The sequence below is a fragment of the Rattus rattus genome, chromosome 13 (genome assembly GCF_011064425.1).
Source record: "Rattus rattus isolate New Zealand chromosome 13, Rrattus_CSIRO_v1, whole genome shotgun sequence".
Classification (NCBI taxonomy): domain Eukaryota; kingdom Metazoa; phylum Chordata; class Mammalia; order Rodentia; family Muridae; genus Rattus; species Rattus rattus.
In genome coordinates, this window is record NC_046166.1 from 50808386 (window position 1) to 50880474 (window position 72089).

The 72089-nt window shown below is 44.8% G+C and overlaps 1 protein-coding gene across 2 annotated transcripts; it reads left to right on the forward strand.

Annotated features, from left to right (window-relative positions):
- Positions 1-20156: 20156 nt before the first annotated feature.
- On the forward strand, positions 20157-48820 carry Lonrf1 (LON peptidase N-terminal domain and ring finger 1). Of its 2 annotated transcripts, none has more exons than XM_032919041.1 (12): positions 20157-20920; positions 30187-30305; positions 32271-32393; positions 35240-35389; positions 35880-36120; positions 36222-36318; positions 37531-37645; positions 41094-41215; positions 43529-43687; positions 43789-43951; positions 46812-46964; positions 48275-48820. In XM_032919041.1, exons 1-12 carry the CDS (start codon positions 20236-20238, stop codon positions 48431-48433), a joined length of 2286 nt encoding a protein of 761 aa, XP_032774932.1. In that variant the 5' UTR covers positions 20157-20235; the 3' UTR covers positions 48434-48820. The 2 variants fall into 2 exon arrangements, with proteins under 2 accessions (XP_032774932.1, XP_032774933.1); XM_032919042.1 differs by having other exon boundaries at positions 35880-36117.
- Positions 48821-72089: the final 23269 nt, after the last annotated feature.

Here is a 72089-nt window from a genome sequence, read left to right on the forward strand (position 1 = left end):
GTGTGTGTGTGTGTATGTGTGTGTGTGTGTTTGTGTGTGTGTGTGTGTGTGTTTGTGTGTGTTTGTGTGTGTGTGTGTTTGTGTGTGTGTGTGTGTGTGTGTGTGTGTGTGTGTATGTGTGTGTGTGGTGGTGGTGGTAGTGGTTGGGGGAATGGGGGAGCGGATCTGCTTTGAGCCTAAGGGGAGGAATTTACAGCACTTCAAGATCTAACCAAGTAAAGCTCCCACGTGTGCTATTCCTTTCCTACATTTGATCACTGGATGCTGATGCATAAGACAACGGGAGACCACCTATTCAAAATGGCACCGGGATCCCATGCGACAGTTACAAGTCATTCTCCTAACGTATTTTTGATGTACATTAGGTCTTTGCTTCTCCAAATGGAACTGGAGACTGGAGACTGGAATAAAGCCAATAAATAAATAAATAAATAAATAAAACCTGAATGGCTCAAAAAAAATGGAAGAAAATATATTATCAACGTTTGATGTCAAGACAACAATAATTTAGGATCATCTGTTCAGCCAACGAGACATTATTCAGAATTTATATATATATAGTTTTAATTTCACTTTAAGTGGGTACCTTAAAATAGTCTGATGTGTTTTGAAGTCAAGCCAAATGGTTACAGGAAAGGGAAGGGCTCAAGCACTTTTAAATTTATTCTTCCTGTTTCTACTAATTGCCATCCGTTCAGTATAGTGAAGTCACATGGACCTTTGAAAGTAAATGCTGACATAGTTATATCCCATATAAAAATTCAAAGTGGCTTGCATCTTACTGGGAGTAAGATTTGGTTACCTGAGGAGCTGGAGAGATGGCTTGCTGGTTAAGAGCACTGGTTGCTCTTCCACTGGACCCTAGTTCGACTTGCAGCACCTACATGGCAGCTCGCAACTGTCTGTGACTCTAGTTCTAGGGGATCTGATGCCTTCTTCTGCATTCTGCAGTCACTTAATGCACATGCAGCACAGACATACATGCAGGCAAAACACCCATATATAAAAGCAATATAATACAACACAGTACAATACAATACAGTGCAGTACAATACAATACAATACAATACAGTACAGTATAGTATAGTACAGAATAGTGCAGTACAATATAATACAATACATTACAATACAATAGATTTGTTTTTCTGAGTGATCACATCCTGATCCTCTCCAGATCCTTTTCACTCTATTTCAGTTTATCTCCTCCTCCCCTTCTTCCTCTCTCTCTCCCTCCTCCTCCTTCCCCTTCCCCCTCCCCATCTTTCTTTTCCTCCCCCAGTCCTCATCTTCTTCATCTTCTTCAATTTCTTCCAGTTCTTTTTCACAATAATAGATCTCTTAGTTAAGGTTTTACTGCTGTGAACAGACACCATGACTTAGGCAACTTTTATAAGGACAACGTTTAATTGAGGCTGGCTTACAGGTTCGGAGGTTCATTCCATCATCATCAAAGCAGGAACATGGCAGCATCCAGGCAGGCATGGTGCAGGAGGAGCTGAGAGTTCTACATCTTCATCTGAAGGCTGCTAGCAGAATACTGGCTTCCAGGCAGCTAAGATGAGGGTCTTAAAACCCACACCCACAGTGACACACCTACTCCAACAAGATCACACCTCCAAATAGTGCTACTCCCGGGGCCAAGCGTATTCAAACCATGACAATAGACATTGCTTAATTGTGGTACAATGCACATAACATCAACCACCATTACCACCGAGAGCAGTTGAGTGAGCACATCAGGAGAATCAAGGGTATGCACACTGTGAACATTAGTTACTTGTCTAGTCACTGTGACAAAGTACCTTTCAGAAGCAACTTAGTAGAAGAAGGCTCTTTGGCAGAGTTTCAACATCATTTTTAGACTTTCATGGCTAGGAGGGCACCATTGCAAGGACAACTCGGGCTGTGGTCTCGGAAGCTTCCTGCAGCTTGTCCCTGAACAAGAACAGTAGCACACAGGAAGCAGAGCACTTCAGTCAGAACTGTGTGGGGGTACAATTTTCAAAGCCTCACCTTCCAAAGCGGTGGTTTTCAACACGTGAGTTGTGACCTCCCACAGGGGTCCCATGTCGGACAGCCTGCGTATCAGATATTTACAGTTTGATTGCTAACAATAGCAAAATTACAGCGATGAAGCACCAAGAAAATAACTTTATGGCTGGGTGTCACCACAACATGAGGAACTTTATTAAAGGATTGCAGCATTGGGAAGGTTGAGAAACACTGTCCTAAAGCAACTACGACTTTCACAATAGTGTCACAAAGAAGAGAACAAGCATTCAAATATTAGTCTGTGAGGGACATTTTGGATTGAAAGTACAGTGACAACCATCATTGCTATATATCCTGAGAACTCTCCTCACCACTGAGTGACTCAGAGCTCTGCAACCATAAGGAACCGAGCTCAAATCCCCAGCACCCAAGTAGAAAGCCAGGCCGGCTGTACATGCCCATAACCTGAGCATTTGGGGACAAGAACAAATGGATCTCTGATAGTTTGTTAGTCATCCATCCTGGGTCAGACAGCATCAAGTTCAGAGAGAGATCTGTCTCTAGGTGATGAGGTGTTGGAGGGGAGGGGCAGCAGAGGAAGAAACTCTTCATACCATGTGCTTGTACACACCCTCATGCTCACGTGCATGTGCCAAGCACACATACACCATAACACATCATACCACACACATGTGCTGAACTTCTTCCAATGTGCTCTCTATATAATATTTATGGAAAGACAATAGAAGTGGTTGCATGAAAACGTGTCTGTAATGTAGAATAATGTGTTTCCCAACATAACCCCCCAGGGAAGTATAGACTTCCTTAACTCTGGTTTTCCTAAATAAGAATCGCCTGTCTATGGGCAGTCGACACCACGGATAGATTGGCCTAACCTAAAAACAAAACGCATATTTAAACTCCTTCTAGCCTTTGAACGCAGTAGGATTTTCTTTCCTTTCTTTGTGAGATCTTTACAAATGGATACTTCGCTTAGATGTTGCTTCATTTTCAGGTGCCCCCCCCCAGAAAGCCTGGCCACTGGATTATTACACACGGCCCTTGGAAATTCTTTACTGAAGCCTTACCTGTTACTCAAGAAATGCTCTGTGCTGGGGAACAGCACACCGCTCGGTTCTTACGAGAGAGAGCTGTGCAGAACCACACACTGTGCTGTCGATGGACTTGAAATGCATGACCAGACAAGATCCTGTAGCCTGTACATATGCTCAGAATGTACTGAGTGTTCGGTAGGAAGTTCTGAGGCCTGAGGCCGCAAATATAATTATATGACTGCTTTTTATTACATTGAAGTTTGAGGTGAGGGATGGAATACATATATGTATATATATGTATATATATGTATATATATATAGTATGTGTGTATAAGAGCACACATACACATATAAGAATATAAAAATAAACATACATACAATATATTAATATGTTATATACTATTATATATCGATATATCATATATGTTTATATATAATATATTGATATATTATATGTGTGTATAATATATTTATTTATATATGATATATGTGTATCCATGACACACACACATACACACACACACACACCATCCCTCACCTAAAAGTTTCAATGTAATAAAAAAGATTCCAGGTAAATTAGAGGCTATGTAGCAGGTGTGTACACATGATTATATACCTAGATAGTGTATTAAATACTAGTTACAACAAGTCCTTCCATGGTGAGAAAGACTAACAATATCTGGTTTTGTAAGGGAGGACTTCTTGAAGGCACTGTGATGTTACGATACTGTAAATGTTTGCTCTGAAATGACACATGAGCTCCATGTAACTCAAATCTACATGACACACAAACGACTTTCAGACCTCAGCCATTACAAATCACTGTGTCTAGATACCTCCAAACAGAGACCCCCTTCAAGAAAACTTAATGAAGGTCAGCAAGTCCTTGGCAGGAGGGTTTTTGTTGGTGTTGTTGTTTTGATTTTAACTATGAAGGATTTGGAAATATAATTCCTCAGAACAATCCATATATGCAGTCAATGGGACTTAAGGTCAGTCTCTGGTCAAGAAGTGCAGGAGGAGCGAAGAACCTATTACAGACGTGTAGGAGGTCCATTCCCAAGGTGAGTCCTTTCTTGTTACCAGATACCATCAGAAGAGAGCTGTTGGGAAGTGCTGAGGTCTGCAGTCCTTCCCTGTTCCCGTCAGTTAGCATAACATCATTTGGCTGGTGCTCTGGGTATTGACGTTATGTAATATAAACACACTTATGTAAGGAGAACGGAGACGGGTACTGATCAATGCCTTCAGAGCATGCATGTTTGCGACTGTGCTTTCTCCAGAGAGTGCTGCGTAGAATTGCGAGGTATCTAGAAAGTGACATCCCACCATGGCATGAATATCTATGTATTTCATATCCTTCCCTGGCAACCGTCATTTCTTACTTCATGGGTCTATCTCTATTACAACTAGTCCCCAGCTGTGTGTACCTATGGGACAAACAGTTGGCTTTTTTCCTCTGTCCAAAACACAAATGTCTCAGGCTTGTATTGCAGGTATAACCTGCTCTCTAAGTAGCCTGGTACTTAGGGCGGATGGTTCCAGGTAGCCCAACTCCTTTTTCACTCCCTAGTGTTTTCTCTCAAAAAAATACCCAGATGCATGCAGTTGCTGTTAGGAGTCTCACTCTGATGTGAATCCAGGTTTCCCTTATTAGTTTTGCATACGTTAGTTAAAGTGATTTCCTCATTTGTAAATGTGGATGCAGGTGCCTGTCACCGAAGCCTGAATGCATAAATAATTCACTGCAAGTGGCTGATGATAACAGACTACCATTTATATTTTTATTGCTGGTCTATTACACGGACAAGCTATGAAGATAGCTGAATGAATTGCTTCAATATCTCGATACTTAGAGCTTCTAAATTTCCAATTTGTTGAATGTTTGTTTCAGTAAAGCTCTTACTTCTCTGGGGAAAGCTGTTATTTTTCCACCTCCTCTCATTGCATTGGTCAAGGTGGGATGCCAGCCCTGGGGTCAACAGGGGTGGCCAATGGTTTCACAGCTAACTTTAGATAGCATAGACTCGCAGACTGGCTTATTTGTGGTATATTCCCCGTGTGACAGTAGCACAGCAGGCTGCACACAGGAACACAGGGAACAACCGTGGTCTGTGGGAGGCACAAGTTAGAGTACCCTGGATAAAGTGTCTGCTGGTTTTACATAAGATATGACTGGCTTGCTTGAATGACTCAAGTTGGCAGAATGACAACTGTCTCTGGTGCCCTTGATAACAAACATTGTTCATGTAGGCGACCTTATTCATGGGAGCAGAGCTGGGCTCAGAAATTCCAATTAGAATATCCACCTTTCTGATTTCACCAAGTCAAGGCAGCATATGACCCTAACCCTTAATTTCAATATGTATATCAGCATGAGAGACTTTGGTCTCTTGATATGCAAACGAATACGTATGACTATCCCCCCCAAATAACCATAATTTGCTAAGAGGGTCTCTTTTAAAATAAATTCTTTGCGCTACTTGTAATGGTTAGTTTTGATCTTCAAGTTGACAAAATGTAGAATCATGCTGGAGACTAATCTCTAGCTATGTCTGTGATGGTATTTCCAGACAGACCCACCCTCAACATGGGTGGTACCATCCTGTAGGCTGGGTCCCCAGAATGAGTAAGATAGAGAAAGTGAACTTTGAATCCTAATTCCTCTCACTGCTTCTAGACCCCAATGGCAATGTGACCATCTGCCTTATACTCCTATAGTCATAATAGATTATATCCACAAATTTTGAGGCAAAATAAATCTCATGTTCCTTATTTACTTTTGTAACATATTTCGTCACAGCATGGTAACTAAAATATTATGCTAGGCTGAGACTAGACACAATTGAGAAAGAAGCTATTATTTGGCACTGTGGGGTAACACAAAATTTTCTTTACCTGAAATATGTGTCCATCTGATTCCTACAGCCTAGTTTCCAGTATATCACTGGGGATACAGTCACCAATTAAGTAGAGAAGAAGGTTCATCTGTGGCCTCGATGTAGATTCTCTGTCAAAATAACCAAGGTTTATAATTTTACTATGTGCTATCTACTCCTTCACAGCTCTACCTGTCCACATTGTTGAAAATCAACTTTCTTTTCTTACCTATTTCATGACATCTTTGTCTGTGTGGCCATCCAGTAAGGATTTGGAAAGTCAGAAGACTTGCTAAACTTTGCAAAATTTATCAGGACAAGAGTAAAGAAAGTGGGGCTGCGGAAGTAGCCTAGTTGGTAGAGTTTTGCCTGGCATTCCGGAAACCTTGGGTTTGGCCTCCAGTCCTACATGAACCAGGTGTGATGACTCATTCATGCAATCCCAACATTCTAGAGTTCTGGATAGAAGAGGAGCCAAAGTTCGAGGTCAACCTCAGCTATTACAACTTTCAGTCTAGCCCTGGCCTACATGAAACCCTAAACTAAAAACTGAAAAGGGCCTTATCCCACTTCTGCATCCCTTAAGGAGAATGACCCTGTGGTGCTCAAACACACAATGATGCACCATATACAGTGAAAGGGAATGAGGCAAGTCTATATGCGGCCTTACACAAATGACCATCACAAGACAGGTTTGGCTAGTACAGCACCCAGAACTGCCCAGCACTTGGTAGACCCGTACTCTGGCATTTGTTAATGAATATTTATACAGCCACGAGTAAAACTAACCAGCTCACAGTCCAAAGAGATGTGCACATTTACAGCAAACCCCACAGGGCCAACTTGTCTACTTTCAACCATTTTCCAATTAAATCATGTGCCAGTGTTTGCCTTGAGCCCAGGTCTTGGATCATCTCCATCAGAGCACCTGCTACGGTTCCACATCTGGTTCATTTTACCCAGGCCTACTAATACTTCAGAAAAAAAGTACCCAAGATGGTTCAGATTATTACAGCTTGTGGATCCTGGTGTTAAATGATACCGTGTGTGCATCAGACACAAACAGAAGGCTAGATGCTCTTCTGCTCTTCAACAAAGGCTATTGCATCACCTGTCCCCTCAAAGTGTGGATGCGGGGTGTGCATGGTTCTTCCTTCACCAACCTGAGATAACTCCCTCTCTCTCTCTCTCTCTCTCTCTCTCTCTCTCTCTCACACACACACACACACACACACACACACACACACACACACACACACACACACACAGACTTTCCTGAGGAGGGGCTTGTACCCTTAGACAACTCTTCGGTGTAAGTTTGTTGGTTGTGTGGGGTTTTTGTTGTTGTTGTTGTTTTGTTTGGTTATCTTTATACTATTTTGTTTTCATTTATCTCTTTACTTAAATCCAAGGCAGGCCAGAATCAAGGTGCCTTGGCCTCTACCCTCTGGCTGTATTTTTGATAGACTTCAGAGATACTGTCCCTTTGGTTTCGGTTATGATACCAGTGATCCCCTTGTATATGCTTCTCACTGCACAGTGGCCCTCTGGAGAAAAACCAGAGGCACATCCTGTTTTGATGGATATGCCTTCCTAGAACAGGAAGTGCTGGAAAACACCTATTCCAAGTGTCTAAAGACTCTCAGGAGACATGTTGGATGGACAAGTTAGTTCCACTTCTTCCTAAAGTCACCATGTCTTTCCCTGTCGGTGCTACGGGTCCTGGGTATGACAGCTCCCACACTGCCTGCAGGGTTGCCAGATGTTTGTACTGCAACTTTCATCCCCATTGCCACTCTTCTGTTGGGCACTGCAGGTGCTGTAATTAGAAGACGATGCACTTCCAAGAACATATATGTGCAGGGGGCATGTTAAACCAACACACATGGTATGAAGTGTGAAGGGTTGTTTTCCTTCAGAATATAATTAGAAGAGGTAGCCACACATCAAGAATCCTGAATGGGTCCCCTTCATGGAGCTCCATGGCCTGTGGTCAATGGGCTCTGAGTCAAACAATGACCATGGTGTCCTCGGCTGTGATGGCCCAGCATAGATATAGCCTGCTCCCAACAATGAACATTAGAGTTTCCCACTGATGTCATAGACCTTAAGCATCTGGAAAGGACACGGTTAAAAATGAAAGGCAGGCAAGATTAGAACCATTGTACTAATTTCTATGGATGGATGGCCTTATGGGTATTCAGAGAATTTAGGGAGACTGGTCTTTGTAGACCTATGGCCTCTTTAGAATGTGTCAACACCACTTCTGGTACAGTGAAGAGCAGGACATCAGGTGTTGGAAGGTTGCGGTTGGGTGTGGGGCTGGTAGATATGAGACCCACAGTGACTAATCCCAGGGTATATACATGGATCAGATGGTACCACCTTTTTTGCTGGTATAAAAGCTGGGAGAGATCACTGTGTTCTCAAGTATGGTATCCTAGCCTTTGCTGGATGCTCACTGCAGTTTTCCCATAAAGTCATTTATTAACCATGCTCTTTGCATAATTTTACCTACTGTGGAATATGGTAAAAGACTCACTACTTGTGGCTTTTATCCATAGTCCCTTTCTAGGGGAATTTTAATCCAGAAACATGGTTTCTGTGGCTAGAATCCAAACATGCCCTCAAAACACACCTTTAATCACAAACAATAAAGGTAAAGCTAGTTTTTGGAGAGAAGCAGCCATGTTTGAAAGTGACATCTAATTGAGAGGCAGACCAAGTGATGATTCAGAGAAAGATTTGAAAGAACGAGTCAGAGATAGGATATGTTCAACTCTCACAAGAATAGAAAGAGTTAGTTTGAGGCCAAGCAGAACAATTCAGTGAGGAGCTAAGAGAAGCCAGATTGAATCAGTCAGCTTGGAGAGGCATTTGAGGCAGAATAGCTAAGTTGATCCAGTCAACCAGAGTTCAGAAAGAACTTGGAAAGGGTGAGCTTACTCAACAGTAATCTTCAGAGATAACAATCATATCAGGTGAATAAGTTACTTTAACATCCAGTGCCTAATATGGGGGAAAAGTTACAATTACACTTATCTGCTGGTCCCTGTTCACACCTCACAGGCTAACCACGGTTGGACTTACAAAGAATCACCAAGCATCCTTTTAAGCAGGTTGTTCAGGTATACAGACACTGGAGGGGGATTAGTAAACTCATCTCTGCCTGCTTTTATTTGAGCTATCTAGCTATATTTGGATCCAGATAACTTGGCAAGGTCAAATCTGGGGGAGTCAAATGTGCAGCTGTTTGGTTACTTCCAATGTACCAAGCTGCCCTGTCTAAATCTGTTTTCTATGGGAGATGCTTGTGTTGATGTGATAGTGAACAATGACTGATACAGGGACATGTTGGGTAGATGAGTCGCTAAAAGCCAAAGGCACTTGAGTCAAAGTTAGCCTGGGAATGACTCTGCTCACAGAATACTCTCCTTCCCCACTACTGGAAAAGAAACAAAGATCTGGCTTACAGGCCTGGAATTTCCACAAATACTATTGCCAGAATAAAAGAATATTGGTGACCAAAAGTCTAGGAGCTAACATGAACTAGTTACATAAGAGGGGGAAGGGTCTTTATAAACTGGCACATTGGCTGCTGGGATGTGTCCCCTGCCTTTCATATTGCAATTAGATTTCTCTCATCAAAGTGATTCTCATTGTAAGTCATCTGTTCATTTCCTGTGTGCTCTGTATGGTTTCATAGGAACCACATACTATATGTTCTTGGACCATCTGAGCTGGGTGTTCTCCTTGACAGAAATGTGGAAGGGTGTGTAGCAGAAATGCATCACTGCCTTTCTCATCTCCCCTTGACTTCATTGGAGACCTGTTTCTCTTTGCAGTGTTTTACTGTATTCATCATCCTTAAACGGGTTCAAAACCATACACTTGTTTTTGTAATAAATAATTGCTATGTTTTATGTACTCTACTTAAGCTTTGGCTGTCAGCTTGGCACAGTCTAGAGTCGGCTGGGAAGGAAAAACCATACCTGAGGAATCGCGTAGATCAGATGAGTCTGTGGGCTTCTCTGTCATCTTGGATGATTGAATGGGAGTGTCCAGCCCACAGTGACCAGCACCATCCCTAGGTGGGTGGGTCGGAGCTGTGTAAGAAAGACAACCTGAGTATAGGCCATGGAACCCAGCAGTGAGTAGCTTCATAGTCTCTGCTTCAGTTCCTGCCTTCTGAACCTGTCTTGAGATTCCTGTCCTGACTTCCTTTCAGAGGCCCTCTCTTAGCAACCTATGTCTAGTAGCCAGGCCTTGCTTCACAAAGGCTCCACTGAAACCAAACAGAGAGAAAGTGTCCAAGAACAAGAGCGCATGGCCGACATTGCAAGTGTAAAGTGGTCTCATGGAGGAGATATGAACAGTGTCTACTTCCCTTGGCCATGGGAGGACTCAGACACGAGATGCCATTTACAGATTGGATGGTCCTTATCAGACACCAAATCTTTTATTATTTATCATCATCATCATCATCATCATTATTGTTATTACTAGTGAAAAATGTTGATATGGTATATTCTGATCATAATTCCTCTCCCTCATCTTCTCCTGAATCCTGTCTAGCTTCTTTCTCTATTTTGAAAACAAACAGGGCCATGAACACAAAAACCAACCAAACAAACCAGAATAAAACAAATCAGACAGAGAAAAGCAAAACAAAGAAAAGGCACAAGAAACTCATATATATGCAGACATTCATTCCCCCACAAACCCTCCACAAAAAAGAAAAATCAGACCCTCTAATAGATAACCAAAAGATAAGTAATATAAACAAACAAACAAACAAACAAACGCACAGCACACTATGGACAAAAACATCTCTAAAAATACCATTTTGTGTTGGTCGTCTATGCTGGGCTTGAGGCCTCCCTTAAGAGTGGTTTGGTTACCCAGTGAGATGCCATTGGAGAAAACCCATTTCCTCTGTGAGCAGCTATCATTTGGAGATAGCGTCTGGGTTAGGGATGGGAGCTCTCTCAGTGCTAGGACCTCTGGTTTGAACCTGTGCAGGCCCTGCACATGCTGCCAGGGTCTCTGTGAGTTCATATGTGCATCAACTCTGTTTGTGTCTTGAACGCTCTTTGCTCCGTGTCCTTTACCCTCTCAGCCTCTTAGACTCATCCTGCTTTCTCTTCCGCAGAGTTCCCTGAGGGGACTCATTTCAGAAAACATCCCATCGAGGGCTGAGTGCTCCAAGTTCTTTCACTCTCTGCACCCTGTCCAGTTGTGGGTCTCTGTATTCATTCCCATCTCCTGCAGGAGGAAGTTTCTTGAATAACAGCTGGGTGAGACACTGATAGATGAGTGTTGCCGGATCAGACACCAGATCCTTCTGTGCTTTGATTCTGGATTTCCCAGCCTCTAGAATGTGAGCGAGATATTCATGTTCATTATAAATAACCACTTAAGCTATTTTTGTTACAGCAGCTGGAACGGACTAAAGCATTTGGATTCCACACTAGATGGCAGGTCCCTTTGTGTGGCTTAATGTCATCACATTTCAAATGATTCTCACCTAACTACTTCTGAATGGGAAAAGAGACACACACCCTTCTTTTGTCCAAGGCCCTGAAACAGCACTGCCTGAAGCTGGCACTAGACACCGAGTTAAGCTATCGAGTATCGAGTATCTTCCTTTACTGGATGTAGACCTTATCTTGCTTCTTGTCTCTCTTAACACTCTCTCTCTCTCTCTCTCTCTCTCTCTCTCTCTCTCTCTCTCTCTCTCTCTCTCTCTCTCTCTCTCTTTTGGAGCTGAGGACCGAACCCAGGGCCTTGCACTTGCTAGGCAAGCGCTCTACCACTGAGCTAAATCCCTAACCCCCTCTCTTAACTCTCAACTACTGTCCTTGCTGCTTGTTCTAGTCTTAAATTCTTGTCTTGATCTGATCTATACATTTTCATCTCCTGGCTATGAACTGTTATAATCTAGCCTTGAATGTACCTGGAAAAACCATAGGGTAAAACCCTGTTCCCCAGAATGGTAGGTAGAGGAACATTTAAAGATAAGGCCTAATGGAATACCTTCAGGTTGTTGGCATTGTGTTGTTGAAGGAAATTCCAGGTCTCTGCTCCTACCTCATCCATCTTTGCTTCTTGGCCATGAGCTTAGCCATTTAACCCTGCCCCATCCCCACTATGATATGCTGCCTCACCACGGGCCTAATATATCACCGGCTTGGATCTCCAAATGCTATAAGGATGAACGTTGACTAACACGGACTCTATCGTGTGAGATCAGTACCTTTCCCTTTATAACAGTGAATTTGTGGACCATCTTGGGAGGCAGGTCCCCTGGGCTAACCAAATCACGGGTGTCTTCATATTTTGTGTGCTTCATCTTCTCCTTCACCAACGTCACCCCTGAGCCTGTTAATCTACTTCAGTCTTTTAGCCAAAACTTGAACAGACACTCTCTCCACATCACTCATTATTCTATACATTTTAATCCTAAGCATATTGTGATTTATTCAGTAGGTCAGGTTCTAAAAGCATCATCACAAAGGAACTGGCAGTGTGCCAGGTAAAAAGCGTTGCGGTAAAAATCTCCAACCCCAATAAGCCTGTGCAAGGAAAACACAACTCAATACGAATACAAGCTGAGCGCCTAGATAGGGCAGATCTAGCACTGCACTACTCTCTCCCCCAGCTATGAGATCCCTTATAACTGTGGTTTCTCCAGGCCACGTGCTTCATCTCCATCTTCCTTCTACCTCCTGTTCTGTTTTCCTCTTTCTCTTTCCTCTCCTTGGCTTCCCCTCCTCCTTTCTCTCCTTCTCTCTCAAACTTGTAGCTCCACCTTTCCCTTCCACTGCCCAAGCACTGGCTCTAGCCTTTATTTTACAAGTTAAAATGGGGAGAGAGTTCACATCAAGTCACCTGAGTGTGTGACTCACTCCACAGGCCCTCTTGGGGAAGCAGAATTAGCATCAAAATACAAACAGCTCCAGGGCAGTCCACAATGTAACAGCATCCACGTGCCTTATCATCTAAAGGAGACGGCCCAGCCAAGCTGTGTGATCTTGAGAACATACACATAAAACATCCCCACATGGGATGAAGGAACTGAAAAGGGCCTCCGCCAGGACATTTAAGAACTTTCCAAAGGATCAGATTACTCAATGACTACCACCAAGGTGAATGACTCCTTTCCACACAGGCTGATAGGGAAGCTATTTTTCTGTATCTCTCTTGAATGTAGTTAATATCTTGTTAGTCCTCACCTTGGGAAACCAATGAGCAGCTTCCATCACAGACTCTTGATCCCATTAATGTCACTCTCTTCTCTCTCTGTGGCCATGTCCTCAGCTTCTCTGAGAAGAAACAGAGCATCCAGGCAAATGCCGTTCAGTAGGCAGCACTGGGGGCTCCTTCCTCAAGTCTTTGACTTAAAAAGAAAATTCTAGGCAGGTCTTGAGATGCATTTCAGGCTAGCCTCAGACTCATGACTTGGCCTCCTGAGCAACTAGACGGCAAGCATACCATCATATTCAATTCGTTATCAACACCCAATTACATTGAATATAGGGCCATGAGCAGGGCACATAAAATCCCAAGTAGAGTGCATAGTCTTTGGGGGAGACATGTGAGATAAAAGTATACATTATCTTGGAGAGAGCCATTAAAGATAAAATAAGAAAAGTAGTGAACCCAAGTAAGTCACCAGAGGAGGCGACATTTGTGCAAAAGCCAATAAAAAGAGAGTGGAGTAACCTTGTTGGAGGTTACAGACTATCCCAAGCAAGGGAGACTGAGGAAACAGCTCTAGAATGGGTCTGGACAGGATTGAAGAATGGGGGAAATGGGGAAGCCAGCAGCAGATGAGGTCAGAGACATGAGAAGGGAGGTGGGGAGAGGCCAAGTACTGACTTTTTGGGGTATGGGTTTCTTTTGAGCAGGGAGTAGATTCTGAGGAGTGTGCAGCTTGGTTTAAGAAAACACTTCCGGTTGTGTCGGTTGTGTCAGGGAAGGGGTAGAAAGCCAGAGGGAGGGGCTGGGCTGAAGGCTTTTGGAATAGTCTGGGTGAGAGATGCGGATGGCTGGGGACTAGGAAGAGATTCGGGGAAGGTGAAAAGGAGTGACATTCTGGATGGAGCTTTGAAGATAGAATGAAAAGGATTTTCTGGCCACCCAGTGGGCAGTAAAAACAAAGGAGTTTCAGATGACCCTGAGATATTTTGACCCCTATGGACATCCCAGCAAACCTTAAATCTTCAAGTCTTAATATTCTGAGGACTGTAGAACGCATTTCAAGATAATGATGCTGTTAACTAACGTGAAAACCTTTGCCAAATGATTAGGGCTTCATTTACTTCTGGTTTTTCTTTTTCTGAATATAACTGTCTTTGTATCTGTTTCTACTGGGGAAATGGTATTGTACCTAAATAATAACAAAATCCCTTGCCTTAGTTTTGAGACAACAGATGCTGTTGTCTTCGGTCCTGACCCTGAGTGGGGTTGTAGGTGGGGTTAAGTGGGAAGACTCGATGTGGGATATCTTCTAAAAGTACAGTCAAAGGGTTATCAGTCTGGCCAGTCAGAGAGAAAGAGGTGGAGGGAGACACTGTTTGGGTCTGATTCAGCTGCAATAGCCAAGTATTAGAGACAAACTAGTTTGTGAACCATGGTTTTTGCTGCTGGGAGTCTGTGGTGTGTCTATGGAGGATGTCTGCATGTTTGGGGTCTGCTAGGGACTCTCTTCTGGGTTGCAAACTACCAGTTTCTTCCAATATCCCCAAGCGACAGTGTCCCTGTAAAACACAGCTCTTGCCTCAAAGGCAATAGGAAAGTTTATTCTGTTACCAAATATGAGTGGCCAGGATCTGAGAACACAGACTCAGGATGCCCCAGATCTCACGATCTAACACGTAAAGGGATCCATGAAGTTGTCAGAGTAACAGAGCAAAGGAAGTCATAAATCAGGGCACTTTTCAAATACATGGCCGGCAACATATCGTAGACAGGTTACAGGGAACAGAGAAATCTTGGATATAGGTCTCCGATGCTGTCTGATGATATTCTCAGCTCTTGTGTTGGTAAGAGCTAGAGGTCTGCACATTCTAAAATAGACTTACCTAACAGTTACAAGGATTTATATTACATACAGAGGTGGGCAATACATGGCTCCTTAGGGAACTAAGATAGCCAATGATAATTTGGATTTGGATCTCCAACATTCAAACTCTTCATAATCGTTGGAATGTTGATCAGTCCGTAAGACCTGGAGGATATTTAATGGAGGTGTCATTCTGTCCCTACCACTGGAACAAGGACAACAACAATCATAAGAATAACAATCGTTAACTATAGAAAGAGACCAAGCAAGCCCTCTGACTTCTTAGAAAAGTTCTGTTATTCATGGAGGCTCCAGTGTGACATCCTCCCAGTGACTTCCCAGACTCCTAATTCCATCACCCAGAAGGTCACACTTCACCCCTTGAGTTTTGAGAAGGTGCCTTCAATCCTCAGCTGAAAGGAAGAGGGGGAAATAGATGTTCTAGTATGTCAGTATGAATAATTGGTGTTAATAGGAGAGCAGACTATGAGACGATGTCTCCCATCTGTGAGTTCCTTCAGTGATTACCTACCGTCTTCCTACTCATGGCGTCTAGTTTGTCCTCTGTACAGATGACAGTGAACCATGTGGACAGAAATCCCAGGTCCCAAGGGGCTTATACTCTAAAGGGCAGTATGTGCTTACGTGTGTGTACGAGTGTTTACGTATGTGCATGTGCGTGTGCGTGTGCGAGTGCGCTTGTTTGTGTGTGTGTGTGTGTGTGTGTGTGTGTGTGTGTGTGTGTGTTCAGATGATAATGGCACTAAGAAGACAGGGAAATACAGGGAAATACCCAGGACTTCATGGGTAGTTAGTTCTGAGAATTTAACTAGTATAAGTGTGTCACTGTGCATATTTGTTCCTAAGAGTCCAATGCTTGGGAAACACCCATTTGAATGTAATAAAATGGAATGCTGATTAGACACTTAGTACCCCTAGAGTCTTTTGAAGAGTTAGTCAGGCGCCCCTACTAAAACCCTTGAGTTCTCCTCACGGATAGTGAGCTGTACTTTAACAGTCGCCCCTTGCAAGTAACTGGGTTTCGACTCTTGTCAGTTCAGGATCACCTCTATTTAACCTACTCAGGTTGTCCCCATTAGGGCTTTTCACTCAGAACACCATTGCAGCGATCATATACTGTATTTTTAGCATCTTATATAAACTTCCTTACAAATGCCTGTTACATAACCGGCACCCCCCCACCCAGGCTTTCTTCCAGCCTCTCCTAGATTTATGGTGGAGGTAAGCAGATATGTACGGGTTAATGGATCCCTGTCCAGTGGCGGAATGTCCCAGGGGTTCATTCCACCTGCTCTGAGCAGGGCTGAGTGTGTAGCAACAAAGTATGTTTCTCCAGATACGGTCCCCTCCCTTTCAGCAGCTGCCTTCTGTTCCATTTGCATCAGGTGTCACACTGCTGTGTCCCTGAGCTTGGGAAACACTGTTCCACCTATCGTGGTGTTCATATAAAGCTCCCCAGCTAGGCTCCAGGGGTAACTCGGAGCAGCGTCTAGTTTGTCCTCTGTATAGATGGCAATCGGAGCCAGGAAAGCAGGTGACCTCTTCCCACCGCCCGCTGAACACAGTCAGCACTAAGGTGTCTGGATTCCCTCCCTGAGAGGGCTCCTAGCAAGCCGGCCGCCTCTCAGCTCTGCTTTCTCATATGTAATGAACGAGACGTACGAGAGGGTGGATTTTGAAACCCTTTCTATAGGCATTCCACCTATAGAAACACTATTTGATACAGGCAGGTTGCATAAAACTTTATGGTTTAGTGTTCAGTGCATCAGGTAGGTTCTAGCATCAGAAGTGTCAATAACCTGAACCAGGAAATGGACTGTGTATGTATGCATGTATGTGTGTGTGTATGATGTATATGTGTATCCAAGATTGAACACAGGACTGCCTAGACGTACATTCTACCTTTGTGCTACATTTCCCCGGTCCATGGTCACTCAGTTGTCTTTCTTTCTCAATGATATTGTGAAATGGTAACTTCACTGACTGTACAAACAGGAGGTTCAAATGTCCTTCTGCATTGTGTGCAAGAAAACCATTGTGTCAACGTTATTCTTAACAGTCCAGCTATATCAGGAAAAGGCATGGGGTGCGGCAGTGGGCAGGAGGGATAAGCATGGAATGATGGTGATAAGCATTTTCCAAATTAGGAAACAGATACGCTTTTCTCTGACTCTCTTACATAACCGATCTATTTTAGAAGACAACACTGGAAAAAAAAAAAGAAAAAGAAAGAAAAAACCCGAAATGAAATACAAATCTCCTGATTTTACTACTTCATTAGCAAAGAATGACAAAAGGCAGCGATGCTTACAGGATGAAAGGAGAGAGCCCTTGAAGCCTGTCAGACACCTCCTGCCCTGAGGCTGGCTTGCAGGACGCCCTCTTTTCATCCCAGCCTGCTGGATGAGTCAGAGACCAAAGGCTAAGTTTCAGAAAATGAATGAAGGTACTAATTTCTCTCTCCCCTGAATTTAAGAGGCAGTTGCATCAAAGGGCATACCCTTTCTGGTGGCACGGAGAGACGGAAGAGTGACCTATTACAATGCCAGCCAGCGATTACCGTGCAGAGACTTCCTGATTCATCGGGGAAGTTGTGCAGCACACAAAGGCCACGGTGGAAGTACAGCCTCTTACATAAATAAGTTACATAAATGAGAGAGAACAGGTTATGTAAATGTATAAACCAGCAAACATGAATTATAACCATTCACAAACGCCACGGAGAGCAGGACACAGTTCCTCCTACCACCCCTCCCTCCTTAACACACAACTGTGTCACTTCGTTTCATGCCAGATCGGGTGTATTTGTCATAGTCGTTAGGGAAAGAGGCTCCAAAGGACAAGGTGATCCTTCATCTTGTTTTCCGAAACCCATTTTCCTTTTGAGAGGAATCTCATGACAAGCCTGGTTTGAAGCTGTAACTGAAAAGACCTATTTGTTTACCAATTTATTATACTTTGTCTAATCGTGAATGCGTTCCATGAAATGTTTGCTAGGGCACAGTCTGAAGTGTGTGTGTGTGTGTGTGTGTGTGTGTGTGTGTGTATGCCTGTGTGTGCCTGTGTCTATGTGTGTCTGTGTGTGTGTCTGTCTGTGTGTGTGTCTGTGTATGTGCCTCTGTGTGTGTGTGCGTCTGTGTGTGCCTGTGTGTGTCTGTGTATGTGCCTCTGTGTGTGTGTCTGCATGTGTATGTGCCTCTGTGTGTCTGCATGTGTGTGTGTGTGTGCCTGTGTGCCTGTGTGCCTGTGTGTGTGTATGTGTGTGTATGCCTGTGTGTGTACCTGTGTGTCTGTGTATGTGCCTCTGTGTGTGTGTATGTGTCCACATGTGTGTGTGTCTGTCTGTGTGTTAGATTTTTAAGTCTCCAGTGAGCATCTAGGCATCTAACCAAGTCATTGTTCTGTCTTGGCTATGGTTCCGTGCTTGGGGTCTTGACTAGCAGGCAGGAGGTCCTAGGCTTGATTCCAAAGCTACAGGAACAGGGTAAACACCATTGCCCATGTAACTGAGATGGAAGGTTCTGCTCATGAACAATCCCCATGTTCCCCACTCCAGATGTGATGAGGTGCTCCTTGTCTCACTACAGCTTGCATCAGAGACAGTCTCTGCATTACTGCTGGAACAGGAACCTGGGATTTTGTTTTTGTATTTAAGTTAACTCTTCTTTCTCTCTCTTTTTGTTCCTGTCCCCCTTTCTTTTCTGAGGAGAGTTGGCTCATTGTTTAGTATAAAGACACTTTTGAACCGTTATTACCTATTCTGTGTAAGCAGGAACAATTAATTGTTTGACAATTTTAGACAGCATGACCTTTGACATTCCATCCAATTGCTTTATTTGAAGATCTCTGGTTAAAAATATTTGAAGATAATTTTATTAAACATTTATATATATGATATATATATATGATATATGATATATATATGATATATATATGATATATGATATATATATGATACTATCACTGTGAGATCTTAAAATCTTTTCAATACTGACTGTATGATTTCAGACTGAATTATTTCCTGTTATCAAGTATTTGAAAAAGAAACCTTAAATCTCTTCCTACATTACCAACCCAGTACTCTGTAATCAAGTCTATAAATATTTCCATTGAGAATATTAAACCTGATGCTTTCACATTTAGAGGAACTAGAACCCATTACATATAAGCCAAACTATCTTCAATCGACCAAGCTGCAGAACGCTTGCATCGTGGTGATCTGGTTTCTGCCACAGCGAAAATGTTTTTCTCCTGTTTTCTCATTTAAAAAACTTTAAGCAACTGTGGGTTAGTGTGTATGAAGGATGTGGAGCACACCTGAGGACATGGGGACTTTCACTCTCTAAGTGTACGTGTGGTTTATTTAATAGTTTAATGGTTTTTGGTGTATTGCACTTTTTAAACTAAAATTTACAGATCGCTCACAAAGTATCGGGTTTCTTTTGGACAGTTCGTTTCTGTCATTTTCTCTTAATAAACTTCATCACAAGTCAGCACTAACCAAGCACTAGGAAAAACTCTTGCGTGCTGGGAGGAAGTGGTCTCAGTAACATGAAATATGTGTGTCTAGAGTTGGCCGATTTCAGATTTGAGTCTCAAAGTAATTACACCATGCATGTGCATTCGCAGTTGTCTCTACTTGTTCTGGCCAGCAGAAACCCTGGGCATCCAGACCCACCCAAGGCTTCCATCTACGGCCAGGAGGGGTCGAAGTATCTACTCAGGTGCGGCAGGTTTGGGGTCACAGCACTGCTGGTGCCCACACGAACAGCATAGCACCCACTATAGGCCTGGGGACCAGCCACGGTTACAAGAGGTGTCAGCTCGCAGGCCGCCTGGGAGACTTCGGGCTTTGTTCAGTCACGAGCCAAGCCTCCTTGTCAGAGAAGCCAATTAGATCCCCGCTGGGGATCATCTGATCTCGCGTCCCTCTCCAGGAGGGGCTCAGAAAGGGTGGGACTGGCCGGCCAGCTCTCCGGTACTGGGCGGCCGGCCGCGTGTCGGGAGGCCGGGCGCGGAAGCCAAGGCCCGCCCCGCTCCGTCTCGCTAAGCCCCGCCCCTCTCCCCAGGCCCCGCCCCTAGGGGCTCCCCGGGCGCGCGCCGCCCCGCCATGTCCGCGCGCCACGCCCCCCTGCTCGCCGGCCGCGTGCGGAGCCGCGCGCCCCGGAGGTTCCCGGACCGTGGCGGCGGGCGGCGACGGAGGAGCAGCCCTGCGCGGGCCATGTCTTCTCCGGCCGTGGCGAGGGCGTCCCCGGGCGGGAATCGGGAGACGGCCGGCGGACCGCGGAGCCGGAACGGGCCGTGGGAAGTGGGCGGCGGCGAGCGGTTGGAGCGCGCGGGCGCGGAGCCGGGGCGCTGGGAGCTTCTGCTCCGCCGCGGCGAGCTGCTGGCGCTGGGCGGCCACCTGAAGGGAGCGCTGGAGGCGTTCGCGGCTGCGCTGCGCCGCGGGGCCCCGGCCAGGCCCGAGCGCCTCGGTTCGCTAGTGGACTGCCTGGTGTTCAGCTACCGGCTCCGTCACGGGCTGCGCTGGAGCGCGACACCCGCCGCGGGCGCGGCCGGGCTGCTCAGCTGCCTGGGCTGCCGGGGCTTCCTAAGTGAGCCGGTGACCGTGCCGTGCGGCCACAGCTACTGTCGCCGTTGCCTACGGAGGGAACTGCGCGCCCGCTGCCGCCTGTGCCGGGACCGCCTGCCACCCGCCGCCGCCGCCTCGGAGGGGACCCCGCGGCCGCCGCCCCTGGCCGCCGCCATCGCCGACTTCCGAACCAGCGTCGTGCTCAACCACCTGGCGGAGAAGTGGTTCCCGGGCCAGCGCGAGCGCGCGCGGGCGGCCGGCCGCCTCGGGGAGCTACTACACGAAGGACGCTACCGGGAGGCCCTGGCCGCCGCCTGCGACGCCCTGCGAGCAGGTGATGCGGGGCTGCGGTGCGGGATGGGCGAGCGGGGATTGCGAGTGTGGGAGGGGGCGGCGCCCCGGGGTGCTTCGGTCACGGTGGGGATCGCCTGGGAGCCTCAAGTGACGCGGCGCAGGGAGGGGCGCGGATGCGAGGTTCCCTCGTGCGCGCGCCGAGCGGGGACCTGGGGCGGCGGAGCTTGGGCGCGGGGTGGGTGGGGGCCACAGGCTTCCCTCTGTGAGCTGACTGGGAACCCCAGCTGGGGTGGGGCGAGCATCCCCGGGCTTGGCGGGGCTTGGGGGTACCGCGTCTACCTTGGTCATGCACTAAAGTCACCGGGGCAATTAGAAGCCGCGGGAGGGCAGAATTGCATAAGCTGGGTGGGGGGGCGTTGTGTAACGGGTGACGTTCGGTGGGCGTGGCGGGAGCCCGGCGCGGGCACCGGCACCCGGAGGCCCAGCGGCGGCCCAGCTCTGAGTTGGTGACCCGCTGCCCGCGAGGTGGTCACCTCTTCTTACCTAAAGGATCGCTTGCTCCAGGAACCTCCACCTGCCTATCTCACATTCTACTTCCTTGGACCTCTGTGCGTGCTCCCACACATTCCTGGTGTTGGTAGAGAAATAGCCTCCTATGACGAGTTTGCCTTACTCAGCGCAGACCTGTGAGGGGAAGCTTTGTAGGTCTTTTGCTTATATCCAAGAACAGCGTTGTCCTGTTTCCTGGAGATGGCTTTTAGACTGCGGATAAAGGGGTCATTGTAAACTTAGTAAAGCCAAGAGTTCTTTAAATCCTCGAACTCGGTTGTTCTCTGCTGAGGTGGTGGTGGTACTTATCTCCTAGAGATTTTTACATCAGAGACCCTTATCTAGAAAAGCATCTAGAGACATCTTTGAATGGCCACCTCTTGTAGGAGTCCTGTCAGTACAGACATCTAGTGGCCCGTCCAAGGATGTTGCTAAACATTCCTAAGCTCACAGCCACCTACGTGAAAGACTGATCAAGCCCAAATGTCAACAGTATCATAGTTGGTCACCTGGTGTTGGGCATGCTTTGTGTGTCTGTGGGCTGCCATGAGAAATTACATACAGTATTAATCCCCAGGAAATGAGTGACATTGGGAATTTGAACTGATTTTAGGTATTAGGTAAGTTATAAACTTGTAACTGAAATTGTTACTTTGACTCTTTTAGTCATACCGAGGAAGCTGACAGTAGCTTCAGGCATACCCTTCTGGCACATTTTCATCTTCTGGCAGCTTCATGAGCAGGCACTCATAAACTAAAACGACAAACCCAGAGTGATAGAACACTTGGGGATGCACAGTTCTGCTGGGGATGACTCTGGACATCTGGGTGGATAAAGTTGAGTGGGGGAAGCTGGACCCGACTGACTGATCACCCAGTATCAGGCTTTAAGGAGGAAGCAGAGACAGGGCAGGTGACTTGGGTGGTGGCTTGTATAGGCAGCTTAGACCCTCCACTTCCCAACATTCTCTGCCCAGCATTGAGATCCTAGGGCCTACCAGGATATCATCTTGAACAGAAAAGGCCGCGAATGATGAATTCTTTCGCTTCCAAGCTTCATAGACCGCATGTGAGATTTGCCCACAGGCCACATAACCACACTTTTTTCAAGACTTGAATTCAAGTCTCTGGCCTTTCACTTTATTATGTTAGAGGGTTTTTTTTTTCTTTTCTTATTCATAGGCTTGTCAGAAAAATCAGTAATTCTCCACCCGAATATGCATCTCAATGATACTAATGATGATATATTTTTCTCTTGAATTCTTTGTGCGAGATAAAAAGAGAACAATTAAAGAGCCAAACATATTTTAGTTGGTCGAGGGCAAATGTGAATGTGCTTCATAATTTATGGGCATTAATAAGAGTGGGCGGATAGCTTAGGGGTAGCGAGCTCGCCTGGCATGTGCAGCGTTCTGCTGTGTATTCCTAGCCTTCCAAACAAACAACCCACCACAGTGTGTCAGTTCTGCTCTCGCAAATCTGTTTGTCCGGTTGTTAGGGTTAAGGTGTCTTGGAGTTGGCGAGTTTTGAGATAGGTAAGCATTTGAAATGCATTTGTATCATTGCTCAATTATAGTTATTAATGGCACTGTCCTCGTCGATCATGAAAAAAAAAACCTTCGCTGTAATTTTTCATGTTTCTTAGAATGAAACAAATATTATTAGAAAAAAAAATCTAGTCTGCAGTTGGCCCACACACAACCAAACTTATCCTTGTCGACAGAAAAAGCAAACTTGGAAACCCTTGCCAAAATCAGAATTCCCATTGAGATTACATAAGGTTCTGTTGCATTGGAATATATTTAGATAACATTTAATCCATTGATCTTTTGGTATTAACTCTCAGATGTTTCATAACTTTCTTCTTAGTATTCAAGGAGCTTATGTAAAAGTCTTTTCTGCATGGAGTCTTTTCTACTGGCGTCGTTTGAACTGATCCCACTGTGGGGTGCTGCCGTCTTTTTATTCTGGAGTTTTACACTGACCCCCCCTTTCCTGTGTCCCCCACTCTCCCAGTGAAGACAGCAGAACAGTGTGGTTGACAGTTTGAACTGGCTTAAAAAATAAAGTCAAGGTGTGTGTTTGTGTGTGTACGTTAAATTGTTAAACAATTTTATTTAAATTGTTTAAGAAAATCACCTTTTTTAGTTTTTTTTTATGTTTTCATTTATTTACCTCTTTGCTTATGCACACATACATGCCATGGTGTGCGTGTGGAAGTCAGAGGACAGTGTGTGGGAATTCTCTTCCACGTCAGACCTGGGAATGGCTTGGCACCAAATGCCTTCATCAATCTTACCAGCCCTGATTTTGTCTTTATATTATCAGCTTCCTATGTATTAATGGTTCCTACAGAGGACCTTCAGAAGGATGTTGGGGACTCTAAAGCTAGAGATGCTTTCTAGCTAGTGACAAAGCTCTCCACACTGGAGGCAGATTACCTACCAGAGACCCAGTACAACCCTCCACCTAGCGTATGACCTGGGTACGTGGCCTGACCTCTGTGTGCTCTCTCTGGGGTTTTTTTTGTTTAAACCATGAGTGTGGTCTCCCCCTCAGAGGGCTTCTGTGAGAACTGACTGAGTGAAAACAAGTGAACTGCTTCAGGAGAAGGCCTCACACAGTAAATTCCCAGAAGACCTTAAAGAGTTTTACAATGTAAAAGCTTTGTTACAGTCAGCTGAAACTGATATCTAAGCCTTGTGGTTTTAAGTTCAGTTCCATTTTCTATATACATTTTTACCAAATAAAGGTTAAACCCTGATTGTAGTTTACACATGTCAGCTAGTAGCATCCTGCTGTATCAGCTTGTCTAGGGTTGGGGGTGGGAAGGAAGGGAGTTTGTGTGTGTGTGTGTGTGTGTGTGTGTGTGTGTGTGTGTGTGTGTGTGTGTGTGTGTAAGAGTACAATGATGGGGTTGGGGATTTAGCTCAGTGGTAGAGCGCTTGCCTAGCAAGAGCAAGGCCCTGGGTTCGATCCCCAGCTCTGAAAAAAAGAATAAGAAAAAAAAAAAAAGAGTACAATGACATTTTAGTTACAAAAAGATGCTCAAATCAAATACATTCTGTATGTGTTTAAAGAGAATGGAAAAGGTTTCAATAGTTTCCGAAACTTAACCACTTTAAAATGGCTGCATTTGAATGTATTTATATACCTTCTGTAATTAATGGGTTTATACCCTTACTGCACAGAGGACTTAGTACTGACAGTTATGTGTGTCTTCGAGTTCACAGACTATTTTCATTTCAGTCATCTTCACTGAACCACACAAAGCCCTTGTGAGTCGAAAGGCAAGCCTCAGTTTTTCTAGTCCATGAACTGAGGCAAAAGGTCCAAGAGTTTCCAATGACTTTTAAGACAAATGGTCAAGTTAGACCTAAGCAGAGAACAGGTGACTCGCCTCCAAAAACGGAATAGATTAAAGCATTCGCGTTTAAGGACTATAACTCTTCTTATTCAACAAATATTCACTGAGCACCTCTGATATGTCAGGAACACATGCTGTATGTTTTAGGTTCTGGAAGTACAATAAAAAACAAAATAAAGTCCCTGTCATTACATAGTTCTTTAATTATAGAAAAATAATATTCATTCAAAATATTTTTTAAAATGGAATTTGTTAATTATTGACTTCTAATGAATTGACACTGCAGCAGTCATTTAGTTAATGAGGGGCCATGTAACTAAAATGGCTGATGATAATAGCGCTTCTGTCGTAGAAGATGGAAAACCCCGGCCCTATAAATACCTTCTGAGGGTCCTGTTTTAAATAAGTACTTTCTATAGTTTACCTGTCTTTTATTCAGCAAACAATGCGAAGGATACCAAAATATTGTTACCTTAGATTTACAGTTATTGGTACAGTAACTTTAAAAAGATTTGTTACGTTTTAGATTTGTGTGTGCGTGAGTGTGTGTGCTCGTGCACATACACATATGTGCGTACATGCATGTGTGTGTAAATACATGATATGTATGCATATGCATCACATGCATACCAGTGCCTGAAGAGGCCAGGAAGGGAGTCTCAGATCTCTTGGACCTAGAGTTACGGGCAGTTGTGAGTTGCCCAGTGTGGGAGCTAAGAATGGAACCCAGGTCCAATGGGAGAGCAGTAAGCACTCCTAACTGTCAAGCCATCTTGCCAGCCTCCTCAAGTACATTTTAGATAACATTGTATCTTTTCCATTTTTTTTTTTTTTTACTGCAAGCTATTTCTCAGAATTGGAATTGAGTTGTTAGGGAAGATGAATTACCTAAGAGCACTCTAACTGTAGACAGAGACGCTTCTCTTCAACGGTTCCATTCTTTGACTCATACCTGACGGCTGTAGTGTCCAGTCTTCATTACTGATCCCTAAAGACCTGTCTGGCCAAGTCTAAGTTCATGTGGGTGAGTGACAAGGTGGGGCATCTGCTGCTTCTGTCAGAAGGTGTTGCAGCGTTACCAACAACGTCATTACTACCTCAATACTCGAGTACCACCCCCCCCAGTGTTATATTATTCAGTTCTTGCAACAGTTTTAAGATATAAGTATTTTGTAGAAAAGCATTTTCCAGGTGGGGAAGCTGAGCATATCATAGAGTTTAACTGCCCTAAGAGAACCAGAACCCTTATCTCGGAATCCATCATCTAGGATCTTAATGTGTCCTTGGATATTAGTAAAGTCGCTTGCAAATCAGTTGGCATCTTTCTCCTTACCTGTGGTGACTCAAAAAGTAACGGTAAAGTTAATTTTTTTGTTAATCATTGCTATTTTGATAGTTTAATCTATAAATAAAGACAGATAAGTCCATTAACACGGGCCTTTTGTGCATGCACACAATGTGGAAACTTAATGGGGAGAGTCTTGCACTGCTTAAAGGTGTGTCTTTAGCCTGTTTCTTTGTATGCTATACCCATGCCTCAGTGGAATAGCCTACAGAGTTAGGTGAGACACAGATCTCTTCCGACCAAAATGTCAAAGCTAATGTGGCATAAGATGTCTAGGGAGGGCTCCCCCCACCCCATTATTCAGCTTCATGATGCGTTACCTCAAAAGGAATACTTTTGGCAAAACATTCAGAATTTTATCTGACAGTGCATTGACATTTTGTTCTCCTTGAGAAATAATTTCGTCAACACGAATATTTTTAATGCGTAAGTGAACGTGTCTCCCGTCTTCACTGAACAAGCCATCTCTGTCTCCCTATAGACTCATTCATGCTCTTTGGAATCCCTAGTACAGCTGGCTGGCTTGCCTGTCTCCTGGGTAGGATGAGAATCTACCTGGCAGTGCTGTGGTAATGGTTATTTGGCACCATAGTATGTTTGAAAACCTGTTAAACTGACGATCATGTGACTGAACCGACCCTGTGAATCCTGACTGCCCTGTGACGGCTGAGAACACTGCCCCTACCTATCTCTGATGATTTTCTGGAGAAGCGAATGGTCTGTTATTGGTGGCGATAGAGACATGTGGCTCATTGTCCATTGCTGCTGGAACAGCTGGAAGAGGAGCGCATCTGTCAAGAGCTTCCTGGTCGCCCACAGAGCACCACTTGCCCCCACTGTGGCCTCCACCCCAAACTGCCCCTTCTCCCTCCCAGGATGAAACTTGCAGACAGTGTATCGATTTTGTTTTTTGATGGTGCAGATGCCCATTTAGATATGATAGGGAGGGAGGTTCTTACAGTTTCATGCAGGCTAACCTTGAACTCATTTTGTGCAGACTGGCCTCAAGTTCTCCGTCTTCCCTCAACCCATCCAGGTTAAAGTCACAGAACACACCACTGTCATATCCAGCGTAACTCCTAAGATCCTTTGTTTTTTTAATTTCCCAGTATGCATTTTATAACTCTTGCAGTATAGCAGAACAAAAAGACGAGTTAAAGAGACAGCTTTAAGATTTCTGCTAATGTGTGGGTCTCTGCAGACTGGCACACTGATGGGGAACCTTGGCTGGAGAGCGCCTTCAGCCCACGTCAGGCACAGGCACAGACTCGCCAGATCGTTGAGCTGTGCAGCAGCTTAGCTGTCTAAGGAGAGCAGTGCCCAGTGCAAGAGGAAATGGGAGTCTGACCGAGGAGTTCAGAAGGGCCAGGTTTTAGTGTTTCCCTAAGATCACAAACACTGCCAGAGTTAGGTCTGAGGACTTGGAGAAAATGATAGAAACGGTACTTGTCTCCCAATGTAGCTGCGTTCTAATGCCAGCCTCTGTAATAGGACTGAAGAGAGTCTGGAAGCCTAACTTAGGGCCACTGGCAGGAGAGTTGGGAGAGAGAAGAGAATTGGCCATGTTCAGGATGACTTTGATTTGGGACATCAGCGGTGTCACCAATACAGAATGTGGAAGTACTTCATGATGGAGAGCAAGCTGCCTTGAGGGTAGTCATAGCAGGATGAGGGGAATATGGCTGTGAAGTTAGGGCGAAAACTGAAAACGGAGGGTACAGACCCTAGAGGTGAATAATGGTGCAGAATAAGATCGGCGTCTGGTCCTGATGGCAGGGAACAGCTAGATTAGATCACCAAGTTAGGGGCCACCTTGCCTTTTTAATTGGGGGGGAAGGAGGGGGCAGTCAGGTCCCACCATGTAATCCTAGACTTTCCCAGGTAGACCTGGCTGGCCTCTAATTCAGGGTCTTCCAGACTCCTTAACGTTGGGGTGACAGCTTTCTTGAGAGTTTATGTGGAGAGTAAATGTTCCCTATGTTTGGTTAGTCAAAGGGCCTGAGGTAGTGTGCTTGGCTCCTTTGTAGAATTAAGAATGGAGACTGAGTGGGGTGGGCCTGATCTCTTCAGAAGTGACAATGGTGTGAACTCACTGGGGTTGACACTGTTTCCCAGTGGAGTCCATCGGGATAATTATTCCATTAGCATTTGACCCTCAAGGAGCTGGCCAAGAGTTTTAAACTAGCTTTCCGTGCACACCTGTTCTCTTGCACCAAGTGCACCTACTTTTAAGAGCTTGCTTTAGGGGGTAAGTAGCTGAGTGTTCGTAGAGAAAACGTGGTCCCCTTTCCACCTCTGTCAGAGTGAGGAAAGTTTCTTCTTGATTTATAATGGTGTATATTTATGCATGGTGACCAAGAAAGCATGGCATCGGGGGCTCCATGGTGTCAGCCAACTAGGGCCAACTGCTCTATTCATGACACCAACCAGGAAGCACATCTGTCTGTATTGGATTCTAAGCCTCTAGCCACGCCCTGGCATTTTGGTAGTGTCCACCATCTGGAGCCCGTGTGTAAAACTTTCCCCAGCCTCCCCAAACAGTGCCAGCAGCTGGAGAGCAAGTGCTGACAGGGGCAGGAGGGAGCCACTCTGGATTCCAATGCTAGCAGGTGGAGAGGCAGATTTGAGTGCACATCGTGTGCCAAGCGTGGCGAGAACACGCTGTAAACATGTGAAATGAGAAGGAGCCTTCTGAGGAGTCCAAGAGCAGAGCTGAGCGTCTGCAGAGAACTCCTGCCGGATAGCTTCCTGCCTCACCAAGGCAGCTAAGCCCCTGAGCTGTGATGTGAAGTAGGTACTCCCTGCGCCAGGCCTCCGGTGATGGAACCTTCACGGCTCGCTTGTGGACAGTGTTGGCATGCACACCCAGTTCCCCAGTCAGCACTCCTGAGGCAGCTTCCTGCTTGTGTAGTCAGGTTAGACTGTGAGGTGCTCAAAGGCAGTAAGGAGCCTGAGCTCACAGATTCAAACTCTGTTCTAGGAATTCTTACATTCCTGGTCGGTTAATCACTGGGCTTTTAAATTTCTGTACAGTTTTGTTCATAAAGACATGAAATTCTTGTCATGCCCTTTTTAAAAATACTTCTATCAAGGTCTTAGAGAATTTCATGCAACAAGTTTAGGTCATACCCTTTCTCCAGATTACCCCCCCATCCACCCCTCCTCCCTATTTTGTGTCTTTTTCTTTCCACCCACCGAGCCCAATTTGTGTGCCATGGATTCATGGACGTGTGGCCTTGCACTGGAGCATGGCTCGCCTATTCATGGGCTGTAGGCTCCCTCCCTCCCTCCCTCCCTCCCTCCTTCCTTTCCTTCCTTCCCTTCATCCCTCTCCCCTCTTTCTTTCTTCTGACAGGGATTCCTCCTGTAGCCCCTGGCTGTCCTAGAACTCACTCTGTAGACCAGGCTGGCCTCAGACTCAGAGATCTGCCTGCCTCTGCCTGTGGAGTGCTGGGATTAAAGGTTGTGTATGTAGAAGGCCACTATGGCTAGGAATTAAAGATCTTACAAACTAGCTCAGGCCAGCCAGCCCTTTGTCCTTAGAATGAGGACCCGGGCACTCAAAGGACTGAGTGCTGCTCCCTTTCATATCACTGAGACTTTCTGAAGTGTTTTGTTTTTATAAACAATGATTTATAAATTAAATTTCAGGGCTGAGTAATATAATTCTATTTTAATTAAAATAAAGTTTTTTAAAGGCAAGTTTTCTAAACATGTGACGTGGCTTGAAAATCATTATAGAGTTCCCCCTTTTTTTTTTTTTTTTTTGAAAAAAGTAGTTCTAATAAGAATTTTTTTATCATAAAACATTACCAGTATTCTTATTGTAACTCTCACTACTAAAATAATCTTATCAAAAAATTTCTGTTCAAGTATTGACCTATGAAGTGTGTTGCATGAATGCTGTACTTGCTTTGTAAACTTTAATTGGCAGTTTTTAATTTTGGAATCACAAGCTTTTTCTTAAGCTAGTATGGTGATTGTTTATAAATGACTAGAGTTGTCTTTGTAAAATAACAGTATCCCTGTGAAATGCTTATTTCAGAGCCGAGTGACCTGACTCTCAAAATCTACAGAGCGGAGTCCTACGCCGGCCTGCAGGAGTTTAAAGCAGCCTTAGAGGATCTAAATGCAGTTCTCTTTCAGCTTCCCAACTGGCCCGAGGTAAATGGCTGTTCGCTTTGTCTAACTGTTAACTTGGCAGCCGAGACGAACTTCAGTTACAGCTACAGGTCTTAACAGTCGATGGTCGGCTTCTGATGAATACATAGAGTGGAGCTAAGTGAGTGACGTTATGTTCACCACAAGCTTCAAGGCATGAGTTCAAGTCTCAGAACGTACAAGAAAGCCAAATGTCCTGGTGGAGGTCTGCAGTCCAAGTGCCAGGGGGGCTGAGCCAGGTAGAGCCCTGCAGCTCATGAGGTGGGGTCTGAAGAGTGGGGCCAGAGGTTGGCCTCTGGTCTCTGTGCACACCCACCACGAGCACACATACACACAAAAGGATCATTTCTGGAAAGAAATACGTAGCTTTCTGGAAATTAAGTAAGATGAGTATTTCTTTCTTTTTTTTTTTTTTCCACAGCATAATATTTTTGTCGATTACTGGAGAATTTTACCTAATGCATCCCAGTCACACTCACTTCCCAGTCCCCCAGGTCCACCTTCGCACCACGCTTGTAGGGGGCAAAATTAAGCAAATTTTATTGTCAGAAAGAAATTGGTTGTAGGGGAAAGAAACCTAACCTTTGTTTCCTAAGCACAAATAATTCATGACACAGAAAAATAACATATAAACTATTCAATAAAAATTTCAGCTTGATGCATTATAAAGGCAGATTCAAAGCCGACTTACTGAATGAGTTCGGTAATGGAGAAAGTGTAGTCCTGGAAGCCGCGAGATGCTGACAGGTGTCCAGGCAACCGGACAGTCGGTTTACAGAAGTTGGCCTTGCCTAGGTGGTTTACACACACACACACACACACACACACACACACACACACACACACACACACACACACACACACACACCCAGAGTGGCTGGCCTCAAACTCACAGAGATCTACTTGCTTCTGCCTCCTGTGTGCTAGGATTAAAGGTGTGCACCACCACCACCCAGCCGGCTTGAGTTCTTGATGAGACAAGGAATTTCAATCACAGATATTTCGATGTTTTAAATATATAGCTTATATATATGCAAGTATAAGCAAGAGAGAGTATATTGGAACTGAGGAAATAATTTTAACCGCAGATAATTTGTAGCACAGAATCTGGTTAATTGATTACCATGGTCCCCTCGTGTTCTGTAGATAATATAAGCACTGTGTCTTGGCCAGAATCTATAACCTGCCCCAGTTGGCGTTGTTTGATTATTTACCTATACAGGTTACTCATTAGACACATTTGAAATTGCTACTCAATTATCATTTGCCAAGAACTACAAGGTAATGACTTAAATTTTACCTAGGTTCTTTGTTACTAATAGTTATAAGGTAATTATTTAAATTGTAATAAAATTACTTAATCACTGCTAATGATCTGTTAAATGTATTAAAAGAAGTCACTCATAGTTTAAATAGTAATATCACTTGTCCTGACTTTAAGAGGAGAGTATTTACATGAGTTTTAACACATGCTTTTGATACATGTTAAAGTCAGTAAATATACATGTTATTTTATGTTCCCCTCAAATAACTGCTGTTGTATGAGTAACCTTTAAATTGGTGGTTTAGGGAGTTTGGCAGTTAAGATTGCTTACTGCTTTTCCAGAGGACATGAATTTAATTCCCAGCACCCATAGAGGGTGCTCATAGACACCCGGGGGATCCAGACACCCTCTTCTGCCTTCTTGGGCACCCTCACGCCTACCCACGCACACGCACACGCACACGCACACGCACACACCAAACGAGTGTTTGAATCAGTAGTCTGTCCAGTGAAGATCATTTTGTGGCCTCAGTTTCCCCACTTGGGCATAGCAGCTAGGACTTTGGAGTAGCAGCTAGGGCGCCACGTGCATGATCCCTCTCAGAGTGGCTCAGTTGCAGAGTCCGCACGTCGAGAGCCCTTCCTCCCCGCGGTGGTCTGGATAAACAGCTCTGTACATGAAGTTTGTGTGTGCTTTGTCGAAGGTCTACTTCAGGAAAGGGAAAGTCCTGCAGGACGCCGGGTTCCTAGGCGACGCCTTACAGCTCTTCCTTCAGTGCTTGGCCCTTGATGAAGACTTCGCACCTGCAAAGCTACAAGTAGAAAAGGTACCACTTTACCTGCGCAGGGGTAGTGCAGCCCAGCCCCTGGGCTGGAGAGTTCAGGGCAGAGGCAGGGTATGCAGCCCTGTAATAGGTAGGGACTGAGGGATGCTGGGAGAACCTGGAGGCCAGGTCTGATGTGATATGTTAAATAGGCACCTTTCTTTGCTGTTTGTCTACTTTGAGACTTAACTCTGGAAAATTCAGGCCTTTTGCGTTCCATGGTTAAGTGCTGTCCCTTTCAGCTTGGTTTGCCTAGTTCATCTCAGCACTCCACACATCTTTGCCTATAAGTCGCCCTGTGATGACTGACATAGCTGTTATTTTAGTAGACAGCAAGGGAGGGAAGGAGTCCATGATTGACTTAAATAGGAAGTTTTATAAGTTAAATAGGAAGCTTTAGAGTGGATCAGAGCATTTAACATGCCATTGTGAAAAATAAAACAAAGCAAAACCAACATTTAGCTCTAGTCAAGCTGCCACAGCATCTGGATCAAGCATTCTGTCTTGGGCCTTCCTTCTTGCTTAACTTCTTAGGGTCTATGGGGTACATTATGTATGGGTATCCTGTGCTTTATGGCTAATATCTACTTATCAGTGAGTACATACCATGTATGTCCTTTGGGTCTGGGTTACCTCACTCAGGGTGATATTTCTTAGTTTCATCCATTTGCCTGCAGAATTCATGATGTCCTTGTTTTTTAACAGCTGAGTATTCCATTGTATAAATGAACCACGTTTTCTGTTTCATTTCTTTTGTTGAGGGATCTCTGGGTTGTTTCCAGCTTCTGGCTATTATGAATAAGGCTGCTGTGAACATAGCGGAGCACCATTTCCTTGTGGTATGGTGGAGCATCTTTTGGGTATATGCCCAGGAGTGGTATATACCTGGGTCTTCAGGTAGAACTATTTACAATTTTCTAGAAACCTCCAGACTGACTTCCAGAGTGGTTGTACCAGTGTGTTATCCCACCAGCAATGGAGGAGTGTTGCCCTCTCTCCACATCCTCTCCAGCATGAGCTCTGACCTGAGTCCTTGATCTTAGCCATTCTGATTGGTGTGAGGTGGAGTCTCAGGGTCGTTCACATTCCCTGATGGCTAAGGATGTTGGGTATTTCCTTAGGTGCTTCTTGGTCATTTGAGATTTCTCTGTTGAGATTTCTGGTTTGCTCTGTATCCATTTTTAATTGGGTTACCTGAGTTCTTGGAGTTTTAACTTCTTGAGTTCTTTATATATTTTAGATATTAGACCCCTGTTGGATGTAGGGTTGGTAAGGATCCTTTCCCAATTTCCCAGATTGCTGTTTTGTCCTATTGACAGTGTCCTGTGCCTTACAGAAGCTTTTCAGTTCATGGGTCCCATTTATCAACTATTGAGCTCAGAACCTCAGCCATTGGTGTTCTGTTCAGGAAATTTCCCCGTGCCTAAGAGTTTGAGGCTGTTTTGTACATTTTCTTCTATGAGATTTAGTGTGTATCCAGTTTTATGGGACGTCCTCGATCCACTTGGACTTGAGTTTGGTGCAGATGGATCTATCTGCATTCTTCTACATGCAGACATCCAGTTAGACCAGCACCATGCTTTCTTTTTCCCACTGTATGGCTTGGGCTTCTTTATCAAAAATCAATGTCCACAGGTGTTGTGTGGATTTATTTCTGGAGCTTTGATTCTATTTCATTGATTTGCCTATCTGTCTCTGTACCAATCCCATGCGGTGGTGGTTGTTGTTGTTGTTGTTGTTGTGTTGTTATGTTGTTGTTGTGTTATTGTGTTGTTGTGTTGTTGTTGCTGTTGGCAGTAATCTTCATATGTTTTGTTTTCACGGTGGTTTTGGAAGGTTGGATGGAGTTGCTGCTGTTTACTGTCTTGTCAAAGCCTCTCATTGCAAATACATAGGAGAGGTATTGCGATGCTAGGGTAGCAGAGTGTTTAGTATATTTTCTTTGTGTGGACTCTTTACCAATGAGCTACATCCTGAACCCCACATAGCTTCCTATTAAGTGAATTATGGCCTGAGGACCTACGGAAGACGTATTCTATTCACACTGTTTCCTTACACTGATTTACAGGTAACCGAATTCTATGTGTTTGAGTGATGGCACACCCAAGAAGCTTAACCCCCAGACCTAGAGTTTAGGAAGCACCCCACTGCACAGAGAACATGGCGTTTTATAAAACACTCTGTTTTCATTTAGCCACTCGTTCCCTCTGTCCTGACGAAACCTGTTTATGTGATTGGGATTATGTGATTGATTGGGATTTAGTGCTTGCTCGAGCACCAGGAAGTTTTACCGTGCAGCCAGCTGCCTTTGAGCCCCTGGGGTGGGAGAGCAGCTGCTGTTTGCTCCCAAGCAAGTATTCAGCAGTGGAGGCCACCGGACGGGTGGCTGGTCAGTGACAGGCTAAGTTCAGTGTAAACACGGGACCTTTAGAGTGTGTGTTTTAGTCCACGTTCTTAGATTCACACAAACACAACAGACAATGCACTGTTGTGGGCACCTTGACCTCCTGACAGAGTAGGGCTTACTAATAGATTAAATAGTTCCACCTGTCTGAAAACCTCTTCCTTGATTTATAATTCTTATATTTGAAAAGCTAGCCATCCCCTTGGGTACCTTCTTAAGCTACTTTATGCCTTCCTTTCAAAGGTTTAAACCTTCCTCGCCCCCCTTTTTTTCCTTGAAATGATATACCTTGGTTCGTAAAACTTAAAAATATATCGATTTCTTTCCTGATCATTAAAAATAATGTCTGCTGTAAATACCTCCCAGAATTTGAATAGGTAAGCTTATATTGTTGTTCTTCACCAGATGGTATATGTCTTCTCTTCTATTTTTGTATTTCTTACAGATTCTGTGTGACTTACTGTCACCTGAAAACGTAAAGGAAGGCCTGAAGGGGTCTTCCTGGAGTTCGTTACCGTGTACTAAAAACAAACCTCTTGGTTTTCCGTCAGTAATGGAACAGCCACACTCCCCTCCTGAGCTTGGCCTGAAGCAGGTAAGGGGTGGAAGATGATGTTTGCTCCCTGCACCCACCTCCTTATAGCTGAGACCCCCACTTTCTCAGGGTCAAGCTTTAGAACCTGCTTAAGTGTGTGTTGCCTATCTAGTCCATAGTAACAGGATCTTGTCTGTAGCATTTGATTCAGACTAAAGCTCTCTATATACTGTCAGTGCTTACTGAACACCATTTTAGGTCACTTAACTGGCAGAAAACTTACAGTGTCTTAGAACATGCACATAGTTACAAGTATGTTATTCTCTGTCCAGGAGCATCTGCGTCAGAACTACTGCTGTAAACAGTGCTGTGACGTCAGTCAGCATGATACCTGACAAAAATCAGTTACCTGCCTGGTTTAATCTGTTAAGCTAGTTTTCAAGTGCATAGTATAAGGAGTTGAAATCTCCATTCCAGTTTTCTTCTTGGCAAGAAGAATAAAGAAAGGACAGTGAACAGAGCGGGTTGCCTCTGTTTATTGTTTCCACAGACTGAAGAACAAGCAGAGGATGCCCCAGAGCCTGTCAAGGGAAGCTTAAACCGCGCTCAGTCCGCACAAGCCATCAGTGCAGCAGCAGTGCCTGCCAGGGAGGACGGCTTAAAGCGCGTGTGCTCGGAACCCGTACTGTCCGCTCAGGGAAAAGGCGCTCTGCTGAAAAGGAAGCTGTCTCTCTTAGAACAGGATGTGATCATTAACGAGGACGGGAGGAATAAGCTCAAAAAGCAAGGTGGTAAGGCTTTCATTCTGCATTACCCCAGGGAAGTAATGACTCAGAGTGGCCTTGGAACCGCTTCCCCCAAGAGTAAAACCCTGTCTGCTTTATTTGATTAGAATCTCCCGGGGAAGACTGTATGTTCTCAATAGCTTATGGTGACATCCCGGAAGAACTAATAGATGTCTCAGACTTTGAGTGTTCTCTCTGTATGAGGTGAGTGTGTCATAATCATAAAGATGATTATGTTGGTGTAACTGTGTAGTGTAGATAAAGGTGACCCTAGGTAAGAGCAACTAACAATGTTGGGCTAAGAATCAGAAGATGGAGTTTTAGTCCTAGCTTTAGCTTTTTCCGATTTTGAGGAGACTGACCTCTGAATCTCAGACTTTGCCTTGAGAAAATGGGGCCAGTGTTTGCACAACACAGGATCTGGGTGGCCCTGGCTGTCCTGGAACGCATGAGACCCACCTGTTCCTGCCTCCCACCGAGTGCTGGGATTGTGGTGCATCACAAGTGCCTGGCTCACTGTGTGTGTCTTAGTAATGCAGGGGGTAGCTGTTAGCCTGTGCTGGTTTTGAACTTATGATTGTTGTGCCCCATCTTCCTGAGTGCTAGGATTAAGATACTGGAATTAAATACGTGCCACCATGCCAGGTTAGATCATTTTTTCCCTAACGTGAACTTGAAAGTTAATATGCAAAGAAATAGGTTGTATCATGTTCGAGGTCTTTCAGGAGGTGCAGAAGGCCACAACCTTATTCTGGTGCCATCAGAGTTTGCTGAGCATATCCTTTAGTGTCTTTTATGTAGAAAGGCTTTAATCAAACTATTAAGGACCATTTTTAACTTGATGAGACTGTATCGAAATCTAAAGATCACCAATGACATACGTCGTTTGCTCTGTCTTTGAGTCTGCATTTACTTGGCTTGCCTTCCTGGCTCAGCCACTGCTTAAGGGTTTGGTAGCCCCGTGTGTCCATCCAGTGGTGACTACAGTAGTCAGTGCAGTTCTGGGCCCCTGGAAGGGTACCTTTGTTGTTCGAGGTCTTTCAGAAGGTGCAGGAGGCCACAGTACTGTTAGCATTGCCCTCTTCCCCATCTCTTCTCTCATCTTGGCCTCCTGCCCCCTCTAAGCCAGTGGTTCTCAACCTTCCTAATACTGTGACCCTTTATATTTCCTCATGGTGTGGTGACCCCAACCATAACATTTTCGTCGATTGTCATAATTGTGATTTTGCTTCTGTTATGAATTATGGTATCTGATATGCAGGATATCTGAGATGTATGACTCAAAGGGGTCTTGACCAACAGGTTGAGAACCACTGCTCTAAGTAGCGATTTATGTTATGGTCCATTATTAGTGGAAGCTTTTCCGACGTGCAGGCTCCTGGTGTGAAAGCTAATGTGTACTGTGTTTGATTTCAGGTTGTTTTTTGAGCCAGTAACAACCCCTTGTGGACACTCATTCTGCAAGAATTGTCTTGAGCGTTGCTTAGATCATGCTCCATATTGTCCCCTCTGCAAAGAAAGCTTAAAAGAGGTAAACGCACATGTGTGTCTGTTTATTGGTCCTGAGTTTGGGAGCATGGCTTGGTTGTGTTCAGCCACGGAAAGTGTGGTTTCATTTTCAAAGTGAGGTGAATTACACATCCTTGCTGACCGAGAGCAGCACACTGCTGATTAGCCGTGTTATTTAGGAAAAGACGGACTGAGAGCTGGGAGGACATGGGGTCTACGAACCAAGTCCTCTGCCCTTGGATGGTTGGTTGGTTTGTTTTTGTTTGGTTTTAAGGGATAAGTATAATATGATATTGTAAAACAAAAGCTAACACATCAGATTGGGACAAAACAAACAAGCCGAAGGCAAAGAGCCCAGGAAAAGGCAGAGTAACGGGTCCACTCGTCTGCAGCTTCTCCAGGGATCCCATGCAAAATGCTAAACTGGAAGCCACAAAGGACTTGTAGGGTAAAAAGAGGGAAAAGATAAAATAAAAAATAAGAAGTAGTAAGGTAAACATTTTTTAAAATAAAAATCCCTGACCCAACATTGTGAGACAAGGAACCATCGAGTTTGTTTTTTAATAAAAGAAATACAGCTGACTCGTTGCTCCGGGGAAGGCGTTGAGTTTTAGTGATGATGCCACTGAGGGGAACTGGGCTGCCCTGCATCTCACCCAGACCTGAGGCCTGTTCACATCCCTTAATGCCCGGAGCTGCTGTCCTGGAGAACCTCCTGCATGGTAGACGGTCCGGCTTTCCTGTCCAGTTGGTGGCCACCAGCCACATGAACTACTCAAGCTCTTGAACTGTGGCTAGGTGGCTGAGGGGCTGGTTCCCATATGTTTAATTAACTAAAACTTAAGGAGGCCCCGTGACCAATGCTTGGTGCACTGGGAACGGTAGCTCTAGGAAGTGGTGGCAAAAGACAGAGAGAGCAGGCAGCGTCCTCCTTGTAGAGCCAGAGGTCAGCACAAGCCCCTGTACTGGGAAAGACAGTGGCAGTGCCATCTCCTGGCCCCTCTGTCTCAGGATCCAGCCTCATGGTGCTGTGTAACTTCAGTTACACAGAGAGCACCCAGAGGCACACGGCTCCCTGTGGTGATTATAGTATTGTGTGCAGAGAAAAGCCTCTGCCACCATTCATGTGTTAAAAATAAATTCAACCCCTATAAAAATACTTACACAGAAAACACAGTACATGTTGCTGCATTCCATATGTATGTTAGATAACAAGCTGGTGTGTTGAAAACATGCACAAGCTCACACATGTACACACATACACATACAAGTGAAGTGCACACATCCATACAGTGTTTGCTAAGTCAGGAAATCTAAAGTAAAGTTACCCTTGAAGGGTCTCCCAGTTGTGACAAGGACTTGGCATTTTGGACAAAGTATAGTAAACATGCTGTTTTCCCCAGAGTTTATTCTGTGCTATGACTGTTTTGTTTTCAAGTGAACTAGCCAGTGCAGTACTTGCATTTGGAAATACTTTGTCTTTTAATAACTAGGAGTTTGAAGGAAAACCTTTGAATATATAACTAGCTGTTTAAAAATATCCCGTTTCCAGCGTTGATGATAGCTTATGTTGTAGTGTTAGTAAAGTACAGATTATATCTAGATTTAATAGTATATAATTTGAAAATAATACTGATATGCTTGCATACTTCCTGCCTGCATTTTCCTGTCTTCATTTGCCCATTAAGTGTGGTTTAAAGCCGCGAGCTTTGCAGCAGTTTGGTGGGAAGTAGCAGCGTTTCCCCGTTACAGAGCTTACGAGCTCGTCTGCCCCTTTGTACAAAAACTGTGCCTTTGTAAACTGAGGAGTGCAGCTATTTGACGATATCCTTAGCTACATTCCTGGAAGCCGAATTGCTGGATTCATGGCAATATTTTTATAATATTCCTAAAAACCACTTGTTGTGTTTCCTAGTCCCCTGGCACTGTTACACAGATCTCGACTCCTGCCAATGACTTAAGACAATATTCTATCAGCTATAACTGTGTGAGCATCCAGTTTTCCAGAAATCTTTATTAATTTAACAGAAAGCAGTTAGAGGGCTGCTCATACAAAGTCCGTAATGTGGTTGGTCTCACGATAAACTCCTGCTGTCTACACACATACAGTCTAGCGGAGTCCATTCATGCCCCTCTCTTCGTTGTAAAAGGAGTCCCTATGTCTTCCAGGGTGTGCACAGATCATCTGAGAACTTCTGATTCTCAGATTCCACCTAGCACCCTGAGCCAGAGCCCTTGGGTGGGTCTTAGCAGTCTGTATTTCCACAGACCTTCCTAGTCAAGGTTGGAAACCGCTTCCATGGCCACCATGGCCACCTTCCCTACCTCCTAAATTTCCCACTGTGTCTGTCCTTCAGTACAGCTTGACACAGCTGCTATTTCTGTTGGCTCTGTAGATGGAGGGACTTTGGGACCCTTCTCCCAAGATGACTACTTTATTTTATTTACCTTATTTAATGCATGTGTGTTTCTGTCCGTCCGTGTACTCTGAGCTTAAGCAGCTCTCACTCTAATTATGCAGACTTACGCTCCACACCCATATGGTGCAGTGCAGGCATGACGGGCAGGCTCTTCCCTGTTCTGTCTAAAAACAGTCAAATACACAGTGTAAGGTAAAGGGGATTAAGGCAGACATCATGAAACATGCAGTCAGATCCTGACCTGAGCGAGCTTGCTTAGACAGGAGAGGTGGGCTTCTGTCGTCGGCGTCGGCGTCGGCGTCGGCGTCGTCACTGATACATGCTAAATGTGGACAGCCACTTTTCGGAGTCTGTGAAGGGAACACAAATGTACCGGGTGAACAGAGGTGGGGATAGATCACACAGGAAAAGCAGCACGCCGTTGAAGTCTGACTGATAGCAACATCAGAGGAAAGCTTAAAGATTAAATGTGCTGAGTGGAGGCATAGGCCTCTAATTCCAATACTCGGGGAGCTAAGGTGGGAGAACCTCAGTTTGCAGGCCAGCCTGAGCTACACCATGAGACCTTATCTCACAGAAAAGGCAACAGCGCTCCCAGCGGAAAATCCTATGTAGAGATTTATCTTTGAAATAGACAAAACAGCAGTTGTTTTGACTTTCTGAAAGAAGGCAAGTGCATTCCTTTCTTCTCCATATAAACTTTCTGCTTCTTAGAAATTTGCTTGTGCCATGGGAGATGGCAGGGGACAGGCTGGCTGCTGGCAACAAAAGATTTGTGCTCATGGCAGGGCACTTCCTACACAGCGGGGGTGTGGGGGGGGGTGTGGGGGTGTCCAGCTGTGTCTCCAGCCTCATGGTGGAGCGATGGAGCCGAGGCCCAGGCAGGTTTATTGTGTAGCTACCTGAACTGCAGGGTTCCCCTCGCACATTAAATGCAGTTAGAATCCAGTGTGTTGGTCTATAACAAGGGCCCTGACCTCTCAGTTAAGCTCTGCCTGCTTTCTACTGTAGGCAGTACCTACTGGAGTGGGAAATAATTGTGTCTTTTAGTACCTGGCAGACAGGAGGTACTGCGTCACGCAGCTGTTGGAGGACTTAATAGTGAAATACCTGCCGGATGAGCTGTCTGAGAGGAAGAAGATCTACGATGAGGAAACTGCCGAGCTCTCACAGTAAGTCTCCTCTCATTATGTCAACCGAGATTATGAAGACAGTGAGAGCCATCAGAGTGAGCTGGATTCTGTCACTCTGTCCAGCACCGAGGCACTCATAGCTGCGTATTGACAGGTCTCCTGTCCTAAGCAGACAGGGTGGCGAACCTGTTGGTAGAGTCCAGTGTGCTTGGAAGTCACTGAAGCAGCCCTTGGGACTGCAGCAGTATGAGGGGACATGAAGGGACTTCCTGCTCAGATAGCAGGCGGATGGAGTAGAGGTGAAGTGGGTAACATGGATGGAAGCACAGGTCCCCCGCATCCTGGGACAGGATGAACAGTAGTAGCCTACGTTAGCAAGATTTGAACAGGGGAGAGCAGTGGTTCTCAACCTCCCTAAGGCTGTGGCCCTCTAATACACTTCTTCACCTTGTGCTGACCCCCAGCCATAACATTACTTTGTTCCTACTTCATAGCTGTAATTTTGCTACTGTTAAGAATCATAGTGTAAATGTTTGTGTTTTCAGATGATCTTAGGCAACCCCTGTGAAATGATCATTTGACACCCGAAGGGGTCGAACCCCACAAGTGGAGAACCACTGGGGGAGGGACCAAGAGTGGAAGAGGCTGTGAAGGAATGGGCAGGGGTCAAATGCTCAGTAGAGATATCAGTAGGAGACCATCCAAGTTAGGACGGGAAGCACCCAGAGGCAACTTTGGGGTGTTAGCAGCTGTCCCCACTGCCGGGGACCAGTCAACGCTGGGTAGGTTTGCCCAGCTCTGCCTGCTCTCTAGGTCTTCTGTTCTTGTTCTTACTTAAACACTTGTGACATTCTGACCGGTCACTTGGACCTCTGACTTTCTCTGATGGGTTTTAATTTCTCGACTATTTCCTTCGCTCTCCCAGCTAACACACCGAAGACTCTGTTAACTTCATGGCTGTTATTTAGCAGTGGCTTGCTCCTGCTGTTTTTAAACACAAGTAGAACGTTGGATCTTTCACTTCTGAAACAGAACGAATTGTGCTTGTGAACCTGAACTTTCCCATGTGTGCCCCTGGGAAGTCTTCATAGGCCACTGGCTTTCAGGACAAGGTTTCTAAGCTTTCCCTTACAGGCCCTGCTAGCGACTTTTGCTCCCAAGAAACCAATGTTTTATTGTGTACTTTTGTGATAGAAATACTGAGATGAAGCCCCTGTCTCTTTTGGCTACTCCGGGAGAAGGCCAGCATAGAGAGTCCGTGACACTCCAGATCTCAAGCATGGCGATGAAGCCAGCCCGCCCTTAGGAGAGTGTACATGAGGAGCCAAGGCAGCAGGTGGAGGGAGAGCTGAGTGGAGCTGAGAAGCCACGGGCATCCATGCTTACTAGCTGGGCTGTTTTGTAACTGCACCTTTGTGTTAAGCAACGCATGTCCTCGGGTCATTAGTGGTCACGTAGCAGCAACATTAAAAGGGAACCCATAGCCCTGGAGCGTGCTCTCCAGGACCTTATGGAAGTACATGGACCATGCTGGCTGCATTGTTCCCCGGGCCTCTTCTCTGTAAGTCAGTGCAGCCCTGGGCCTGTGGGCACGCCATCTTCAGCTACCCCAGGCTTTACTGCATCCCTCTCCTCTTCGGACCTCCGGCCCACAGCCATTCCCCACAGTGCTGCTGTGGACATCCATTTCTGCACCTGTGGGCTTGTTTCTAAGAGGAGACCTCTTGGTCCCAAGGATGCTGGCTACCAAAGAACAGTGTTTCTGCTGTGGAGTCAGGTGCCTCTGTGCAGTGTTTTCCTCCGCTGCCCCCACAAGGCCGGCTTTCTCGTCCTTGCTGTCTGGACATTGTCTTGGTCCCTGGCAGAAGGAAGGTATCTGTCACTTCAGTTACCCGACAAGAACATTATTTTATTGAATTCTGTTTGTTTTTTTAAAACATATCATGGTTAAGAGTTTTCATCCATTTTGGAAGTCCAGTTTTTTTTCTTAACGTTTTATGGATAAAGCTATAACTCTGCCCTATATCATAATTATTTTAAACAAGTTCTCAACATAAAATGTTATGATAAATTTCCTTTTGAGTTTTGGAAATAGCTCTGTATGGTACCTGCTATTTTAGAACTCTGGCTTATAAATAGGAGAATCGTAATCAGATCTAGTTTCCGGAACTCAGTGGTGTGAACTCGATGCAGGGAGCTGCTTCCTGTTCAGTCAGGAACCAAGAGGGCACATTTAAAACAGATCTGGTTGTTGTTGTTATTGTTGTTTATATTTTTTTGCTGTGGTAAGACTTCAGTGAACCTGATGTGGTTTTGATCTTGTTTGTAACAATGAAATGTCTTCTCCTTCAGCTTGACCAAGAATGTCCCAATATTCGTTTGCACTATGGCCTACCCCACTGTGCCTTGCCCTCTCCATGTGTTTGAGCCCAGATACAGGCTCATGATCCGAAGAAGTATCCAGACTGGAACCAAGCAGTTCGGGATGTGTGTCAGTGATACACAAAACAGGTAGGCTCCTCGTGAACTTGGGCGGCTGTGTTTACACCAGAGCTTCCTTTGTGTCCGAGTGAGCTTTGCACACTTAGGCTTAAACAATGTTTTTCTCTTAGTTTTGCAGATTATGGTTGTATGTTACAAATTCGAAATGTGCATTTCTTACCTGACGGAAGGTCTGTTGTTGACACAGTTGGAGGAAAGCGGTTCAGAGTTTTAAAAAGAGGAATGAAAGATGGGTATTGCACTGCGGACATTGAGTATCTGGAAGATGTTAAGGTATGGAAAATGTTCTTTCCCGGTGCATTCTGGGCCACTGTGTCCTGGGCTTGGTACCAGTGTGTAGGAGAGGTTTTTAGACATGGGAGCCTGCTCTCCTGCCACTGCTCATGGCTGCTTAGGAAGGTTGGCGCCAGTCACCTTTCCTTTATCTTCCTCTTGAATCGTTTGCCCATTCTGGGATGTCATATCCCAGACATCCCAGGCAGCATGGTGCCTAGACACTACTTATGCTTGTGTGTACAGTAGTCGTCACGGTAACCACTTAACGGTAGCAGTTGTACAGTAGTCGTCACGGTAACCACTTAACGGTAGCAGTTGACTAAATTGAACTTCCAGCTCATCAAAGTTTTAAGTTTGTGAATCTCTACCTCATTTTATTTGATTCATTAATACTAAAACTGCAATAATTCATAGACTAAAATTTAATGTAAAAGTAGACACAGAATTCTTTTAAGGGCTGCTTTGTGTATGAGGGCTTTTTCTGTGCCAGAGACAATCTCAATTATAAAGTAAATCCAACTGGATGCTGATTTAAAATGGTAGACCTACCATTTTGTGTGTGTGTGTTTGTGTGTGTGTGTGTGTGTGTGTGTGTGTGTGTGTGTGTGTGTGTGTTGCGTGTTGCGTGTTGCTGGTAACTGTCCTATGCACCCATCCTATGGTGACTGACATCTTCCTTAGACAGAATTGCTGTGGCCTCTGATTTATCAACTGGAATTAAAGTCCCAGAAAGTGGCTGCTGTTTTAAGTATCAAATTGAAAGCAATTTCTACAGAAAAGACTGGATAAAACATAGGTCTTACATTATCACTGTCCACTGACCTATCTCAGCCCTTTATTTCAGTCAACATTTCCTGATTGTTCCACATCTTCCCAAAGAGTTAGTTCATAGTTTTCACGAGTCTGAGACAGTTAACAGATACAGAGAGTAATTGAGAATCAGATGTGTGACAGAAACCATCGAAGGCTGACTGACTCCGTATCCTGTGAACTCTTATTACACCACACTGCCTCTCTGCTGAGAAATGCGATTGGCTTGATATTGCCTGTTCTCTCTTTTATAAAAAGATGCCATGTGGCAGGAGGCAGGGGCAGGCAGATCTCTGAGTTTGAGGCCAACCTGGTCTACATAGAGAGTCTGGGAATAGTTGGGACTACATAGAGAGACCCTGAGGCAAACAGACAAAAGATCTCATGGGGATATTTGCTCTATCAAGGGCAGAATATTTTATGAGTTGAAAATTTTAGTTGATTGATAGTCTTTGTCTTATGAAATTATTAGCTAAAGATGGTATGCATTGTAAAACCCTTAAGCCTATTTTAATTTTAGGTAAATTTATATAATGATAGATCATATTTAGTGGCAAAGTCCTTTGGGTGGACAGCTGAACAACATACGGCTAAAACCACACATCCAGTAGAGTAGAGTAGTGAATTGGAAGAGTGTTGAGAAACTGGCATACATTTTAGCTTTTTGATTTTGCTTTTGTCTGTTCTGGAAGACCTCAATTGTATTATTTACCTCTTCTTTTTTGTGGTGGTAATTCTATTTTCTATTATGTCTAATGAATTGTTAAGCTCTATTTAATTGTTGTAGCAATATTCTTTTTTTTTTTTTTTTGAATTTCACAGAGCTTTATTGGGTAGGACAGAGGGCCACATTTCTACCTGTTTACCCACCAAACATTTAAACTGCTATTGCTCTGAGATCCCTGGTGATCTTCATGATCTCCATTGGAGCTTGTAGCAATATTCTTTACCTTTAAAAAGCTTGCTTTTGGAATTTTTCTTTGTTTCCTGGCTGGTTTTGTCTTTCAGAGGTGCAGCTCTTGTTATTTTAACTGTTTTTTTTTTTTAAACTTTTTTTTTTTAAAGATTTATTATATATGAGTACACTGTAGCTGTCTTCAGACACACCAGAGGAGAGCATCGGATCTCTTTACAGATAGTTGTGAGCCACCATGTGGTTGCTGGGATTTGAACTCAGGACCTCTGGAAGAGCAGTCAGTGCTCTTAACCACTGAGCCATCTCTCCAGCCCTATTTTAACTGTTTTTAAGCACAGCTTGTGGCTGTATCACGTTATGCAAATTACAACTGATTTTAATGCATATTTAATTGTCATTTTACTTTTTTCAGAAGTAAGAATGGGTGGCCTTTTGCATCTTGTGTCTTTTGTATTTCAAAATCTTCCCATAGCCAGTGGGCCAGGCCCTTGGTACACCTGTTTGGATGGATGAGTCCTTGACCATCCATCCGCCTGTGTCCTCTTGGTCTTCTCGTGGCTGGAAGATGTCCTTCCTTTTACATTCGCCACTTGGTGTCTAAAGGGTGTGAGGAGGAGTTTGTGCAGGCACCCACAGCCTCGGGCCCTAATGGCAGAAGTTGAAATCGTTTACTTTATTCTCCACCTTTTGATGTGCCAGTTTTTTTAGCATGCATTTTTTGTGTTTTGACCCAGTTCTTCTGTAAAAGATGTGATTATGCCTGCCCTCCTGTTGCTGCTTTCTGCCATGTGGTTTGTAACCCGAGTGCCCCATTTTTCTTTTCACTGTAGCAATTGTTCTATTCCAAATTGTGTAGACCTTTGAACCAGAGCTCATTGTCCCCCATGCTTCCTCCTTCCCAGGCTGTCTGTCAGTCAGGTTGCTGCCTGCTCTGGGTGGACACTAGGCTCTGCTCTTCCCAGCGAGTCCTGTTAGCGCTCTGTAGGGCAGAACCGTAACCTGCTGTCACCTGAGAATAACTGATAGCCCAGCGCAGATGCGGACATTCCCAGTGTCCCAGTGTTTGTGTGTTCCCTGGGGCTGATGCTAATGGCTAGGAAGTCCCGAGATCTTACTGACTGTTCTTCCTAGATTGAGAACGGAGATGAAATAAGGAGTCTGAGAGAACTCCACGACTTGGTGTACTCGCAGGCCTGCAGCTGGTTTCAGAATTTAAGAGACAGATTTCGAAGCCAAATCCTTCAACACTTTGGATCAATGCCAGAGAGGGAAGAAAACCTCCAGGTAGGATTGCTGTGCTGCCGCTGCCAGTCTGCCTTCCCCATGAACCTGATGGATAGCTTCCCACATCCCCTCTGCTATTGCTTTTAGCATCACGGCCGTACTCTCTAGAGCACTGGTATCTGCTACATTAGCACAGGCAAGATGCCTGTAGGAAAGAGTGCCTCAGAGGAAGGGAGGCCTTGTCTCAGGATGTCTGGAGGGTTGTAAGGTTTAAAGTGGAATGCTAGCCTGCATTAAACTGTGACGCAGAAGCCACCATACTCCCTGCCCGTTAGCTGTCCCTTTGACAGTTGAGAGAAGTGTGATTTTCCATGCTTTAGGAAGTCTGCTCCTCTCCTTTTATCTCCTATCTACTGTTCACCATTTCAGTTCACTTTTATCTTGTTGTGTGTAACTCTTCCATTAGCATAAAACTGTCATTCTTGGGGTCTTGGTCAAGTACTGGGGTTTGCACTCAAACTGAACCTAATTAGTAATGGGATTTAGATTCCTTCTGTGTACCGAGCTGTACACTAGCAATTGTAAAACCCACTGGGAGGTTCCTTACCCTGGGGAATCCAGCCACACAGGCTCATGAGAGAACGAATATTAACGAATAAAGTATTTACGGTTAAAAGATGATTAATTTCATAGTGGAATAGCTGTAAATATATGCAGGTGGAGAGATAATAGATCCAAGTATGATCCAGCTCTCACTGTCCTTCAGGGTTGGTCTGAGTCTCTCCGATCCCAATGAGTCTCTTATGTCAGCATCAGGATCATTTCCAAACTGAGGACCGGACCCATTCTGTCTGTGCTGCCCATTGTGGCATTTTTCCTCACCTATGTGATGTTAATTTTTCAAACTAAATGGGAAGCCGAATTTTTTCTTCTTTTTTAGGATTCCAGTTTTATAATAAAAATATCAAGTATCAATTAACTTTCTGTAGTGCTTTAAACAACCTGGTCTGGCCCCATGAGACATTTGGCACTATCTGGAGACATTTTGACCTTTACAGCTGGAGAGGTGCTATTGGTGACCGGCTGAAGGAAGGTAGAGGCACTGTTGGAGGGCTACAGAGCACAGGACTGGCACACAGCAGAGGGGCCCCAGATGGCATCAGGACCAGATTCAAATCCTGACTAACATGGAGCCGAGAGACCATGAATGGTCATACACAGGTCCCAACTTGGGTCCCTCACTGTCTGTAGGCAGACTACTCACGTGCCTATGTTATGGACAGACAGGATGGTACCTGGACATAGGTCAAGTCTTTTCTGTCTTGTTGTTTTACTGTTACATTAATATCTGAACTGTTGGTTGGTTTTAGGCAACACCCAACGGACCTGCATGGTGTTGGTGGCTGCTGGCAGTCCTTCCTGTAGACCCGCGGTATCAGCTCTCTGTACTGTCAATGAAGTCTTTGGAGGAGCGGTTGACCAAGATACAGCATATTCTGACTTATTTTTCTAGAGACCAATCTAAGTAATGAACTGCTTGGATCTTGTTTTGCTCGCTCTTAGCCCAGAGGCTGAGAAGCGGTTGGATCTTACTTTAAAGCCGCCCTGATCTGGCTCCTTGATGGCCGGATTGCCCGCTGCCTTTGCACACCCAGTGCTGGTTTAAGAAATTAAGGAAACTTTTCTTTTCTTCAACCTCCTGAATCTCGTGGACCTGCAAATGAATACCTTCAACCAGGTCCTAGACCACTAAGAACCTGCACAGAAAACACGCACTGAATGTGTGTTAAACCTCGACATTGTGATAAAGTTGCACTATGTACCATACTCTAAATGAACTAAGAACTCCGTGTATGTATGATGTGTGTGTGTGTGTGCGCGTGCGCGTATACACATGTGTACGTGTGTGTGTGCTCATGCACATGTGTGTATGTGCGTGCGTGTGTGCATGTGTGTGTGTGTAGTGTGTGTGTAGTGTGTGTGCGTGTGTGTGTGTGTAGTTGTGCGTGTGTGTGTGTGTGCGTGTGTGTGCGCGTGTGTGTGCGTGTGTGTGTGCGTGTGTGTGCGCGTGTGTGTGCGTGTGTGTGTGCATGCGTGTGTGTGTGCGTGTGTGCGTGTGTGTGGTGTGTGTGCGTGTGTGTGGTGTGTGTGTGCGTGTGTGTGTGTATGTAGTGTGTGTGTGTAGTGTGTGTGTGTGTGCTTTTTCTCTGGCTTTAAATTTTAAAAGACAAAATAAAAAGCCATAGGGAGTGAACTTGCTGAAGGTCCTCTACTGCCCACGTTTACAACAGTAGTCATAGAAGTTTTCGCAGACTGAATTTGCCTCAGATTTATTTGTCCTGATGCTTCTATTTGCACAAGTGTGTAAACTATGGTATAGAGTATCATTTTCTGTTGGAAATCCTGCTCTTGCTGAACTGTCTTGGCCATTGACTATGACACAGTTAATTATTTATGTAAATACATGCATCCCAGTGGCCGGCAGGCAGGATGCAGACTCTAGAGCCAGTCTCCAGTAACAACTGCAAACCTGACATGGTACTGTGCACCCACTCATAAACTCTTAAAACTGTGAAAATACGGTTTACATTAAATGTACATAAAGGTAGACGGAGAACTCGATTCAGCCAGTTAGCTTGTACATTTTAGGGGGCTTTTCACATTAACTGCCCGTCTATGTCATTTAGAGTTTGACACGATAACTTGTATTTAAGGAAATATGTAGTGTATAATTGGTTGAGGGTCTGGGGGAGGAGGAAAAGCTTCATGTAGGACTAAGCTTGTAAGGTTTGTTTTGTTTTGACTCTGGTCTTGGTGCAAATGTTAGTTATGCCTTATTCATACCACAGTTAGAGCACCGTGCTGCGACATGGGTATGTCCATGCTGCCCGGCCCTTTTATAATTATTTGTTGCAGATTTGTGACTGTCTCTATTAACTTTCTTTTATGTAAGTAATTTGTACAAGTTTCTTAAGATTTTTGCTTTTGCTTATTTAATTTTGAATAAAAGCTAAATTCATAATAACCTTTTTTCCCTTTAAATTGTAAAGCGAGAAAAACGTCAGTACAGGGGCCAAGCTGTATATAGTGTAGAACATGTGTTTGGTTGCCTGCTTTGTGATGTGAGGCTGGAGGTGTAGATTTTGGGGACAGTGGGAGGTGGGGCCTGAGGTGTGTTTGTCTGAGACAGGGTCTCTGTATAGCTCTGGCCCTCCTGGAGCTCACTGTGTAAACTACACTGGCCTTGAAGTCACAGCTATCCTACTGCCTCCGCCTCCTGAGTGCTGGGATTAAAGGTGTGCTGCACCAACACACAGCAAATTGTAGTTTTAAAACATTTATTATTATTATTATTATTATTATTATTATTATTATTCGCTATTTTACTTATTTATATTTCAAATGTTATCCTCTTTCCTGGTTTCCCCTCCGCAAACCCCTCTCCCATTCCCCTCCCCCTGCTTCTATGAAGGTGCTTCCCCCACCTACCCATTGCCTCCTCACCACCCTGGCTTTCCCCTACACTGGGGCATGGAGCCTGCTCAGGACCAAGAGCCTCTCCTCCCTTTGACGCCAGACAAGGCTATCCTCTGCTACATATGCAGCTGGAGCCATGGGTCCCTCCATGCGTACTCTTTGGTTGGTGGTTTAGTCTCTGGGAGCTCGGGTGTCTGGTTGGATGATATTGTTGTTCTTCCTATGGGGTTGCAACCCCTTCAGCTCCTTCTTAGAATATTTTATAAACAAAGAATGTGGTGTCTTGAGGCTTTAGGCCCAACAACTGTTCTCTAAACTTTAGAGTCTAAAGCATTGTTTTTAACTTTAAAAAAAATTCCCCTTAGTTTAAAGATATTCTTTTTAAATACCCTAAAAATGTGTTTGTTGTCGCAAATGAATTTAAAATATGGCAGGTGTGTCCTATGGGAGAAATCCTGCTTGCATTCTTCTCCATCAGGGTGGCTCTTCCTTGTACACACTTGACCATTTCTGTCCCCAGTTCCTTGACTAGGATTTCCCGCACTCTGTCTGGCTTTGTTTGCAGATTAGATTTTACTGTGTCCCAGGCTGACCTCATACCTGCCGCTCTCCTGCCTGGGTCTCCAACTGCTGTACTCGTAGGCACACACCTCCATACCAGTAAGTGAAGTAAAGGAGACCTTCAGGGGTGGCTGAAACTTTAGAAAAGACTCGGAAACCCCACTCAGCGCCATAGTTACTGGTAGAGAACTGTACAGTACCTGTTGATGCAGTTCTATAGCCCGCCTACTCTGGAGGCTCAGAATGTAGGGACTCAGAATGTAGGGACATTCTGAGTTTAGGCCAGTGTGAGTTTCAAAGTGAGTTCAAGGCCAGTCTGGGTGACTTAGCCTTTGTTTGACAATCAGCTTGTGCAAGACCCTGGCTTTGTTCCCCAGAACCATTAACAAAGAGGTTCTGGGCTGGAGAGATAGCTCAGTGGTTAAGAGCACTAACTGCTCTTCCAGAGGTCCTGAGTTCAATTCCCAGCAACCACATGTAATGGGCTCACAACCATCTATAATGGGATCCAATGCCCTCTTCTGATGTGTCTGAAGACAGCTACAGTGTACTTATATATAATAAATAAATACATCTTTAAAAAAAAAAGAGAGAGGTTCCTAGAAAGCAGCCACTGAGTAGACAAGAAATTACCCAGAAGTACCTTATCAATAGTACTTTTATCATAACTGGTACTTTATCAATAGTTTTAAAGTGTAAACTAACTTTCTCATAATTAAAAATACTAAGTACCAGGGCTGGAGAAATGGCTCAGTGGTTAAGAGCACTGACTGCTCTTCCAAAGGACCTGAGTTCAATTCCCAGCAACCACATGGTGGCTCACAACCATCTGTAATGGGATCCGATGCCCTCTTCTGGTCTGTCCAAAGACAGTAACAGTGTGCTCACATACATGGAATAAATAAATAAGACTTTAAAAAAAAATACTAAGTGCCGGTTAAAATAAGGAATATATATAAATAATTTACCTATGTTTCTCAAGATAGCACATGGTGAAAGTAACCCCAGGTGTTGAATACACACATTTAATGTGTGCATGGGCGCTATATACACAGGTAGACTGTAAATGGTTTCTGGGTGTGCACACATAGATTCCCACCAAAGGAAGTATGCAAGCCTCCTTTATGATTTATTCTGATTATATGGCAGATTATTTCTATGACAGCTCTTCTCTGTAGATATATGAAGTCTGAGGGTTTTTTCCTTTCTGTACATTTCATATATCTTTTCAAAAATGAAAGCAAAGAATCAAATTGTTTACCTTATCGCTTTAAGTGCTTAAGTTCCACCATTAATGCAATATTTTGGCGGAAGTGTCTAGGTCACTAGTTTATAGACAGGTCTGGGTGTCTAATTCTTCTTGTCTGACTCTGACACCAGGTAGGAAGACTCTGAACTCTACAGCACTTTCCTCGTTCCTTTGCCCCTGATACCTGAGGGAGTAACTACATTCACAGACCTCACTGAGGGCTCTCCAACTCTTCCAGCACTTCAGCAGGGGTCACTGCACATAGCTGAAACAAATGCTTGAACACTGAGCGTGGTGACAGCCATCTGTAATCTCATTTCTCAAGATCACAAGTTCAAGGACAACCTGGGCTGCATCCTGAGACTCTGAGATGGAAGGGGAGAGTTCCAACTGAGGCAAGGAGATGAAAAGGCTAAATCGCTGCTTTCTTCCCAATTTTAATCATGATAAAAAGGAAAGAAGTGAAGATTGCATTGTGAAACCAGAATTTCAAGAGCTAACAAATGCTTTTGACGATAGCTGAGGTACACGTGAAAGCTAGCGCATTAGGCCATAGGCCAGAGGAACTCAAGGCTTAGGAGAAATGGGGGGGCTGTAGGCCAAGTACAAATAGCTCCAGGGATCGCTATACTCAGAGAGCATCTTGGAAAATTCGAACAGGGAGGCTGGGTGTGAATTTGAACTTGCTCCCCACCCAAGCTGTGCTGGAGACAGAAACAGCAGTTCTCGGGCCTTGAGTGTGAGGGTTGGGCCAGAGAAGATAACACCATGCCTTACATAGTGACGTATCTCCTACAGGATCAAGAGTCTTTACTCACAGACGAGCTACCAGCCTGCCTCACATTGGGCAGTATGCTCCTGAGTCTTTTATGGTCACACAGCTAGGCTACCTTCCCTGGGCCACCAACCCCAAATAGTCTATCTCAGACAACAACGATGAGTAGAAGGTAAGACAGCAATGCACTAAGATCTGAGGGGGCTGCACTCCTCTCAGAGAGGGGAGAACCGAGAACGTTTCTTAGTCTCTCCTACCATGAGGAACTTCAGTAGCATCTAACCAATGAATTAATCATCAGACTGAAGTCTACCTGAGCCAAATAGGAGACAGTGCAGGTAATGAATCAGTTGGGGATCAAGCTAGAGTTCAAGAGAATGGGAATGGGAGGATAACAGACATGAATAATCGATACAAGATTGTTAATGCCCGGCTGGCTAAGGCATGACTAATAGAAGGAAAGAAATAAGTACTTTTCCATGAGTCCTGTTGAGACTCCTGCGACCTCAGGGGCCAGATACATCCACGTAAAGAAAAACTGAAGAAACTAAAGACCAGGCACAGGAAGACTGGAGGAAAAAGATAGTTGTGACTGAGTCATCCAGCATTGACCAATGAATGACAGGCCCAGGGACACACATTTAAGGACATGAATTTTGGGCATAAGCCAATGTTTAGATGTCAGTACTTAATAATTGTTAGGGTTGGGAAGGCAGCTCAGCCAATAAAGATGCTGACCTGAGTCCAGTCCCCAGAACCCATGTGGTAAGAGAGAACTGGCCCCCACAAGTTATCCTCTGACTGTCATACATGTGTTGTCACACACACACACACACACACACACACACACACACATACACACACACACACACGTGCGCGTGCGCACACACAACTATATTATATCATTAAGTGTATATTTTAAAATACCTATGTATTGTTTTTAAAGATAGGAGGCCAGTAATAAGCTGTCCTGTAGTCCTGCCTCTTGATAGCATTTCATTAAAATTAAACTTGTCTTTACAAATTTTTTTGATGGGTTGGGGGAGAGGGTGGGTCCACTATTCAAGATTTCAAAAGAACATATGCTTAATTTCAAAATGTGGCAGCTACACTGGTGAGTTTTATGTCACCATGACACAGTTAGGGCCAAGGAGGAGAGAATCTCAACTAAGAAAATGTCTCCATACGATCAGGTCTGTAAGACATTTTCCTTAGTGATTGGTGGGGAAGGGCGCAGCCCATTACTGGTGGTGACATCCTAGGCTGGTGGACCTGGGTTCTGTAGGACCTAAGGCTGAGCGAGCCTTGGAGAGCAAGGCAGTAAAGCTGTTTACTGCCCCTCCCAGGCCTCTACATCAGCTCCTGCCTCCAGGTTCCTGCCTTGTTTGAGTTCCTGTTCTGACTTCCTTCTATGATGAACTTCAGTGATACGGAAGTGTAAGCCAAATAAACCCTTTCCTCCCCAGCTTCCTTTTGGGTCATGGTGTTGCATCACAGCAATGGTAACCCCAACAAAGACAGGAGGCATTGCAATTAGCCCTCAGAAAAATCCTGTAAGGAATGTGTTCATCCACAGGTAAGACACCAGAAATGCTGACTGTTGGGACTGCTGCCTGAGGATCATGGAGCTGTTCTGTTCTTAGGTCAGCTTTGACTCCAGGCAACCTTGCTGTGCCTTGCTGCCATATGAAGCTATCAAAGACAAAAGAATCACCAAAAAGTGATTGATGGCATAGGCTTATGTGTGAAGGGTGCGTTTTTACAGCTATGAAATTAGGATGTGTGTGAACACTACTGTGAGATGCTCAAATCAGATTCAGCCCTGCATTTTGGGAAGTAGGGCAAACTGATAATCTCTTTAGACAGTGATGGTTCATAAATGTATCAGATCATTATAATGTTCATGCTCTAGAGCCAATAGAATTTGGGAGTTGTGATGGTTTGTATATGCTTGGCCTAGGGAGTGGCACTATTAAGAGGTGTGGCCCTGTTGGAGTAGGTGTGACCTATTGGAGTAAGTGTGTCACTGTGGGAGTGGGTTTCATACCCTAGTCCTAGCTGCCTGGAGTGAGTCTTCTCCTAGCAGCCTTCAGATGAAAATGTAGGATTCTCAGCTCTTCCTGCACCAGGCCTGCCTGGATGCTGCCATACCCCCACCTTGTTGATAATGGACTGAACCTCTGAACCTGTAAGCCAGCCCCAATTAAATGTTGTCTTTATAAGAGTTGCCTTGGTCATGGTGTCTGTTCACAGAAGTCAAACCCTAACTAAGACAGGAGGGATTGAAGTAATTTAAAAATAAATAAAACCACATGTGTGATAGGTAGAATATTTTCTCAATGACTCTAGAACAGCCAAGACAGAAATAATCAACACTTAATTTAAACAGTGAAGATAAACTTTAACCTTCAGTTCCTAAAAATAACTAAAGAGACTAATGTATAAAAATATGTGATTCAATATTGTCATTATACCATGGTTACCCTGAAGTGTGTAACATAGTAGATGGGATACCAGAGTGAAATCAGGAAGATTGATGGACATTGTATTTTTGTGTGATATTCTTTTCTACGGGAAACTTGTACATATGATTGTAATAGGGTTTTAGGATCTAAGAGTGTTACCACTGTGCTTAAGTCTATGCGTTGCGGTCACTGATAAGTTGACTGTAGTTGAGGAACACGATAACCAGGTGGACCGGAGTTGAATGCTCACATGACTTTATCAATAACAGCAGTGCACTTAGTGCCATCTTGCTATGGCTTCATAATAGGAGATATGAGAAGTCAGAAGACATTATAACAATGAGGATGCTCAATCGTGGAGGACAGAACATTCCTGTAATGAACATGTAGGTAATGAAGAGGATGGAGAGAACAAAAGTGAATTGCTTTTGTAGTATTTTTACAACCTAATTGTCATCAGAGCCATAAACTGTGAGATAGTCTAACTCCTTAGTGGTTGTATACCACGGGGTGTCACTTCCTATGACAGGAAAGACAGCGAGAACAAGAACGAGGATTCTCTCCCAGATGCTCTTTCAAAGTAGGCGTTGTAGACGGCAGGTGTAAATCCTCAGAAGGAACAGCCATCACTGAAACAAGAGGTGGCTATGCCTGCCAGTTCTTCTGAACAGGGAGCAGGCGTGCACTGAAGGGCAGGAACAGAGGGGAACCCAACGTGGAGAAAGTAGCGTGACTTATAACCTGGAGTTTAAAGGGATAGGGGTTCCTTTTCTGTTTTGTTTTGTTCTTCAAAACAGGGTTTCTCTGTGTAACCATGGCTGTCCTGGAACTTGCTCTGTAGACCAGACTGGCCTCGAACTCAGAGGTCTGTCCGCCTCCGCCTCCCAGTGGGAATTAAAGGTGTGCACCACTACCTGGATGGGAGGAAGGACCTTGATGTTACTCGATAGCAATGGAGTCTTCTTAGGACTCACTGGGTAAGTCAAGGATTTACCCTCACAGATAAACCACAGTGGGACAGAGAGGGTGCTGGCCAGATTTTAGTAATTATGTCATCCGGCGCCAGCTTTTGTTATTAAGACATCTGACTGAACTGTCGCTGCTCTGGGGCTTAGCCTATAGCAGTTATTAAAGTCGCCACAGACAAATGGGCTCTGTCTAGAGTTGAATAAAGAGAAGCAGATAGAAGTTACAATTTAGGTTGTGTTTTGTTTACCTGACCCAGAAACAACTCTTGCTGTCTTAGGAATCTGCAGTCAGGATACAAAGTAGTGATACTTCATACTGTTGTCTCAGAATTAGAACCATCATGTTGAAATGATTATGTTGGCCGCATGACCGATTATACATAAGATAAGCTTATGTGAGGAACTAGAGACAAATCTTACATACTTGTGTAATTGTGTCAAACATACATAGATAGCGGGATGAGCAATCAAAATGTCTGTGTTCTTCACTATTAAGCTGCTGCACACCCAGGATTTATGGAGCGAGAGCTAAGATTTTAGAAGTAGGTATCTCTGTTTTACTTTTCCAGCCTCTGGAAGCAGCCAGCCATGATGCAGGAAGACCCTGACAGTAGATGTCCTTCTGCCTTACATTAGAATCTAAGCTCTCAGAGGATTGCGATAAAGATTTGGAAAGCCAAGGAAAGCGAGGGCTTGAGAACTAGTGACAGAGAAAAGGTTTCGGAGCTCTGTGATTCTTTGGAGAAAGTGGGGAGAAAGCAGGGACCCCTTATGTCATCCAGGGGCATTTCTTGATTAACAAGATCCTAGTGAGAGGTGACTGACAGACCTAAGGAGGAGATGGAGACCCTAAGCTGTAGGACTCAGGCTATCTATCGTGTGTGCCCCAGAAACAGACTCCCCAAGGCCTGTAATGAACTTGTTTATTGAGATGCAAATAGCCACTGTAATCAACCTTTTATTTTTATTACACTTGAGGTCCCCCACACCCACACCCCACAATATATGTGGAGGTAAAAACAACTTACACAAGCGTTCTCTTCCTCCACCATGCTGGAACTCAAGAGATTAAACTTAGGTTATGGCGTGGTCAAGGCCTCTACCTGCTCACCCATCTCACCAACCCCGAAGTGTGGGGTTTTTTTCATAATGGAAAGGAGAAGTGTTTGCTTTGGCCCACAGTTTTACACAGTCTGTCACGGTGGGAAAGGCGTAGGAGAAATTCTACCCTCTAACACCAACCAGAAAAGAGGTGAGTATGGAAGACTTGATTGGTTTAAGTGCCCAGGATTGAGCCTAGGGCTTTATAGGCTACGCTCTACCACTGAGATCTGTCTCCCCCGCCCCCTCAAAGCCTTGATTTTTAGAAATCTATGATTTTATAAATCCTTGCGATGGAAGAAGACAAACTTTTATAAAATGGTATAAGTTGGTCCCCCCCTCCCCCTGACCCCCACAGTCCACCAGAGTGTTAATTCAGAATTTGATGTTGACTAAAATGAAAACCAAAAGTCAGTGTTTTGTTCACACCTGACTTTGAAACTCAAGGTTCAGGTCCTCTGTAGTTATTAAATTCAGGAGCCAAGAAAAGTAGGTAACTCAGGGGTGGGGGGAGGGGTGGCGCAACTCAAGAAGTACAAGGCAGTGAACCCAAGAGCCTTCCTACTGACAGAGAAGAGGCCAAGGATTCTAACAATTAGCCCGAGATCAAACCCAAGTGACATTAGTCAGAGAAAACAGTGCTGGCCTGCGGAAGATCAAGAATATGCCCTTCCAGCAGTTTGCTAGGCTAAAAGGTTGTTTTCAAAACTAAGAATATTTTGGAACAGATAGGATACGTCCTGCAACTTGTCATTGTCGTCGTCCTGTGTCAGGGACGGGAAGTAGGGGGGAAGGCAGCTTGGGAGACTCCCGTGTGTTTTCCCTTCAGGGATCCAGAGAAAACCAAGAGCTGTAAGACATGAATCTTTAATGCCGGTCTGGGGATCCTCCCCTGGTGCCTTCCCGTTAGGATTGGACAAGGGGGTTGCTTGGTTTTCATCCTAAAAATAAACACAGATGACTGGGAAGAAAAAGTCAAGGTCCCCTGTGCTTCTCCTTCGTGCTCTCGGCTGTCCTGTCAGGAGTTGGTGCAGGGCTCTACGGGTGCCGAGGAGGAAGCGGAAGTAGGTGCTTCTGAGCTGTAATTGTTTTCTCCCCTGCGCTGGCTGTGCATGGCTGCCTACTCATCCGCACATCCCAACTTCTGTGCCTGGAGCTCAGAGGAGAAAGCAAAAGAAAGAGGAAATCAGGAATTCAAAATGGCCACATCCCAGACAGGGAAGGCGATGTTTGCAAAGATTCTTCCCGCTTATTCTACAGTTGAGTTTCCGGAACTTTGCCACACCTGCGATTACCCCCTGAATTGAACGACGAGGTTGTCTAAACCTCCCATCCAGCTGTCTCGTGGAGATGAAGGTATAAATTTATCTCCTGAAAGGCCCAGTTGAGTGCTCCAAAAGTCCTATACACTAAAACCATGTGGGGTCAAGTCAAACATCCTTACTTTCCTGGACTGAAGATGTTTCCATTAGCCTAGAAAGTTTTCAGTTTTTCCATTGGCTTTCTGTTGGCTTAGTCACTTTTCTTATTGCAGTGATAAAATACGTGAAGGGCAAACCTTGTGTCCTTTAATACATTATCTGTGTTATTAGAAACATGGACTGACTGAGGGGGAAACTCGTTTTATCTCATTAATATGCCCCTTCTCAATAAACTATCATAGTCTATAATGCATATATAGAATTTTGATCAGATCTAAATTACCACTAATTACAGTGTCATGTGTATACTCAACCCAGAAGAAAATGCCTAAGAAATAAACATTTATAATATGTAAATAAAAACATACATACCTCCTGCCACAAAGAAATGTATCACGAAAAACAATGGATTTTCAAATATAAGATATATGTCCATAATGTGCTTGAAAGGAGAGTAAAGAAGAAATAATGTTAAAAGTCAGAAAAAATATGTTCATGTACATTTTTTAGTTTAATTTTTTTTCCTTCTTAAATGATGTTGCTAACAGTCAAATTACAATAATTTGTTCTACTAGGTACATCTAAGTAATTTTATGTCACCTTATTCTGAAACGTGGTTAAAATAAGCTGAAATGTATGTATCATCATTTAAATTTATAATAAAAATGTATACTCACCCTAAAAATGCACAAGGAAGAACATGGTATTAGGTTTGTTTCAGAGAGATCACAATCAAGTGTTAGAAGAAGAGACGTTGACTATCTCAACTGTCCCCTCTGCCCTGAATTATTCTGAAAGTCCCATCCATTCTCTGTCCTCTCATTACCAAGGACAGTTTCCTACTTGTTTGTATCTGCCAAGGGCAGAAGGAAGTCCACCCCTCAGCTCTGACCTGCTGTGCTTCCCAGCTCCCCTAAGGCAGGCTGGGGGGGGGGTGTCTTTACTTTGCCTGGTGGATTTGGTTTCAAAGCCATGTTCCCTTTCCTTAAATGGTGACGTTCTAGTTGTCCTCTAAGGCTCAAATAAAAACACCATTTCTTCTGTCAAAGGTCCCAGCTCTCATGCAACATGAAATTATGTATCCAAAACGATAGTGTTCATTGGGCTTCAGAGCAGGAATGTCCCCCAAAGCCCCTGGATTGAAAACTCTGCCTCCTGCCTGTGGCACCATTGGCAGAGGGTGGAACCTTCAGGAGGTGGAACTTCCTGGGAAGAAGGACCCTGAGACATGCTCTTGAAGGCAATAATGGGACCCAGGCCCTTCCTGTCTCTCCTTTTGTTTCCCAGCCACCAAGAGTGACCGGTTTTCCTCACCTTCTGCAATGGCATAATTGCCTGGCCACAAAGCCACAGGACCAAGTGGTTAGAGACTGATAACTATGAGCCGAAATAAACCTTTCCTCCTTGTAAGAGGATTTGTCTCAAGTGTTTTATTCCGGTAATGAGAAAATGGCCCCAACAGGTACTAGAATTACCTGCACGTGATTTGTATTGTTCAGTCAGATTTCAAGGAGGCTCTTCTCCTCTCTGTGGAATGGCACTTGGCAGAAATCAAAATCCAAAAACAAAATCGCAAACAGAACCATCATATATATAATAATTACACTAGGGGGGAAAAAACCTACCATCTCTGTACATTTGAGATGCCTTCTTCATTCTTTCGAAGTTGTTATTGCAAACAGCCTAGTGCTTCGCTAGCCTTAATTCATTCGGCCTAAATATAAGGCAGTGAGTGCTACATGAATCAGTTACTGGAGGAAGCAAATTCAGATTCTTCCTAGGAAGGAAGGTGTGGGAAGTATGAGGGAGGGAGGAAGAGAGAGAGGGAGGAAGGGAAGAGTATATTAAACATATGTTTTGGTGTCACCACAATAGCTCAACTGGTAAAGACACTTGCAGTACAAACAGGACAACCTGAGTTTAGTACCTAGAACTCACAAGGGAAGAAGGGGTTAAAAAGCTGTCCCTAGGCTGAGTGGCGGCAGGCCATGCTTTTAATCCTAGCACTCAAGAAGCAGAGGCAGGCAGATCTCTGAGTCCGAGGCCAGCCTGGTCTACGGAGTGAGTTCCAGGACAACCAGGGCTACAAAGAGAAACTCTGTCCCCAAAATACAAAAAGCAAAACAAAAAACAAAAAAAAACAAAGGTCCTCTGGCCTCCACAAACATGCCATGACAAATGCATGACTCTCTCTCTCTCTCACTCGCTCACTCACTTTCTTTCTCTTTCTGTGACACACACGCAGAAACAACAACAGCAGCAACAACAACAACCATAATAAAATGCATGTTTAACCTTGTAAATAGTTGTCTAAAGTGGCAATACTATTTACACTCTGTCTTAGTTAAGGTTTCTAATGCTTCAGTGAAAACACCAGGACCAAAGCAGTTAGGGAGGAGAGGGTTTATTTTGCTTGGACTCCCATATCACTGTTCATCATCAAAAGAAGTCAGGACAGGATCCTTAAACAGGATCCCGGAGGCAGGAGCAGATATAAAAGCCACGGAGCGCTTCTTACTGACTTCCCCTGGCTTGCTCAGCCTGTTTTCTCATAGAACCCAGAACCACCAGCCCAGGGGATGGCACCACCCACCATGGGTTCTCCCCCACCATCAATAACCAATTAAGGAAATGCCTTACAGGGGGGCCTCATGGAGGCATTTTCTCACTTGAGGTTCCCTTCTTTCGGAAGGCTCTAGCTTGTGTCAAGTTGATACAAGGCCAGCACTCCCTCCCTTTGGCAACGCAGTGCTTGTCTGTGTCCAGCGACTACGCCGAGTGCTTGCCAACATTTGTTTTTGTCCGTTTTATTTTAGCCGTTTTAAAGTGTTCTCAACATTGTTATTGGATTGTAGTCTCCAGTTCCTTGGTGTCTACTTGCCGTGAGCTTCTTTTATGCTTATCTGTTTTTAAAAATACTTGCTCCAATCTTGCTCTTGGACGTCACTTGTTTTCTGAGAATTCTTTAAATATCCCAGAGAACTCCTTCGTCAAGACCGCGTATTTAAAATTCTGGTGAAGTCTCATTTCCCTCTCTGTCTCTGTCTCCCTTGCCTTATATAGAGTCCGCTTTTCATACCACATCTAAGAAAATTTTACTTCCTCCCTGGTTTCGAAGAGTTTTCTGTTCTCTTCTAAAACTTTGGTAGTTGTAGCTTTTTACCTTGATAGTGATTAATTTTAAGTTAGTGTTTATGTGTGAGGGGGAAGTGTGTGTGTGGTATGTGTGTGTGTGTGTGTGTGTGTGTGTGTGTGTGTGGTGTGTGTGTGTGTGTGTTTCCTGTATGTGGATGTCTTCCAGTTTTATTGTTAATAATACAATACCACAGAATAGATAAAGCCTAGTCTTTTGTTATTGTTTTTCTTTGTGCATATAGGCTGTGTGTGTGTGTGTGTGTGTGTGTGTGTGTGTGTGTGTGTGTGTGTGTGTGTATGCACACAACCACCTGATTCGCATCCTTGCATCTTTGAGGTTGCCAAGCAAGGACTCTTACCCAACTGAACCATTTCTCTATCCCCTGGGTAAACTTATTTTGGCTCATACTCTGCCCTGTGGTTAAGGGACTGCATTCAAGGTGTCAGAAGGCATCACGTGGCGGGAGATGCAGGGCACAGAAGAGACCCAGTCTAACAAGCGTCCACAACAGACCCAGTCTAGATTAATTCACTGTGTGCCACCTTATCAGTCACATAAATAGCCTCACCCATGGGTGAGAGTAGAGCCCTAACCACTTCTCAAATGGGCCTGCAGATCCTACTTCTACATCATCTCATGAGGACTTGGTTTCAACACAATTTTTAGGGAGGCTGGGAAACAAGCTATGCTCAGCCCACAGCCATTATTAATCTCCAAGTTCTCTAACACCATTGTGGAGGGCGGGTCAAACTTAAGTTGCACGTATTCAGTTCTTTCGGGGTGTGGTTCTATAGATATCCACCAACATGGACAATAATGCCAAGATGCCGATGGTAATCACCATCAGGCCCCAAGTCCCTTTGGAATCTTTTCCATACCTGGGAATACTGATCTGTTTCCTGTGCTTGTGTGTCTGTGCCTCATACGGAGTGCTACAAATAGGAGCATTCTGAACCATTGGTGTGTGTAGAACCACTGGTGAGCATGGAAACACTCCTGTGTGTGGAACCACTGGTGAGTGTGTACCATTTCTGAGTGTGGAACCACTGGTGAGTGTGGAACCATTGGTGAGTGTGGAACCATTGCTGAGTGTGGAACCATTGGTGAGTGTGGAACCATTGGTGAGTGTAGCCCTCTTCTCCATTTTCTTCACTCAGTGCCCCGGCACTTGAGACCCATCCAGGTATGTGTATCAGTAACTCACCTGCTAGTTTCTAGTAATGTCCTATTATGTAAAAATACCATTCGTGTTCATTCATTCCCCACTTGAGGGGCATTTGGGCATTTTTAGTGTCTGGCTTTGCTGACTAAAGCTGCTTGCTATGGGTTGAGCTGTCTATAACTCAAAATTTCTACACTGCACTCTTAATCCTGAGCATCTGGGAATGGAAACCTATAGAGAAGTGGGATGTTTCCAGGTACAATTAATTAAGTTAAAATGAGGCCCCAGTGAAAAAGGAGTCCTTAATCCAATATTATTGTCACTGCATACATGGAGAGAAGAGAGGCCACCAAAAGACAAGAGCAGGTAAAGACACTGCAAGCCCTATGGACCACAGAGGCAGAAGATGGACTCTTCAAGTCCAAGAATGATAGGGCTACCAAGGGCTAAAAGAGGCTCCAAAAGATCATTCCCTATAGGGAGTGAGAGACAGGAGAGAGATGGAGAGGGGAAGAGGAGAGGCAGGAAGTAGAAGAAGGGAGGAAGGTGTGTGTGTTGTGTGTGTTGTGGGGTGGGAGTGGAGAGGGGAAGGAGAGGAAAGAGCACAAGTGAGCGCATCTTTGGATTGTAGCCTCAATTTATGGGGGAATGAGTCTGTTGCTTGTGACTGGGGGCATGCAGTGAGACTGTAGGGATGCAGTGAGACTGTAGGGATGCAGTGAGACTGGAGGGAGGCAGTGAGACTGTAGGGATGCAGTGAGACTGATGCAGGGATGCAGTGAGACTGAAGGGAGGCAGTGAGACTGAGGCAGTGAGAGGCAGTGAGACTGGAGGGATGCAGTGAGACTGGAGGGATGCAGTGAGACTGTAGGGATGCAGTGAGACTGTAGGGATGCAGTGAGACTGGAGGGATGCAGTGAGACTGAAGGGATGCAGTGAGACTGTAGAGATGCAGTGAGACTGGAGGGATGCAGTGAGACTGGAGGGAGGCAGTGAGACTGGAGGGAGTGCAGTGAGACTGGAGGGATGCAGTGAGACTGGAGGGATGCAGTGAGACTGAAGAGATGCAGTGAGACTGGAGGGAGGCAGTGAGACTGAAGGGATGCAGTGAGACTGGAGGGATGCAGTGAGACTGTAGGGATGCAGTGAGACTGGAGGGATGCAGTGAGACTGTAGGGAGGCAGTGAGACTGTAGGGATGCAGTGAGACTGGAGGGAGGCAGTGAGACTGATAGGGATGCAGTGAGACTGGAGGGATGCAGTGAGACTGGAGGGATGCAGTGAGACTGTAGGGATGCAGTGAGACTGGAGGGAGGCAGTGAGACTGTAGGGATGCAGTGAGACTGGAGGGAGGCAGTGAGACTGAAGAGATGCAGTGAGACTGTAGAGATGCAGTGAGACTGGAGGGATGCAGTGAGACTGGAGGGATGCAGTGAGACTGAAGAGATGCAGTGAGACTGTAGAGATGCAGTGAGACTGGAGGGAGGCAGTGAGACTGAAGGGATGCAGTGAGACTGTAGGGATGCAGTGAGACTGAAGGGATGCAGTGAGACTGTAGGGATGCAGTGAGACTGAAGGGATGCAGTGAGACCGTAGGGAAGCAGTGAGACTGAAGGGATGCAGTGAGACTGTAGGGATGCAGTGAGACTGAAGGGATGCAGTGAGACCGTAGGGATGCAGTGATACTGTAGGGATGCAGTGAGACTGGAGGGAGGCAGTGAGACTAGAGGGTTGCAACAAGACCATGTGTTGAAGTTGACGGTGTGGACCTGGAGTTGGGGGATTTTTAGATAATGTTGCCCAGATGAGAAGGATATTGAGCCCAGGATGAAGCTTCACCGTAGATGGAGAACCATTGTGCATTTGGCTCCAGAGCTATTCACACAAGTCCATCCAGAGGAGCTGCGACCTGAGACACATACACGGGTATCCTACCTTCCTACTCCAGGTCAGAGTATCTGAAAAATGGTGGTAACTCATGCACAGGAGACTGTTAACCAATGCCTGTACCATCACCACCCACATGGCTTTTACACCCTTGGCAACCTCTGAATGTTTTTCAAGCTAAAAAGATGAACAGGTTCTACAGGGCAATCAAACTTTCCTAAAGTCAAAAGTTACCCATGCATTTATTAGGATGACGGGATATGGTTGTTATTGGGATTCTTATACAAGTTTTGAAGCTTATTTTTGGCAGTAGGTGAAGATTAGAATTGGCGACTTGTTAAAACCTCATATCCTCCGAATGAGCCAGAACCACTTTAAGGTTTAGCTCTCTGGTGTCCCAAATGACTTGCTAGGATCAACTCCGTGCTCCGCACTGACAGGGCAATTTGGCTGTTAACACCAGCTCTCGGATACTTAGTTCAGCAGGAAAATAGATGTTTTACAGAAACAGTATCAAAATTCCACGACCTGTTATTGTTAGCTAGAAAGCAGTGGGAGTTCTGAAAGTCAAGAAGTAGGGCTGATCCAAGACCCCATAAATAATGTCATGAAAACGTAAGTTCAAGAGGTCTCTGTGTCTGCATTACAGCAAGTTGAACAATTATTTTCAGATCCGTTCATTTGCTTTGAATTTCCTTTTTGTCTTTCTTAACAGCTGAATAATATTCCATTGTGTAAATATACCACACTTTATTATGGACGTTTTGGCTGCTTCCACTTACTGGCTATTATGCCAAGAGCAACGATGCATACAGATGAGCAGGGAGTAAAACTTGCTATAGTAGAACATACAGTCCGTTGGGCACATGCCCAAGAATGCTATAGTTGGATGATATAGCAGATCTATTTCTAGATCTTTGAGGGACCTGTGTTCTGTTGCTCCAGGAGCTGAAGGGACATCCTGCCATGCTGGTCACTGTTGCAGTGCATGGGTGTCACAGCTGTGTAGGATTATCGGCTGCCCACCCCTGTCACCAGCCTGCACTATACCTTCCAGGATTATGAAAGCCGGTCTTCAGGTCAGATCCAGTCCAAAGCCTCCAAGTTCTGTGTCCGAAGTGGGCACTGTGCACAGTTTTCTTACTGGAACCACGTGTCCATAAATTTGGAGTTCAAATGTGGGATGTTTAGACAGATATCAGGCATGATGTTGTCCTGTGACAAAAAGGGAATTTATGGAGATGTATTTTTTCTGGTGTCCAAAAGAATTATTTCAAGAAATACCTAGTTTTATTTTCTCCACTGAGATCAGTTGGAGATTTCATTAAATTCCCAGATTTCTAAAATTTCTCTTGCGATTAAAGTCCCTCAGAATTTTCCTTGTAGGGACACAAGCGCCACCTAGTGGTGTTGATGATCAACTGCAAATTAAAATACTGAACTTTAAAAAGATCTCATTCAAGCCTGCATTCCTGGGTAGCTATAGAAAACGATATGAAAGAAAAGGGAGAGGCAGGGTATGGTGGCTCACACATTTAACGCCATCACTTAGGAGAAAGAGGTAGGCAGATCTCTGTGAGTTTGAGGCCTGCTTTGGCTCCGTAGTGAATTTTAAGCGAGATAGGGCCTCATGGTAGGACATCCAAAAGATTTTCGTTTCGATATCTACATTTGGGTTTCCTTTCTTGCCTTCAACTGCTTTTTTTTTTTTTAAAGAATTTAAATGCAATGACAGACACTAAAAAATTAAGTTCCAAAGTCTCAAGTGTAACCAGGCAGGACTCCCAATGGAGGGATAAGGACAGTAACCAACCCGCAAAGCTTTTGACCCAAAATGTGTGCTGCCTACGTGATGCACAGGGACAAAGATGGAGCGGAGACTGAGGGAATAACTGGCCCAACTTGAGACCCATCCCATGGGCAAGAACCGATCCCTGACACTATTAATAATACTCTGTTATGCTTGCAGAAAGGAGCCTAGCACAGCTGTCCTCCGAGAGGCTTCACCCAGCAGCCAACTGAAACAGACACAGAGACCCACGGCCAAACATTTGGGAGCTGGCGGAGTCTTGTGGAGGAGTAGAGGGAGGATTGAGGGACTTCACAGGAAGACCAGCAGAGCCGACTATCCTGGACCCTTGGGGGCTCCCAGAGACTGAACTATCAACCAAAGAGCAAGCGCAGGCTGGACCTGGGCCCCTGCACATATGTAGCAGATTTGCAGCCTGGTCTTTGTGTAGGGTCCCCAACAACTGGAGCTGGGGCTTATCCTGATTTTTTTCATGCCTGCAGATCCCATTCCCCTCACGGAGCCTCCTTGTCTGGCCCCAATGGGAGAGGATGTACCTAGCCTTGCAGTGTTTTGATGTGACAGGGTGGGTTAATTACTGAGCCGGGAGGCTCATCCCCTTTCCTGAGGAGGGTATGTGGGAGGGGCAGTGAGAGGGATGGAGAAGGGAACTGCAATCTGGATGTAAAGTGAATAATTAATAATAATAATAAAATCTCAGGTCTCTGTTGAGGGAGGAGCGGGTGACTCTCCTACCAAACTGGTTTCCAGGACCAGATGCGCTGATATTAGTTGGTTATTTTGTTACATTGTTTCTTTGAACGTATCTACTTTGGCAAACAATACAGACACATAAAAAGCACAAAGCACTTAGTCCTTCCTGCTCCTCCCACTGTCCGGGTGAGCCAATCCCATTAGCGGCAAACCTCTGTTCATTTGGACAGGGTTTTGGATAGACGCGGCGTGCTGGAAGTTTAGTCACGCTAAATTGATAGAAAATTGGAAAACTGAATGCAGCAGGAAGTGCCAGCCATATGCCACAATTTTTCATTTGTATAAAACGTCTCAATCGATAAATCCAAAAAAATGCCCTGACAGGGTTCCAAAGATGCAAAATGCATAATGATTGATGTTAGTGTAGGAATAAAAACCTAACTAATGTTCAGCCTCGCACTGGATACGGCACATGTCCAACTTTACAGACTCTTCGGTGAATGAGTCGCTTGTCAAAATGAACCTTTCACGTGTCTCTGGTCTTAAAAGACAAATGCGTTTCTGTCGGTAGTCAAATGTCAACAATTCTCTCTCTCTTTTTTAAGTAATTTATTATCTGTTTTTATCTTATGTACCTTGGTGTTCTGCATGCATGCATGTCCATGTGAGGGTATCAGATCCCCTGAAACTGGAATTGCAGACAGTTCTGAACTGCCCTGTGGTGATGGGAATTGAACCCAAGTCCGTTGGAAGAGCAGCCAGTGCTCTCAACCACTGGGCCATCTCTCCAGCCCCAATGATCTCTTTTTACATCATCATCATCATCATCATCATCATCATCATCATCATCATCATCATCAAACCTATGGGCTAGGTACTGATTTCAGACTGTTAAGGGTATACCTATTCTAGATTTTGTCCACTTGTAACTCTTAGCAAGTGTAAGTTCACACCATCCTCTTTCCCCAGTTCCTCATGCTATCTGTTCATTTAAATTTAAGTCATCCTCCCGCAACCTTCTCCAAGCCTTTGGCTTTGCAAAGCACACTGGGACTGCTGTGGCAATGGTGAGGTCCTTTGCAGGGTTAGTGTAAAGCCCGGGTTGCTCCTCTGAACTCATGGATGCCACGAACACCCGATGCGGTTGACCCTCCCTTTTCCACAGTTCGGCCAAATAAGAATTACAGAGCCTGCCCACTATGCCTAATGCTTCTAGCATACGGGAAGGTGTGCATAGGTTATATACAAATGAAACCCATTTTACAGGAGATACGTGAGCTGTATTATTTGTGTGTGAGAGCAAGAGCCTATTGCTTAGAGAGCCATGAAGAACAAAGAAACAAAAGACTCAAGCCAACCTCTACGCAGCCTTAAGACTGGCAAATGTTGGTCTGGGAGACGCTCCCTACGCTCTGCTTGCTGGAGTACAAATCAGTGTGTTTCGAGAAAGGGGCCTTTTTTGTTTTTTAGTTTTAATTTAAATGTTTTATATTTGCTGATACAGGGATCTTGCGCCAAGAAATGTTCAGGCACTGACAAAAAGAAGGATGACTCGGGGATAACTGCAGCCTTGTGACGTCGCACAAATAGAAATGTCGGGAGAGCCCCAGATCTGCTGCTGCCAGAAGGGTGTTTATTAAGGGCACTGTTGAGCTCTAGACAGAACATTTCAAATGAATGCACGCTGACGGATTCTGCTAAACAGAAGGTGCTTCAGGGAGTCCCTGAGAAGGGAGGAGCCCAGTCTTCACTCAAAAGCCCGGCAGCCATCTTAACACACAGGAAATGCCCCAAGGCAAGTCAGGAAGGGAGGTAAGATGTTGTCCTCCTCTTTTCTTTAGCTGAGAAATGCCATCAGAGTATCCACTGATTTTCTTACTTCGGTTTGTTTTCAATTTCCAACTGTCTGTCATTTCCCACTTCCTATAACTTGGTTTTTTCTGTTGAGCATTCCTAGAACTTCAACGTCAGCCTTCAAAACATAATAAATTGTTATTTCAGTTAATTGCCGCTTTTCTTATAAATTTCAGTTACCATGTTTTGTATGTAAATATCAAAGAACCCTCTTTTGTCTAACTTGTTTGATTTTGTATAACATCTTTTTCTGCTAACCAACAATAGGCATCATTTTTCCCCCTCCGTCCCAGGACTCCATTTTGACTGTCTTCATGTCCCATGTGTTAGTTTGGGTCTTTGTTTTTCCTGTTGATGATGTTCCAGGAACATGTGGTGACCCGACTTCCCCCTATTTCCATCCAGAGAGACAAGAGAGAACAGATACAGGTCAGCTTGTTGAATGCTAGCCTTACCAAGGCTCCTGGGCTAATCTGCTGAGGAGACCAATGTATGATGGTAACAATGGTGTCCTGCTTTGCTTCTGTTGTGTTTATAAAACTCTCTGATCAAAAGCAGCTCGGGGAGGAAAGGGTTTACTCATCTTACACTTCCAGGCTTTGCTCAAGAGTAGTAAGGGCAAGGAAACAAAAAACCAAGGAAGGGGGTTTCCCAGGCCATTATTACCACTTGAACAGCCCAGGCTTTGATCAAAGATGTCCACCCAGCCTTCCAATGTAGTTAGCAATCAAGGCAAGAACTGAGGAAACAAAAACCAAGGAGGGAAATTGCAAGAATGCCTGACTGCCATTTTTTCCTCCCAGGCCTAGTTAGTCTATCTTTCTTAAACAGATTCTCCCCAGACCCCTAAATGTTATCAGGGTAAAAGATGGTTCCACCTGACGTGACCTTGAGGGCTGGGCCATTTCCCCCTCTTACAGGCTGCCTCCTCCTTTGTCCTTCTCCTCCAGATAGAGGAGCCTCCTGTCCTCCTCCTCCTCCTCTTCCTCCTTCCCCCTCCTCTTCCTCCCCTCCTTTTGTTTGTTTTTATGAGACAGGTTTAGGCATTTGAGTGCGTGGTCCAGATTGCTCTGCTTACAGCAGTTCTGTTTCTGCCTCTGGGCTTACAGAACCGAGAGTCACCGCATCTGGCCATGATTATCATTCTAGTTTTTTGAGACAGAGCTCTCTGTATACTCATGGCTGTCCTGGAACTCGCTCTGTAGATCTGGCTGGCCTTGAACTCGAAGAGGTCTGCCTGTCTTTGCCTCCTGAGAGCTGGCATTAAAGGCTTGTACCGCCACTGCTGGACCCATTATCACGATTAAGAAAATGCGATTAACTGTTAAATAAAGAGAATAACTCCTGTACTATTCTAGGTTATGCCACCAGGTGGTGGTGTGAGGTGATCTGCACAGCTGGTCAGTGGCAGGACAGACAGGCCTGTGCTTAAAATGTTTGAAAACTTGGCGCTCGTTTGAACAAAAACTTGATCTTGTCGATGGCTGGCTTTTTTCTGACAATTCTGTTTTTCTTATTACTTTAGGAAGAGGACACTTTTTTTACACGTCTTTGGAGGCTCAACCGTGAAAGATTATCCCTCCTAATGCAGCCATGCCTCTTTAAGCCCTTGCTTAGAGGTAAAGGCTCATTCTGAAAAGGCACGCTTAGGGGAATTTGTCACATCACAGAGTGAACAAAAGTTGTGTAGCCTGCCCACATCTAGTCTCCACAGCAGACCCCAATAACCCTGGGGCCAAGGGGGAGCACAGCCACATGAAGCTAAATCAAGCACAGAGAATGTGATGCAACGAAGAGATGCTGTAAATGGGGGCCATATTTGACTGTTGTCCATGTGACCTAACATCTTGTTTCGCACTGAACTTGTGTCAGTAAGTAGAAGGGATGCATTAAAGTAGATCAAAGCATCAACCCGTAAAGCAGCCGTCTGTCAGCGTCAATATTGTTCTGCATATCTACATTGCTTGAGTCAAAGTAGTCGGCTCACACAGCTAAGGACTTGTCAGGATGCACTGCACTTCTTGGCACCTATAATGGCAGTAAATGACAGTGACTTATCGGCTCCATAATAACCTTATGCACCACCAGTCCAATGGTTGGCTTCGAGCATCCGCATCTGTATTGGTCAGGATCTGGCAAAGCCTTTCAGGAGACAGCTGAATCAGGCTCCAGTCAGCAAGCACTTCTTGGCATCAGCAATAGCGTCTGCATTTGGTGTCTGCATGTGAGATGGATCCCCAGGTGGGGCAGTCTTTGGACGACCTTTGCTTCAGTCTCCGCTCCACGCTTTGTCCCTGTACATTTTTTAGGCAGGAGCAATTCTGGGTTAAAATTTTGAAGATGAGTGGGCGGCCCTATCCCTCATGGAGCCATGTCTAACCTCTGGATATGGTCTCTACAGTTTCTCCCTCCCCTTTGTGGGGTATTTCAGCTAATGTCATCCCTGTGGAGTCCTGGGAGGCTCTTGCTTTCCTGGCATCTGGACTTTCTGGTTGCTACCCCCAGTTCCCATCCCACATTGCTACACAGCTCTGTTCAATTTCCTGACCCTCTGTACATCTCCCCCATCTCCTCCCATACCTGATTCTGCCCCTCTTTTTCGTCTTCCTATCCTCTCTTCCTCCAAA

What these genes read in the sequence shown, in the direction of transcription:
- Lonrf1 (XM_032919041.1), top strand. Translation starts at nt 20,236, where the DNA reads ATGTCTTCTCCGGCCGTGGCGAGGGCGTCCCCGGGCGGGAATCGGGAG. An exon ending in CAAAGCTACAAGTAGAAAAG is followed by an intron (nt 32,394 to 35,239) that starts GTACCACTTTAC and finishes TATTTCTTACAG; the next exon opens with ATTCTGTGTGACTTACTGTC. An exon ending in GAGTGTTCTCTCTGTATGAG is followed by an intron (nt 36,319 to 37,530) that starts GTGAGTGTGTCA and finishes GTTTGATTTCAG; the next exon opens with GTTGTTTTTTGAGCCAGTAA.